This window comes from Pinus tabuliformis, chromosome 9 (assembly GCF_031772625.1).
Source record: "Pinus tabuliformis cultivar Carrire ecotype Pingquan chromosome 9, CPIR1, whole genome shotgun sequence".
NCBI classification, from domain to species: domain Eukaryota; kingdom Viridiplantae; phylum Streptophyta; class Pinopsida; order Pinales; family Pinaceae; genus Pinus; species Pinus tabuliformis.
Window position 1 is genome coordinate 897,225,082 of NC_142307.1, and position 72,089 is coordinate 897,297,170.

At 36.3% G+C, this 72,089-nt stretch overlaps 1 protein-coding gene and 3 pseudogenes across 1 annotated transcript; 2 read left to right on the top strand and 2 right to left on the bottom strand.

Annotated features, from left to right (window-relative positions):
• Positions 1-9,952: 9,952 nt before the first annotated feature.
• On the top strand, positions 9,953-40,520 carry LOC149151655 (putative glycosyltransferase At5g25310 pseudogene; annotated as a pseudogene).
• A 12,260-nt stretch (positions 40,521-52,780) lies between these two features.
• On the bottom strand, positions 52,781-53,380 carry LOC149151656 (uncharacterized). Its single transcript, XM_089443224.1, has one exon. The coding sequence runs from the start codon at positions 53,378-53,380 to the stop codon at positions 52,781-52,783; it is 600 nt and encodes a 199-aa protein (XP_089299350.1).
• A 4,789-nt stretch (positions 53,381-58,169) lies between these two features.
• Positions 58,170-58,288, top strand: LOC149151657 (5S ribosomal RNA; annotated as a pseudogene).
• A 10,713-nt stretch (positions 58,289-69,001) lies between these two features.
• LOC149151658 (MLP-like protein 423) lies at positions 69,002-69,998 on the bottom strand (annotated as a pseudogene).
• Between the last annotated feature and the right edge of the window lie 2,091 nt (positions 69,999-72,089).

Below are 72,089 nucleotides of genomic sequence, written 5' to 3' on the forward strand. Positions count from 1 at the left end.
CCACGCTCTGCAAGCTGATGCTGAAAGGGCCAGTGGTGTAGGGATTTGTTTGGCTGACTAACGTTGAACCTGGGTCAAGGCCCATGAAGCCAAAAAATGGTTTTGTTGCCGGGACAAGAATCTGCATGAGAGATGTGTGATGTTGTATCACTGGAATCCAACTAAGAAAGAGATCGAAGACTGGTTGGATAGAAAGATCCACGAATTCACGGCGCAGGAAAATAGAAATCCGCGACTGACAAAGGAAGAGTGGCCAGACCGATACCTATATACATAAATCCACGAGATATTTTTATTTTCCTTCCCAGTTGAGTTATACGAGTGGATCGCGAAGCTAGAAGATAAACAAGGAAGGTGGAAGCTTGATGGTCCTATTATTTGGACCCCAGAGTTAGTATAGAGACTAGAAGCCTCTGAGGATAAGATTGCTCGCACTGTCAATTGTTGGCTTGATTGTATCATAGGAGGGTTTGTGACAGAATTCGCGGTCGATACCTCAGTCAGTTACAACAAGGCAGAGTGGTGCTTTTTCAAAGGTCTGCGAGGTAAGTACTTGAAGTCTTTAAATACTTGGATTAAGGTGTTATTATGCGAAAAATGTGTTATGCAACTACCTTCATGTTCAGAGCTACGCAAAGTGGAAAGAGTTAGAGGAACAAAGGAAGAAAGGATCATGAATATAGCCCACTGATTTCACCTGCTTTAAGTGATGAAGAAGGAGTAGTGTAGGCTTCTCCGCAAAGTGTAGTTCAATTAATAAAACAAGGGTTCCTGCGACTACCACCTCCACCCACACCACCTCCACCTTCACCACTGTCACCTGTGACTTTGCCTACACCACCATCACCTCCACCACATTTCAACATGGAGAATTTAGTGAATCTGCCATTGTTTAAGGGCTTGGGAAATGAGGACCCAGACCAGTTCTGGTTGTCGTAAAATATGTATGGGAAGCTCAGGGCACACACACGATCACATGAAGAAGCAAACTTTGGTTAGTTCTTTGCAAGATCGCATGCTAACTTGGTAGATCGAGAACTCTAATGATAACGCAAACGTTGTGTTAGCAGAGATTCAGACTGTGTTGAATAAAGAGTTTAGTAGGCCTAAATCTGAGGTGCAGTCGATTGTGGGGTTCAAGGAAATCACGATGAAACCAAGTGAGACACTTTGGGAGTTGGATTAGAGATTGAAGTGTAAAATCTGCGAAGCTAATATGAACTTAACAGATGGACAACACTGCGAGTGGTTCGTGGCTTCACTCCTGCCTCACCTAAGGGTTGCACTGTCACAACAGAAGATTGTGACTCAGGAAAAGGCCTTGGAGATTGCAATAAGACTGCATGAAACATTGATGCAATATCCGAACCTGGGAGTTCAACAGATGCATACACAGTCGTAAAATATTTGCCTTGAAATGCAAAGTCTGAAGCAGGACAAAACAGTTTGACCAGAGGCATGAGAAGAGATATGGTGCCTGAAATGTAAAGGTCAGGGGCATGACAATGACCACTGCCTAGTCTTTGCAAACTATATTGCAGGAGGAGGACCAATGAATTTGAGGCTGGAAGCCTAAGCAAGACTCAGCATGGGTACTGCATTGTGGTGCGCTATATGTGAGGTAGCAGGGAAACATACGACTGATAATTGTCATTTGCTGCAGAAGTTTGTACAAACAATGCAACAATTGTTATGCAACTTCTGTAGGTCGGTAGGGCACTATGAGTAAAATTGCTGAAGTTATGAATTAATGATGGATAGAAAACCCGCCTATAGAGTTCAGGTAGAAACGTGACCCCCTGACCAGGGCACTGGGATGGCGCGAATAGGTTTTCAGGGGCACGGACAAGGTTGAGGTCGAGGAGACCTAGCAAAGGTTGGGAACAACTGATCTGTTACAATTGTGGGGGACCAAGACATTGTGCCCGCGAATGCACTAACCCAATGTGTCTGACGTGCAAATATTGCAATAAGTTTGATCATGAGACTGAAGACTCTCCTACATTGATAGCAAGGATACGCGACAAAGGGGTGCTACCTCCTTAGCCAACTCAGAACCTACAGATGATGGGGGTTGAGCCTTGCGAAGAGTATCCAAATATGAATATAGTGCTCCAAAGTGGAATTGCAATAGGCGATGATAAGGGGAAACAACCTGAAGATAGTGCGTGGGTTAGTAAAGCTCAAGATAAGGAGGCTAAATTTGATTTGGAGCGCGCACACGAAACATTCATGGAAGCAAAGAAAAGCTTCATTGAGGCCTCTACCTCAGGGATCCAGGATACACCTGTTCAGGAAATGGACCCTTCTATGCTTACAACCTTTTTAGAGACTTGCATGAAGATGTTGTGTGATAGAAAGGCTATGAAGGGGTTATAGGAACTTATAAATAGATGTGTCAGAACACCCCCCCCAGGTGAACCACATGTGGTATGGAATATAGGTAAGCATAAGGCAAGGACAGGGCATGAGATGAGACTCATCGCGCAGATAGGAGAATACAAAATGGATCAAGTTATTCTTGATCTGGGGTCATACCCAAACATTTTTCCAAAGCATACTTGGGAACAGATGGGGAGACCCATGCTGTAGTGGTCTCTGATCCAGTTAAGGATGGAAAATCAGAACAAGATCATCCCCATGGGATGACTTTAAGGAGTAACTATAGATATTGAAGGCACGAGCGCATTGGCTGATTTTGAAGTAATAAAAATTGTGGATGACAACGACCCCTACCCTGCGCTCCTTGGCATTGATTGGGCCACTGACATGAACGGGGTAATCAACCTAAAGAAGCAAAAGATGATATTTGAAAAGAAATCACTTCACGTAATAGTACCCTTAGATCCTGCTGAAGGATTGCACTATACTGAACAAGTCCGCGATTATGAAAGCAATGAGGATTTGGACTGCATATATAAGATAATAGCGCGAGACCAACATTGGGTGAATCTGACAGTGGATGGACGAATTACATGGGATCGAGAGAGTTCTTGCAACTCAGACTCAGACAAGGAATTAGAGCACTAGCAGAATCGGCTACATGAAGTAACCATGTTGAGTTGTAACATGATGACCCGATCACTGCACTGTGTGTCATTAGAGGCAAGAAATCTGCCCACTTATGATGGCTTGAATGATGTGGAAGTGTTTTTGGATGCATTTGAGAGGGAAGTACCAGAGAATCAGTGCTTCTAGGCTTTGGACTGGGCCCTATGCACTATGCTCGCGAGATGGTGAGGTACGCACAAGGGTAGTGTTGATGATTGGTGCGAGTGTAGGAGGATGATGAGAACACAGTTTGGGAAGCCGAAGGTATGAGTGACAAACAAGTATGATGGGAAGGATGATCTGTGCGCTCACTTTGCCAAATGGGCTAAGGCATATGGAGAAAAAACCCAACCTAAATGGGTGCACTTGTTTTGTTACACCTTGGATGTAATCCTGATGAACTGGTACTTGGAGACAGAGCTCCACCATGGCACAGGAGAATGGGATATTTTGCGTGAAGGATTCATAATAAAATTAAGATTTGAATATGGGTTTGACTGTATTGACGAAGCGCTACAAGAGGTCAAAGTAGCAATCTTTAGGATACCGCAAGATCCTTTGGATCTGATTCAACCCGATTGGACTACTCAGCTAAGCCACATGCTGGAATGCGATAATGTGGCTATGGAAGAAGAAGATGAGGACCCATGAAATATTAATATCCCTGAAACCGAGGGTCACCATGAGGTCAAGGGAACGCCGATCAAGAATCCTGATATAACTGCGTCGCTGAAGACTAAACAGATAAATATTGGTATGAAGGTGGAGCCCAAATTTGCGAAGATTGGAGATTACTGGGATGATGCAACGGTAGATAAGGTCGCTAAATTACTCCGCAAATACCAAGATTTGTTCCCTACCAAGTTTATGGAGTTAAAGGGGATAATAAGAGACCTCAACGTTATGAAGATCACGTTAAAACCCGATGCGTAGCCGGTCAAGCAAATACCTTACCATCTTAATTCGAAGTATAAGGAGAAGGTCCGCTTAGAGTTAGATAAGATGCTCATAGCAGGAATTATTGAGCCCGTAGAAGAATCTAATTGGGTGAGCCCAATGGTGGTACTGGAAAAGAAGCAGAAGGATGAAATAAGGATATCCATAGATCTCAAGAAGTTGAATGACGCTTTTGCGCATGATCCTTTCCTGACTCCGTTCACTGATGAGGTATTGGATAATGTAGGTGGAGAGGAAGCATACTCCTTCACTGATGGGTTCTCTGGGTACCATCAGATCAAAATCACGCCTGAAGATAGAAGCAAGATGACCTTCGCAACTGAATGGGGATGTTTTCAGTACACCATAATGCCTTTCATATTAAAGAATGTGCTTGCGATTTTTTCATGTGTAGTCATTGTTGCATTCAAAGACTTCATTCATATGTTTTTGAAGGTGTACTTTGATGAATGGACTGTGTTTGGATTGGTAAAATGCCACGTGGCAAGTTTGAGCTTAGTGCTAGATACATGTCGAAGGTACCAGATTGTGCTCAATCTAAAGAAATGTTTGTTGTGTGTCCCTTTTGGGACTTTGCTGGGTCATATGGTATGCAGAGGAGGATTGATGGTAGATCCCGCGAAGATCACAGTGATAATGAACCTGGAGGTGCCGATGAGTGTGAAACAGCTGCGCGCAACATTGGGACATACTGGGTACTACAGGAAATTTATCAACAGTTATGCCCAGATCACCGCGCCTATGGAGAAGTTGTTAAAAAAGAATGTCACATTTTGTTGGAATGAGGACTGTTAGAAAATATTGGATGTGCTGAAGGGAAAAATGGTTACCGTATTGATTTTCGTCTTCTGAGATTGGAAGAAGGAGTTTCGTGTACATGTATATGCACCATGTATAGCACTGGGAGTAGTACTGACACAGGCTGGCGATGGAGAATTGGACCATCCTATAGCATTTGCAAGCAGGAGGCTCTCCAAGACTGAGAGGAACTATTCCACCACTGAGCGCGAAGGACTAGCCATGGTATACACACTCCAGAAGTTTAGACACTATTTATTGGGTGGGCATTTTAAGATGTATATGGATCATTCTACGTTGAAATACCTGGTCAATAAGCTTGCGTTGAGGGGGAGAATCTGTAGATGGTTGTTATTGTTTTGGGAGTATGATTTTGAAGTTATTGTGAAGCCTAGACGACTAAATGCAAGACCAAACCATTTGTCATGCATCGAAATAGGGGAAGAGCCCATCAACTTGGAGGAGGGATTACCTGACGCGCAACTCTTTGTAGTGCATGCTGTGGATGGTCACTTTGAAGACATCATACACTTATTAACAACAAGAACTGCCTCGGAAGGCATCCAGCAGAAAAAGGAGCTAGTGGTGCGCGCATAAGACTTTTCTGTTATTGCAAGACATTTGTACAAAATGGGGTTTGATGAAGTATTGCGATGATATGTACCTGATTTTGAAAGAAGCAGTATCCTCATGGATGGTCATGGGGGTGCTGCGGGAGGGCATTACGCAAGAACAATGACCACACAAAAGATCCTACGCATAGGGTTGTGGTGGCCAACCCTCCATCAGGATTCAAAAGCCTACTGCAGGGTGTGCGACGTGTGTCAAAGGAATGGCAGGCCATCGCAGAGAGATGAGATGCCTCTAAACCCACAGATGACATTACAACCTTCTGAGAAATGGGTGATAGATTTTGTGGGACCCATTCAGCCTCAAGGAAAGAATACGGGAGTGCAGTACATTATCACCGCGACTCAGTATTTGACTCAACGGGAGGAGGCACAGTTGGTGATGGACTGCATAGGTGCGAGAGCTGCGAATTTTCTCTTTGAGTATGTACTGACATGATTTGGGTGTCCAAAGGTTTTGATGAGTGATCCTAGTATGCACTTTCTGAATGAAACAATCAGTGCACTGACAAAGGAATTTAAGGTATATCACCAGAAAAGCATGCCTTATCATGCACAGGCTAATGGGATAGTGGAAGCATTCAATAAGGTACTAGACAATGAACTGACCAAGGTTTGCAACGCTTAGCAAAGTGATTGGGACTTCCGCATATCCTCAGTACTATGGGCCTATCGAACAACGTGCAAAAAGTTGACTGACTGACACCCTTTAGGCTTGTATATGGTGTTGAAACAATGATGCCAATGGAATACATTGTGCCTAGTTTGTTCATAGTGACACTCACGAGTATGATAGATCATGGATCCTTGGAAGAAAGGCTCGGGCAGCTTGTTGAGCTCGAGGAAGAAAGGTTTCTGGCTAGATTCCACCAATAGGTCCAAAAACAGTGCAAAAAAGCATGGCATGATCAACACATTAAACTATGAACCTTTAAGGTAAATGATCTGGTTTTGTTATATGATAGAAAGTTTGATAAATTCTAGGGAAATTCAGGATGCATTGGCTAGGGCCCTATGTCATTAAGGAGATTATTAATTGTGGATTAGTTCAGTTGATTAAAATGAATGGAGATCCCTTCCCAGAAAAGGTGAATGGCAGCCGATTGAAGCCATACATCGATGATCCGACCAGGTGAATATATGAAGGTATCATAGTCTTAGTTCTCCAGGCAGTTGAAAGGAGGCGCGGGACTATAAACTATACTTCCCAGGTTGGGGAATTGTGCGATTGGAGGATTGTGCGGAATGAGGAGATGCCATAGGGTTCATGACAGCGTGGAGAGAGTTGCGCTACCCAAGGAGAAATCACGTAGGTCAACTAAAAAGTGACCATTAAAGTCACTGCTCATGATTTGACAATGAGAATGCAGCCAAATGGAGTGGGCAGCTGACATTTAAGATGAAATTTATGGGTAAGATCCTTGAAAATGTGCCTCCAATCCGACATTAAAGAACTGCATTTGGGGGAAATAGTCGGATTTGAATTCAGAATGCCCTATAAATTACATGTGGAGGCCCAATGAACAACACTTGGAATTTTTAGAATTGAGTTGGTGAGCTCTCAAACGTGCATGATCCACGCATTCTTCAAAGAATTGCTTGACTACCCAGTGTTTGATTGATTTCCAGAATCCAGCCGCAATTCCATCCGTGACTTTATCCCTGGATCAGAAGCTATGGACGTTGAGCAAGTGACATCTGAGGGGACTATGTCGAAGGTTGCTATGGAGGTAGAGGGAGCTTCTCCAGAGGTTGTAGAGGTACTAGCTGACATCCCCAAGTCACCATGGACACCTAAGTCGAAGCCTACCCAGACCAAGGGGAGTGTGAAGGATAAGAAGGGAAAGCAAGCTATGATACCGGTGCGAGAGTAGCCTAGAAGAAATTGATAGAAGGACAAGCCCACCACATAGGAAAATGGAAAAACTATTAACTTGGAGCCAGAGGAGAAAGAGATTGAGGACATCCCGATGAATGATGAGGATTTGGGGGTGGAAGTGGACGATGTTGAAGTCAAGGGTTCTAACCCTATCACTAAGTTTCCTAAATACATCCCTCCGCGCAAGGGCAAGACCAAGGTACCAAAGGACATTGATGAAAGCAAGGTCGCCTTGCACATACCTCTGCTACTGGACAAGATTGCCTTTCAAGGACCATGCTTGGGGCCAGTTCCGCTATTGAAATTGGAAGATTGGGACTTAGCTAACACTGATAAGTTCCCTCACTTGGCAACAGAACAACTAATGCACCATGTTGTTCATACAACCACCGAGATGACTTCGTTGGAATCACGGAAGTGGCTCAGGGGTATAGACAAGGCTAGTATGCTCAACCTGCTATGGGTGCCGAACTACAATCGCACACCCATTATAGTATTGGTCATCAAGAAGCTACTATGCTTGGTGCACGATGGGTGTCTATGGCTGGAGGAGCCAATACTGATCACTGACAGGTTGATCCATAGGATCACATGGCTGCCCTATACTAGGGAAAATCTGACCATGATGTTTGGTGGAAAAGGTGGTGAGCAGGCCCTCGTGGAGGCCATGAAGGAGAAATTCAAGCTTGTGAAGAAGTTGTGAGGTTATGCCATCTCTAGTATCTGTGGTCTGGCAGTTAGGGTGGCCACGCAGATTTTGGCAGGAAAATTTATGCAAAAGTGTCACGCAGATGAAGTGTCGGAACCTGTCGTCGCTCTAGCAGCCTAATGCACCGAAGGGGTTCAGTTTAGTTGGGTGTGCTATCGTTGCGGTGAGTTCCTTGCGAACTTCCACGAGGCACAGGAGCTCAGCAAGACCTTCCAATCTGCATGGCTCTTGGTGTCTATTGTGCTAGTAACCAGGGAGCTACCTAAAGAGAGTCAATTCCCTTCGATTGCGCCATACCTTCCAGAAGCAGTGAAGTACACTTCATTATGGGTGACCAAGGATTCTCAACGCATCAAGGATAGCAAGATCTTATAGATCTTGATGGAAAAGAATATACGTATGGTAGTCAATCACAAGCTGCTATTATTGTCTACTATGTTTTCCAAACTACAGGAGTACGTGGAGTTCAAGGCAGACTTTCAATGCGTATCGATCAGGGCATAGAAGGACCCTAAGAAAAGGTGGCATGAATTTCCTTACATGGAAATTGAGGATATGATTGATGCAGTTCTTGATCGCTAGCTAGTAGAATGGCGCACTGCCTTGGACTTAGCGGTGGGTTCGAGAAAGTCTGTTGCGCAACGCAAAAAGGAGGAGGCCGAGATCAAAATGGCGCATCTGGCTGAGAAGAGAAAGAAGGAGTTCGAGGCCAAGGCCAAAGCAGAGAATGAAGCCGCACAACAAGCGAAAGAACAAGAAGGTGGAGCAGAGCGTGGCTCTAACAAAGGTGCGAGGTCGCCCTCACCCGAAACAAAGGAAGAAATGGACGAGAAAATAGAGAAGCATGGATCGGACCCAGAGATGGCGTTGTACCACATCAAACGTCCAAGAGAGTAAGAGAAAGTGGGGCCACGGAAGAAATCCAAGGCCAGTAAGTCGTCACTAGACCCAATCAACCTAACAGAGGGAGATTTGAATGACATTGGAGATACGGGGCAAGATGTCACCGTGAAGGTACTACAACAATTTCAGTAGCAATAGCAGCAACTATTGGGAACCATACAAACCGGTCCACATGAGTTGTAGATCCGTGCATCACAAACCAGCGGGGCCTCCACCAGCCTCACCATTAGTACTTTAGAAGTCGCTACAAAGCTACATGAGAAGGACTCCCGAGCGATAGTGCTACCGGAAGGAGAACTGACCACATAAAACAAAGCTGACAAGCCCACTGTTAGCACCCTCAAGGGGTTGGGGTTGAACTTGGCAATGCTTCCTGGCGAGGCGCTCCATCTATTGTAGGATGGGGTGATCACAGAGCTGAGGGCCCACGAACAGCACGCTTTGCAGGTGATTAGTGAGCGGAAGATCAATAATGTGCAACTGGCCCTACAACGAGACTCTACCATCGCCACTGTGAATGATGTAACTGACCAAAACAAGCGCATAGTTCAGGTTGTGGAGGAAGCATGTTGAATGGTCCCAAAGTTGATCATTCCTGAGGGAGAACTAGTAGAGGTGTGTGTTCACAAACTTGCTACAGGGGTGCGCGATGCTCGCACAGAGTTTGCTAAGGTTTAGTTGGAGCTAAACATCCAGATTACAGAGTTGGAGTTGAAGGCCCAACCTTCAACTCTGCCAGAAGTAAAGGAGCAGCGCACAACTGTTGTTATAGAGGCGATAGTAGTAGTAGAAAATTCAGTAGGAGACTGCACAAGACTGTTTTAACAATCATTCGAGGTCCTGACTAATCTACAGGAAGATCCAAATGTATAGCGGCTAGAGATAGAGGCATGAGAACTATAGCAGCGCTATGATGAGGTAAAAGGAATAGTGCACACCATCGCCCTCACAGAGAGACTTGCGAAGCTGTAGGAGGCCAAAACACTGAAGGAACAAGTAGATGCAGTGCAACACAAAGGGGCAGTGATGAAGGCGCGCTTGAAGCCTCGGTTTGATGAAGCTTATTCAGTCATGGCCTCCATTGAGGGCAAGCTTGCTAATCTACAAGTGACTCAGCAGAAGCTTCAGGCTAATAGTTTAGGACTAGTGACAGAGCAGTTGGTTGAAGAAGTGAAGCAGGCAGCTGCGCAGTGCACAGCCAAGGTTGCCGTCATATAGGTTGAACTGGGAGGTCTTCACATCAAGACCTTCGCACCCGCAAAGTGACTCGAGGGGGAGTCACCATGTTTGTATTGGGGTCTTGTTGGGAATAGGTTCCCCCAAGAGCAGTTTTGGGGCTAAAAGCCCATGTTTTGGGACAATTTTGTAATAAAGTTCTAAAGTCCCTACATTTTGTGGTTGTAGAGTGCGAAGGTGTCAATTGTCATAAAGGGTTGTCTGCCCCTATTTTGTAAATTGTCAAGTCGGCTGTAAAGATCTACCCATTGTCCACGTACCATGGGCTATTATAAAAAAGAGGTTAGGATAAGTAAGCTCTAGGTAGTTAGAATGAATTGATCTTTTGGAGTTTTTGGTAGAGAGTTCTAAGTGTTCTCGGGTCTTATCGTAGGTAGAGGCTCTGCAGCTGAGTGTGCAGAGGCCTAGGGTGGAAGTCTGCAGCTGAGTGCATGGACCCCTGCAGTTGTGTGCATAGGGAGGATAGATTCTGTATTAAACTAGAAGACATCAATAAAGAGAAGTATTCTACAATTAATGTGTATTTAGTCTCTATTAATGCATCTAAGTATATTGCGATCTTGGTTTATTTTACACTATTTATTTGATGCTTGAATGTATGTGATTATATATGTTAATTAAATGCAAGAAACAATATCAGTTTACGTGACGCTAAATGTAATTGATTGGTAAGATAAATAAACACTTGAGATAACTTTGGAACCTATACAATACATTATCATAGCAGTGCGAAAGTACTTGGACCACTGGTTAGGGCTGCACAAAGGTCAATCGTACACATTCGCAAAGGTACTGAAGGATGTGTTGAAAGGTAGAATGATAAGCCCTAAAGGTCACCTACACGAAGGTAGGAGCAGGAGGTATAAACCAACATCACAACCATGTCAGGGTGCAGAAACTTGGTTCCAGCATCCCCCCATACTGCTTCGGGTGAGACTTCAGTCCACGCTTCATGGGTTGATGCCGAAAGGCTCAGTAGTGTAGGGATTTGTTTGGCTGACTAATGTTGAACCTGGGTTAGGGCTCATGAAGCCAACAAGGATAAAAGGTAGAATGATAAGCTCTAAAGCTTAGCCACCTACACGAAGGCAGGAGTAGGAGGTATAAACCGACATTACAACCATCTTAGGGTGCAGAAACTTGGTTCCAGTATCCCCCCATACTGCTTTGGGTGAGACTTTGGTCTGCGCTCCGCAGGCTGATGCCAAAAGGGCCAATAGTGTAGGGATTTGTTTGGCTGACTAACGTTGAACCTGGGTTAGGGCCCATGAAGCCAACACTATGTTTATGAGGAAAATGATATCTTTTCTAATCCTTTAACTCATTTTTGTTTCTTCTTTTATTGTTTATGGGGTCATTTCCCTACATATCCATAAATTCATTTTTTACTTTACTTGCATTATTGCTAGATCCTTTCCATAGCTTCATTTTATACTTTTCTTTCATTGTTGCTAGATCGTTTAAGCACATTTACATATATTTCAAGCTTTTCTTTTCATCTATTTTCTAATGTATTCGAGCTTAATCCTCCCTCAATAGTTTCTTGATAATCGAGGCCTCTTTTAATAAAAGGATATCTATGGAAACTAAGAATATCATCTAAATTTTAGTACTCTTTCCAAACTAGTTGATCATTGGATTTTTCTACATCCTTTCTTAAGGAAATAATCTCAGCTTCTATTTTCTCACAATGTCCTTCTTTTTCTATGAGATAGGTTAGAAACATTTCTTCTCTTCTCTTTTCCTCTTCTAGTTGGAACTTCAAGAGATATATCATTTATTCATCAAGATTATGGTTCTTTTATTTCTCATATTTCTACAACGTCTCCTTCTACTTTTTTTTCTCATCTCTAAGTCTCTTTATTTATTCTAAGGCAATTGCTAGTTTTCCTGCAAGTTCTACCTCACCTTCAACTTCTTCCTCTAAATATTAATATTTATTTTAATGATCATTGGATTGAGCATTGATGGGTGGGTGATATCCTTTATCATCGGTTCCTTCATATTTTGTAAATGGATATGTAGATGCAAAGTGACCTACTTTATCCTAATTACAACAAAATCATAACTCACATTCGCCTTTGCTAGATCCTCCTGAGATGGATTACAGCTCTTTTGAATATGATGCATCACTCGAACAATCGTAGGATTTGATATTTTTTGTCTTCTTTGAATCTTTTATAACTTATTCCTTATGAAATGACTTTTCTTTTCTCATTTTGTATGTAGTATCCATCTTGATATTCTCCTTATCTCTCATTTCTTCAATTTCACCTCCTTCATATGTTTTTTTGGATCTTATCTCATATTTTTTTTTTTTTACAATGCACCACCTTTTCAAACTCAGATTCTAATAGACCATTAAAAATGACATTCATGGATTTCTCATTATTTTCATATGATTTCCTTCCATTTTGATCTATTGAAATATTTTCTAGAGGTCCATAACCATTTACTACATACATCCAAATGACAGGTCAAAGATTTTATTTGGACCTTCCACATAGTATAATTTGTTCCATCAAAGAGTTGGGCTCTATTTGAGAAAGTTCTATCCTAGCTACCAACCTTTTTCCCTTTGAGATCTACCTTCTAATGGTTAGATTTGTTTTGAAGGAACCCGCTCTGATATAAATGATTGTATTTACAATTAAAATGATTGGGGGTGAATCATAATATAAATTTGTACTTATTTGAACCAATCAAACATCATAAATCGTTAATCACATGATCAGACTATACAAAAAATGGTGTAGCTGGAAACCCATCAAGAATAAAGTCAAAAAATTTCTTTTAGTTAATTGATCTTTGTAGGAACCAGCCTATAGGAGACACCAATACCCTCAACTTTGTAGGCAACAGCCTACAATAGATACCAATTCCCTCAAATTTGCACAAAACAAATTACTAAAGACACCAATCCCCTCTTATTTGCAAGAACCAACCTAATGACGACACCAATCCATGTTACTTTGTAGGCATCGGCCTATAGAAGACATTGATCCCATCATATTTGTAAGCATTAAACTACTATAGACACCAATACCCACTGATCTATGATCCACAATTTAATATCCTCTATTCATCTCTACTCTTCTTCAATTCTTTGTAGCTACTTCATTATAAATAGATTTCCACTTCTTCAATTCTTTGTAGCCACCTCATTAGCATCAACTTTGCACCATGCGCTACACTTTCTTCAATGTACATATCCCTTTCTATTGCTCAAATAAATTTCTACTGGTCACACTACTTATATATCTTAGTTAATGGACTCACATAATCGAGGAAATACTTTATTTACATATCCACGTGTTATGTCCATGGATCCTGTATTAACCATTGACAACACACTAACTTCTCTTGTGCTTATACTCATTGTTGTGCACCTCTTATCTCTCAAGCTTCTCTAGGCCTTTTCAATTTATGGATGCTTCCTTGATCCCCAATTTAACTAACTTTTGACTTTTTTCAATACATCCCAAATTTACGCCACCTCTAGCACTTATGAAAATATTTTATTATTATTTTAAAGAGCCCTTTAGTATAACCATTGCACATGACCACACACATTTTCTTTGGAGGATGTGAAATCCTAAAACTTGTTATTTACATTTGAATATCAATTTACCACCACCACCAAGATGGTATGGACCATACCTAAACTTTAAACTTTACTAATAACTCAATAAATACCCAAAAAAACCTTTAACACTATAAACCCTTGAAAAACCAAGTTCCTATAAACCTTTTAATAAGAACCTTTTTTGTTAGGATATGGAACTTTTTCCTTCACCTGATATCATCATTCAGTGGATACTAGGCTATTTGATAACTGGGAGAAAACTCCCATGGATATACCTTTCAGTACCTAACGGTTAAGTCAACAAGTGCCTAGACCATTTATTTTGACCAAGCACTTCCCATATCAACTCGTCGAGCCATAGAGACTTTTCAAAGACTTCCTTGAAGAACATTACCCCAAGATTTTAGGAGCTTGGAGACACTAAGCCCTCATGTGCTACACATAAGTTCCCTATGACCAGGACCTACAATTTTGGGCCATACATTATCAATTAATTAGGAGAGTTTTTGTAATAAACCACCCTAATATTTTGTGGCTTCGAGGGCCACTTAGATTACCACCTCGTTCTCCCAACAACCAATCTTAGTTTGAAGAGTGGTGATTTTTTATGAGTTCTATGTTATGTGAAACTGCAAACACATGCCACATGTCACTTATTTTTACACAATTAGCCATCCATGTTATGCAACCAGCTCACAAAATAGAAGAAAATATAGATGAATGCCTTCCCAATCAGCCTCTTCGAGGGGGAAACCTCCTTTACATTACACAAATGAAAAATTCTTGGATGATACAAATGACAAAACCTCCTTTCTATATATAGGAGTCTAAGGGGTCATAATATAACCAAATCCGACCTAGCAATAATAATATAAGGGCACAAAAATAATAATAGTGGGCTTCTATGGGGCACAATAATAACAATATGGGGATAATAGAGGCACAACAATAACTATAAGGGATACAATGACAATTGTAATGGGGGAATCACTAATATTATAGGGGCCTAACAATCCAAAATGCTAAATTTAGGCATCGCGTGTCCTCCACCTAGTAGTGCCATGTCAACTCTAATAACCATCCTCCACTTAACATGTCATACCACTTCTTTGTTGCTAGTCTAACTTGCATCTCTCAAGCATTTGGATGTGGGCTATCATGAAAGATTATGAACTTTTGAAAACCTGATGTTTCAAAAGTCCAATGGCTCTTAGTCCTTATTTACTATAACTGAGCTCCTCCATGACAACGAACATGACCAAAAGCTCCCATATTGGATATCGGAAAAGTTCGTTAACTTTTGAAAAATAAATTTTCCAAGGGCCTGAGGGCTCTTAGAAAGATTCAAGAATTTTTATCAGGAGTCTCACGCATGTAGACTCAGTTGAGCATTGTATTTTCTCAAGAAAGAACCCCATGCTTGGTACACCAGGATTGATAACTATCTCACTCGTTTGGGCTTCACCTAGTAGAAAGTACATTTTTTATTATTGTATTATATGTTGATGACTTGATTTTAACTCATGATGATTAGATCTGGCAAGGAGGACCTTGCAAGAGAATTTTAAATGAAGGACATGGGTCTGATGTACTACTTCTTCGGATTGGAAGTATGGAAAGGTGATAGGGAATTGTTTGCCTCTCAGGGAAAGTATACCAATGATATACGTCATAGGTTTTGCATGGACAATTGCAAACCCATTGAGACACCTCTAATGACCAAATGGAGGAAAGAGGATGCCACTTCGGTGAGAAAGTGGATGCTACTGTTTACTGACAGTTGATGGGTTCACTAATGTATCTTGTGAACACACGACCAGATATGTGTTATGCAGTCAACCAACTGGGCCAATTTATGGTTATACCAATGAAATTATTTTGGAGGGAAGCTAAGCATATTCTACGGTACTTCAGAGGCACTACCTACTTTGGACTATGGTACAAATGGACAGAGGGGGTGAAGCTATTTGGCTTCACAATTGTAGATTGGGCATGGAGTCTGTTATCACTAAACAAATTTCAAAGAAAAGGGGTAAGGTGAGGAAGAATTGGTCTTGGTCACTTTCATGTTCCTTTCATGCATAAGAAGCACTTGGCAAGCTCAGGGTCAGCATAGATCAAAGTTCTCCATTTCAATTCAATCAAGGCAGTTAGCACTCAAGAAGAAGAATGTAGCTTTGAGGAAGTCAAAAGGAAATTGATGTCTATCAACCTTGAGATTTCCCAATTCAAGGAAAGGGCAAGGAAACATGCAATTGAAAAGGCAAAATTGAAGATCTAAAAACACAGCTAAGCCAGTGGGAAAGGTTTCCTTAACTAAGGAAAGTCACGTAGCAAGTAAGGTTAAGTCCTCAAATTTTGATGATTTGCCTTGTTGAATTTTTCCTTGAAAAATGATGCCTCTGCATTTAGTTTTGAACAACTTTAGAACAGATGAAAGGGACATTCCAAGATAAAGAAACTCAAGACAGTTGAATTTTAGCATTAAGCTGTGTTTTTGAAATTACACAGCAGTTTCGCAGCGCGCTGCGAAACCCCTGTAGCAGCCTGTTTCAGCAGAAAAAACTTTGTTTTCTGCGTTTACTAGTAAATTTCCAAAAGGGGTTCTGAGCAGCTGAAAACTTCATTTTGAAAACTGAAAGAGGTTTTTATTCCTAACATACCAAACTACAAAAACCTCTTTCCGTTTCTTCAAATTCGTTCTGAGGTGGGAGGAATTTATGGTTAAACTTGCGCTATGAAACTGCTGAAAGTCAAGCTTTGTCTACTGGTTTTAGCAGTCTTTTTCAAAATCAGTTTTTGGTTACAGGAAGACGTATTTTGGAATTATGAGGGAGGTTTATCTTCATAAAATGTCCAGCTACAATAACCTATCTCACTTTATTCATAAGTGTTTTCAGTTGGGATATACTAAGCTTTCCTTGAGACCCTAATTTCAGAAAACGGATTTTTCCTGTTTGCCACGTGTTTTTCAAGGATAGTTTCTGGACAGCTGGAGAAATGTTTTCAAAAACCAGGAGAGGTTTTTGTTCTGGACAAAATGGGCTACACAAACCTCCTTCAGTTTCGTAAAATGTGTCATGGATGAAGAGATAAAGGCTCTGCAACTTTCAAGGATCTAAACCTAAAAACAGGGAAACATGTTCCCTAATTTCTAGGGTTTGTCATCAGCAGTTGGGTGACCACGTGGGAGGCTTCATCAAATTCGACTCCTTGAGGTTGCAAGTTGTCAAATAATGCTTTAAATGCTTAGATAAGGTTGTTGAATCATGATAAGGAGTTACACTCCTAGTTGTATTAGGTCTCTAGGACTGCTAGTTAGGTGTCATTTGCATTTAATAGTTAGTTTTGAGTATCAATAGGTGTCATAGTAGGATGAATTCGAATTTCCCTCATGCTGGAGGAGGAATCTAAGTTGTGTAAAGAGATCTATATATAGCAGAAGAGCTGATGTACAAAGGGTTGGAAATCTTTATGGAAAAACTTGTATTTGGCATATGTATGACTCATTTTCAATAATAGATGCTTGACTTTGCTTCTCAAGATTCATGAAGGGTTTTTCATGTTCAGAATATGTGATGTTGTCCTTTTTCTTAATTCTTACAGTGGTATGGATTTATAATCACTCAGAATTCACTGAATGTGCTCTGACTTCCTGTATACATGCATAAACTGTGTGTCCCATATGAGTTTATGTTCTGAATATTTAAACGTTGAATGCCCTGACTTCCATGTAAGGTTGAGTTCATTGTTATATTGAGGTGTTTTTGACTCCATAAGCCCAATGGATAGTTTTGTTTAATGTGTTTCCACCATTCATATTTTTCATACTTGTTTCATAGAGTTAGCCATCTAATCTTTATCAAAATCATTAACCTTTGAGAGAGCCCTCTCAGGTTGAGGAGGCTAAGCCTCAGCCAAAAGTTGGTTTGAAATAGTTACTTGAAGTCTTCCTGGTCTGCAGCCTTCCAGGGCCTAATTTTGAGATAACATTTTGGTGCGTCTGCCGGGAGCCTGAAGATTATTCATTCCTGAAATCATGATGCTGAACTTCTGAAGGTAGCAGGAGCTCAGAAGGTTTTTGAGGCTGCAAAACTACCTTGGCGACTCCACACATCAAATAACAAATTAGAAGGTGACTCCACTGCTAGAAGATTAGTAGCTTGATGAAGTTACAAGATGAGTTCCACTGCAAGAATGAATGCCAGGTATGCTCCTATGAATCGGTCTCATATCCCTGGTTTTCCAAATCCTATGCCAAAGGTTGATTGGTTAGAGGATCTTCCAATATTCAAAGATGAAAAGAAAGATGATGCTGCCCTTCATTTGGTTAGGTTTCATATGCATGTACGCAATCTTAAGGTTCACTTTCCTGAGGATTGTCTCATGAGGATGTTTATGACCACTTTAGAAGGAAAAGCATGGTCTTGGTATAAAAATTTGGAAAATGGTTCAATATATTCGCTTGCTAGTTTTCATGATGAATTCTATGAGATGTATAAAGAATGTTATCCTTCCTTATTGCTGCTAAAAGATTGCTGTAGACATTCTTTAAGTCTTATTCAATACTTGGAGGATTGTTATGATGATGATGAATTTATGGATGAAGAAATTTTAGAAGCTCTTCATAACAATGCATTTCAGCACCAAGAAGAAAGTATAACATCCTATGAAAAGCAGCATGAAGATCAGCAGGGGTTTATTTGTGAAAACCATGTTCAATCCCCTGATATGAATGAGAAGATGCAGCAAACTTGCCAGGCTTCAGATCATTATGAGTATGAAATTGATTGCAAACAGCAAGAAGAAGTACTGGAAGATAGCTTTTACGACCCTCAGGCAGAGGAAAAGGTTGGTTTTTTATGTCAAACTTCTCAGCAGCTTACAGCAATAAATGATCATAAGAAAGAGGAAAATTACATTGTTTGTAGGCAGCATTTAGAAAAGCAGTTCGATAGCATATCGAAAGAATCTTGTGTGGTTGAGAATCAGTTGTCTAAAGATGTAGAATGTTATGATGATCATCAACATAACTATGTATTCTTTGACCCTATAAGTGAATATATGGACAAGCTTTGCACTCCGGTCTTTCATTTTCATTTGCATTATGAAGATCAAGTATATTATGGGTTGATTTGGTCATCTCACTACCATGGTTATTTTGAGGTTGAATGCAGTCAAGAGCCTCCAATATCAGAGAAGACAATTGATTGGCTTTATTGGAAATATCATATTGCTTGAGCTACAAGTGGAGGTTGCAGCTGATAGGGTAGGTAGATAGGAAAATGCAAATAAGCTCAAGGTTGACTGAGCATTTTTTTAGTAGATGTAGATTTCTTTTTCCTACAGTGATCATCAAGCTTAAGCCCGAGGTAAAGGCCCAAGAAACTTAAAGGAGATGTTTTTCAAATAAATTTTGTTTATCATAAAAGGATAAGGCACTGGAACTGCAGGTTCTTAGTGTACCACAAGGACACACTATCCCAAGTGGAGCGACTGTTATCACTAAACAAATTTCAAAGAAAAGGGGTAAGGTGAGGAAGAATTGGTCTTGGTCACTTTCATGTTCCTTTCATGCATAAGAAGCACTTGGCAAGCTCAGGGTCAACATAGATCAAAGTTCTCCATTTCAATTCAAGCAAGGCAGTTAGCACTCAAGAAGAAGAATGTAGCTTTGAGGAAGTCAAAAGGAAATTGATGTCTACCAACCTCGAGATTTCCCAATTCAAGGAAAGGGCAAGGAAACATGCAATTGAAAAGGCAAAATTAAAGATCTAAAAACACAGCTAAGCCAGTGGGAAAGGTTTCCTTAACTAAGGAAAGTCACGTAGCAAGTAAGGTTAAGTCCTCAAATTTTGATGATTTGCCTTGTTGAATTTTTCCTTGAAAAATGATGCCTCTGCATTTAGTTTTGAACAACTTTAGAACAGATGAAAGGGACATTCCAAGATAAAGAAACTCAAGACAGTTGAATTTTGGCATTAAGCTGTGTTTTTGAAATTACACAGCAGTTTCGCAGCGCGCTGCGAAACCCCTGTAGCAGCCTGTTTCAGCAGAAAAAACTTTGTTTTCTGTGTTTACTAGTAAATTTCCAAAAGGGGTTCTGAGCAGCTGAAAGCTTAATTTTGAAAACTGAAAGCGGCTTTTATTCCTAACATACCAAACTACAAAAACCTCTTTCAGTTTCTTCAAATTCGTTCTGAGGTGGGAGGAATTTATGGTTAAACTTGCGCTACGAAACTGCTGAAAGTCAAGCTTTGTCTACTGGTTTTAGCAGTCTTTTTCAAAATCAGTTTTTGGTTACAGAAAGACGTATTTTGGAATTCTCAGGGAGGTTTCTCTTCATAAAATGTCCAGCTACAATAACCTATCTCACTTTATTCATAAGTGTTTTCAGTTGGGATATACTAAGCTTTCATTGAGACCCTAATTTCAGAAAACGAATTTTTCCTGTTTGCCACGTGTTTTTCAAGGACAGTTTCTGGACAGCTGGAGAAATGTTTTCAAAAACCAGGAGAGGTTTTTGTTCTGGACACAATGGGCTACAAAAAACTCCTTCGGTTTCGTAAAATGTGTCATGGATGAAGAGATAAAGGCTCTGCAACTTTCAAGGATCTAAACCTAAAAACAGGGAAACATGTTCCCTAATTTCTAGGGTTTGTCATCAGCAGTTGGGTGACCACGTGGGAGGCTTCATCAAATTCGACTCCTTGAGGTTGCAAGTTGTCAAATAATGCTTTAAATGCTTAGATAAGGTTGTTGAATCATGATAAGGAGTTACACTCCTAGTTGTATTAGGTCTCTAGGACTGCTAGTTAGGTGTCATTTGCATTTAATAGTTAGTTTTGAGTATCAATAGGTGTCATAGTAGGATGAATTCGAATTTCCCTCATGCTAGAGGAGGAATCTAAGTTGTGTAAAGAGCTCTATATATAGCAGAAGAGCTGATGTACAAAGGGTTGGAAATCTTTATGGAAAAACTTGTATTTGGCATATGTATGACTCATTTTCAATAATAGATACTTGACTTTTCTTCTCAGGATTCATGAAGGGTTTTTCATGTTCAGAATATGTGATGTTGTCCTTTTTCTTAATTCTTACAGTGGTATGGATTTATAATCACTCAGAATTCACTGAATGTGCTCTGACTTCCTGTATACATGCATAAACTGTGTGTCCCATATGAGTTTATGTTCTGAATATTTAAACGCTGAATGCCCTGACTTCCATGTAAGGTTGAGTTCATTGTTATATTGAGGTGTTGTTGACTCCATAAGCCGAATGGATAGTTTTGTTTAATGTGTTTCCACCATTCATATTTTTCATACTTGTTTCATAGAGTTAGCCATCTAATCTTTATCAAAATCATTAACCTTTGAGAGAGCCCTCTCAGGTTGAGGAGGCTAAGCCTCAGCCAAAAGTTGGTTTGAAATAGTTACTTGAAGTCTTCCTGGTCTGCAGCCTTCCAGGGCCTGATTTTGAGATAACAGAGTCCATTAGACTGAAAGAGTGCATCACATGGAATTTTCAATGTTGGGTCCACAACGATTTCTTAGTATAACAAGAAGTAAAGATCTGTGGCACTCAGCTTGGCAGAAGTAGAATGCATGGTTGCTAGTCAAGCAACATGTGAGGTGATCTGGATGAGAAAGATACTTGTTGGATTGTTTGGTCAGATGATGGATCCAACTGTGATCTACTGTGATAATCAAAGTTGCATCAAACTCTCTGAAAATCCTATTTTTCACGATCGATCCAAGCATATAGATATCTGGTATCACCATTTATGGGACTGTGTGCAGAGGCAAATAATGTTGTTGCAATACATTTTGACAAAGGAACAAGATGCCCATATTTTGACAAACGCCTTGTCAAGAGGGAAGTTCGTGGTTCATAGGTGCAGGATAGGCATGGTTGATAATCCCTTTCTTGCTTAGAGGGAGTGTTGAAAAATGCAGTAAGAAATTCCCAATTCGATTTTTCCTTGATTAAATTGAGAAAATTTCAATTTCCACATAATCAAGAAACTTGGATAATTTTAACTTGTGTGACATGGCTTGTGTCACCCAGTTTACTCCGTAAATTTGAGTTGGAGGAGTTAGAGTTCCATTCTTCATGTGTGATTGCCAATTTGTAGCAATCAAGGTTAGTTATGTCAAGTTTTTTTCTGTTAAACTAGTTCCAACTTTTGGAGAAACTAGTGGAAGGTCAGTTAAGCAATGGGACTTTAGTCAAACTAATTGATCATCGAGCTAACTGATCAATCAACCCAAAACAACTAGAGCATGTAGGGAATTTGAGTTACCCAGTTGAGGTGGAGATTCCAAGGAAGTGTAACATTTGTTGTAGACTAGTCTTGAGTGTACACAACATGCATATAGTCAGCCTCAAGGAACAATGCAAGGAAATAGGAGCTTAAGTTGAGGAAAATTTTTACTAAGCCTAGGTCAGAGGCATCCAGTGAGCAGAGAGATATGTTGTGCACTTGCAGGGTGAGCTCAGTTGAGCAAAGAAATTGTAATATATCTCGATTTCATTCGATTAATGCAAGAGGCAATTCAGGTTTTTAGTACATTACTTTCCCTAGATAAAAATACTTGTTGTGTGTGTGTGCTATTCCTTCTTAAATGTCTAAATTTTTTGTTCTAAATTGTGAATTAATGTCTACAGAGTAGTAGTGTAGATCCATGTCCTGTGATTTTGAGTAAAACATCATGAGTAGTTGCAAATCTACAACCTGATTTGTACACTTTGCCTATGAAACTTCCTTGTATCTGGAATCCACTTGAAGTTGTTGCCTCTAATATCAGAATCTGAAAAGTAAGCATGACCTCTAAATTCTTTAGCCTCGAATTGAAGAATTTATTTTCGTACCTCCAAGGGCGTTGAGTTGAAATAATTTGTAATTGATTCCCAACCCAATAACCTCCTGTGCCACGAGGAAGAGGACCGCAAGGAACCTCCTCTTTGGACTTGAAGCACATAACCTTGGTGCCATAGTAATGATACACCTACAAAACAAATAACTATGACCTATGGTTGAAGGACTCACTAGAGAGGACCCATAGACGAGACAACACCATGAGTGACGAAGGTAGTATAGGAAATGTGAGGACATCATAATGACTTTGAATTTCAAATTGTTGCAAATGTCAAAGATCCCTTTAAAACGACATGGAAAAGATATCTTGGTACTAGACTCCACAAACCAAAACTAGACGACGAAAGGAGATCCCTAAGAGTCCAAGTTTTCAAAGCTACAAAGAAAAACACTCCAACAAGTTCAAAAGAATGCCCGTACCCATAATTATGGAGAAAAAAGACAAGAAAAAAACATTAACCTAGAAGAGAATTAAAAACTGAAGTATAAAAGAAGAAACTACCGAAATAACTACCTGCTAGCTAGTAGTATAACAATCGACAACTAATATAGGAAAAGTGGAGAACCAACCTTGCACCACAATGAAAAACAACCTAATTAATAATTACCCATGACTGAAAATAAGAAAACGCTTTGAGGAGAGAAAAACATGACTAAACTTTGCATACACCTTGCTAAAATGTGAGCACGATAACTTACTCAAATACCCAACGAGCTCCCATTAGGAATGGAGCCCACCGAAAACCAGACTGTGAAAGAGGAAGGGAGAAAGCAGTTAGCATTACTTGGCAAATTCCAGAGAGCGTATCTATAAACCAGCCCCTCTTGCACCCTAAGACCTTTGCTATGCACATATATGGCAATCCAAGCATGAAAGAAAGAACGTATGAGTCCATTGCTAGCCACATGCAGAGAATGGAGCCGGAGGGTTTCCTTGACAGACTCTGAGTCATAATTTGCTCATTAATGAGCTTACCTTGGTTGTTAGGCGGGAGAGCGAAGATAACTAATCCGCCATGTCAATCTCCGATACTCAGGGATATTATTTGAGTAAAATAATTATGTATACATTTCATATAATTTTCACGAGTCGACTAAGTTGAGACTGGTTAATATTAGTTTTCGAATTATGCATAGATTTCAATAATTTTTCTCTAATATTAATTAAAATATTAGTTCACTTAATATTTTAATCACAAAGAGGCTTCAAACCTTTTTCGAAGAATGTGGGCCGGCATGAAAGCTTGTCGCCTTTCTTGATGCTATAAAGTCCGCATGTAGCAAATATTAGTTAAGTTTACGTATCGTAATAGGGCATAGACTTCAAATTATTTTCACACTATTTTATTAATGATAGAACGTGAGACGCGATAAAAGCGTGTCCCATTTCTCAATGCTATGAATTAAATATATTAGTCAACTTACATATTTTGATCACCTATGGGCTTCAATTTTTTTCTCCCTATTTTATGTGATGAAACACGATAGCGATGCTATATGAGTTCGATATTCAGCTGTCTACGTTCATTTATGTATTATAATTTTGTATAGACTTCGGAATGGGGAAACGTGATAATGGGAAAAAAACGTGTTGCGTTTTTCAATGCTATAAAGCCAATAATATTGGTTAGCAATGTATGGTTAATTTACTTCATTTTGAAGTTGATGCGTTTCCTATTTACTATGCGGAACCTGAAGAAGCGGTGAGCAATAAATCGTCAAATAACAAAGTCTTAATAGCAGACTATTTTACGCGCATAGTTTTAAGGTTGTCGCTTGATTTGGATTTTTATATTGTTGTTCGAATGGTTTGCCATAATCCATGCAGAATACCCTGGAGATCGCAATTTCTCGTTATATTATATCCTCTGGAGTTGTTCAGGATTTCACTTTTTGATATCGTCAGCTCTTAAAATAATCATTAATGTACTCCCACGCAGCTTTCAACCAGTTATGGGCCTCTTGCATTTCGCCAACCATATAACATCAACATGGTTCCTTCTCTGTCTCATAGTGCATCATGGCAATAAGATAGTAATGCCATTTTAAAAATCGGATGTAACATAGAGTTACTTACCCTCCAAGATCTCTTACCATTCTCAAACTCTCTGCAACCATCCCATCTAATTCAGTCAACATAACTAAGTCATTTTTTAATTATTTTTATCAAGGTCACATAAAGATAACAATTTACGATTTTAAACTTCGTGAATTTAGCATAGGGTTTTAGAATCCAAAGTTCCCTTGCGATCCTCAAGGCTCAGGCCCTTTACAACCATCCTATCTAATTCAGCGACCCCACAACAACATCACAATGGTACTTCTTAATTATTAACTAAGCTAAACAAGGAAATATATCCTCATTTATAAGTTATAAAAATTAAGATAACAAGTATATATAAAAGTAAAATCACAATATAGTCATAGTAAAATAAACATTATAGAATGATGATTAACACAATCATTTATATTTCTCAATAAACCTGTACTTTTTAAAAGCTGTAACACAATTCTATTTCCAATATTTCTATAAAGAAATGATGCCCTATGGCCACAGCACAAATTTATTGTAATTATGAAAGATAAAATTTGATTTTAAATTATGGAGAAGGTATTAAATTTTAGTACTGGTTTTTAAAATTGTTATTTTTATTTTTATTTTATATATATATATATATATATATATATATCATTAAATTAAATTAAAGTTAATTGCAGAATCTAAAAGTTGTATTTCAAAATTTAAAAGTTGTATTTTTTTAATATTTTATTTGTTATAATATTTAATAAAAGAAAATATTAATATGAAGTTTTAAATGAAGTTTGATAATGTTTTTTATTTTAATTCATGAAGTTATGTTCTGCTATTTAAATCTATTCATATTTATTAGGTATTGAGATTTGAAGTTAAGTCTTATCAATTTTTCACCATTGAAATTATAATGGTTAAGTATTTAATAATAACATAGGTGTGAGCGTTAATCCACTTTATGTCTGTATTAAGAGTATAATGAAGCCCCATAAATTAAAACACTACCTCTAAGTGCCATTGTGGAGACTCTAGAGTCAAACATCCTCATCACAAACCTTCATAATGCAAAATTCATCATTTCTTAGCAATGGATCCATTTTTTTTTAATCTCAAAAACATTTAAACAGCTCTAATATATCTATATAAACCAGAATGACATGATTAGTACAATTTATTTTTCAGATATCTACACATTCAACATTACTTCAAAGTGATTTGATAACTTCAAAAATAATCTTCACAAATATCTTTTCAAAAACAAAAAAAAACCATAAAATTATAAATTTCAAATTTAAAGTATGTAATATAATAATGCAAAACCACATAATTTTCTTTTATAATAATTTTCGAACTTTTTTATTATATGTCTTTTTGAAAAAATAATGATAATTTAATTTAATACCATAACCTTTATTATATGTATTTTTGGAAAGATAATGATAATTTAATTTAATATCATAACCTTGATATATTATGGTTTATAAAAGATATGGTTATGCATACTGAATACTTAGTTACATTAATTTGTAAATTAGTACCTGCTCGTCAAGAGATTGTATTGGTGTTTATAGCTCATTAGCAAATATCATACACTTTTTTTCAATGATTTATGAAGTGAACATTAATGATTTGGGTTGTGTTTAGTATCTATCGGCTCTCTAATTCATTGTAAAGAAATTAAAGATAAAAATCTATTATAAAGTTACACTCTCCCGTAAGTACGTGGTGACGTGGGTTGATACTTGTTTGCAACTAGTTCCATTCTACACATTCATGAATCCCGTGGCCACTCAATTTTAAAATCCGACAACGTTAGTTGGACGCTAAACATGTTCCGGAGGAAGAGAAGAGGTAATGAGTATGAAAAGAGGAAGGGAATACAAGAAATTTAGGCGTTTAGTAGCATTTAAGCTGGGAAAAATGTTATGAAGGCTGGCCATTATGGAAGGACAGCATGACGTCAGGCGGAATCTAATTCTCGGTCTTCTATTAATCGTAGCCGGTTTTTTGTTCCTTGATTCCTATCATGTCAATATGTTCATATCGTTTATTTCGCCACAATCGCACACGAATACTAATTATGGATTACCTTCACCTGCTTCCTCTGGATCACTACATGTCGAGTTGCACGATCATGAATCCCGGTCCCCAGCACCCTCACCCTCGGTCAAATAAAAATGTACAATACCATAAGCACAATTTTACAATATTTTTTAATTATGTTACATAATGGTACGATAGTTCTGAATGGTTTTTAAGAAATGGGAATACAATTGCATCGAATCTTACTGTGTGGACGTAATGGAAGCAGAAGAAGGGGAAGCGTAGCATTCCGAAGGTAGAAATCGGCCTGAGACACGCTCGGGCGGCCATAAGGAAAGCGATTTCACACAGTGAACAGAAACAGGAGCTGGGAAATTCCTATGATTCAACCTGCGACATCTACCCTATGCCAGCGACATCTACAGAAACAGGAGCTGGGAAATTCCTATGATCCTATGCAAACTAAGTACGCCTATTATTTTTATGTAGTTCATATTTCAGTTTTCTATTTTTTATTCTCAATTTGTTATTCTTTCTCATTTGTGCATGCACTCTATGTGATGTCACAAAGTGTTTTCTTTTATGTATGTAGGCAATTTGTAAAATCTTACCAAATAAAATGCAGAGAGAAAAATAAAATTTTCATTATGGTTGACTTCTAAAAATGTTTTCCAAATTGTTGTTTATTTTTGGATGAACATGATTTTTTCAGCAAGGATGCACTTCAACACAAAAGCTCAACAAAAAAAATCACCACATCCATCATTAATATTCTTATGTATTTTTCATTAACTATCTAAATTGAAAGTTAAAAGATCTTGATAAAATTATTAAAAAATCATGTAAAATTGAGTTATTTCATAACTTTATTGAAAAGTGCATTTCACTTGTATTATAAAACTAAATCACTTTAAAGTAATTTTAATAATTTCTATTTTAAGTTACCTCGTTGTAAAAGTGATTCCCACTTGTTTTTATAAAAGTGGTCTAGTTCAAAGAGTAATTTATTTGTGAAGTGAGTTATTGGGAAAGCTAATTAAGTAAAGAAATTCTTTATTTTTCAACAACATCCATCACCATGCCAGCCATCTTCTACCTACCATTTAACTTTTAATTATTTTTTTAATAACGGCATAATTATCACATCCAAAGTAAACAACCTATTTTTTCTATATATTTTCATTTAGATAGTCAATTTCATCTTTGTAATCCATATAATTTACATATTAAATATGGACAATGTAATTTTGATTACTACAACAGAGGACTTTTCATGGAAATATGATATGGAAGATGTACTCAGAATTTAAAAATTGTATTGGATTACCTTGAGACAAGAAAAAGAAAAATCCCCCACTGATGGTGAAAAGAAAAATGGTATAGGAATTATGAAGGATGTGGATTTATCATAGTTTTCATTTCTCTTAATTACTATATCATTTTCAAGGAATCGACTACAACGACGAGGCTTGGGAAAAGTTGGAAAATATATTTGGTTTAACTAATGTGATTAGATATCATCAACTTGAAAAGAATGTCATGAATTTAAGTCCTACTAATCTATCTTACATGTAATATTATTTATCTAAGTTAAAAAAACTTAGACATTTACTTAAATGTGTAGAAAGAACTGGTGGGGGCAACTCTGATGTGAAAATGGGTAGCTTGGGGTGTGGGTAATGGCAGGAAAGTCAAAATTGGGTTTGTAGCGAGAAACAACTTCTCCCTCTTGGATCCCTTGATCCAAGAATTTGGTTAACAAAACATTTTCTATCTCGTCAATGCTTAGGCACAACATCCACAAATAAGAGGACTAAATGGGTGGAAGTCAATTGCATCTTTGGAGCTTGAGGGTGAACTAGCAGTAAAACAGAATAGGTATGTGGATATGTTGGTTCGAAGCCATGTTTACATTAGGGATTTGGTCCCTAACCAAGTGTGTCAGTCCAAAAATCTTCATACAAGAAACTTCACTAACAAGCTTGGCTTAAAACTTAAATTTGTGGAATTTTTTAATGCAAACATGGTGTGGTAATGGAAAATTATATGTGGTGTGAGTGTTCTGTTAAAAGCCAAAACCACACCTTTGTTGACTCTTAGCAGAAAGATCCTCGCATGATATTCTCTAACAAAGCATGTGTGGTTTGGGATGAATAGATGCCCCTTGAGAAAATCTACTAAGGAATCCTACTTGCACTTATTTGTAAAATGCAATTACATTCTACATGTATGCAATATTCTATGGGAACAATTTACGCCCAAATATAGGTGGTATGATGCTTATGTAAGCAATTTTTTCAGGGCGTGGCTAGTTGACAAGTTTGTCAAGATTCTCACGAGGCTTCTTTGCTTACTAATTGCATGCATATGGTTGTCCAGAGACATAATTATTTTTTAGGTCTGTTTCATGCCTATGTGCTACAAAAGTATTTGGGTTGGTATTTGAATATAAATCTGATCCAAGACATTCCAAACAAAGAATCTCAATCTTTCTTGAAGTCGATTTTGAAGAGGATTATCAAGGTTTATGATGGGGGGATTTGAAATTGGTAATATATTGGGAAAACCATAAAGCAAATGTGTCAAAAATTGACCTTGATTCACTATCAATGGCATTGGGGTGGTGGCAGCCGGCTCCTTCAAGTATGTCTCTTATTTTCATATTCTACATAACTTAAATGTGGATGTTGATAGTTTATAAGGGAGGCATTAGTCCTCCCTGCTAGCTTGGTGGGCATTTATGAATATGTAGATGGTATTGAGATTAAGTCCCTGAAGTCCAATCTCTACTTCTAAATTTCATTCTCAGTTTTTTGGCTTTGTTGTGCGAAACTACACAATGTGGATAGATTGGGATTTTGTCACCAGAATTTTGTTTTAAGACATATTGCCTTTCTATTATGAATTCATACATTAATGCATAGAAAATGGAAATATTATGGAAATTCTAAACGAGTGCATAGAACAAAATATTTGTGTTGAACTATTAACGCATCTAAGTTCAATAGACATTTTTATCAAACAATGAATAATAGGAAAAAATATTGTGTAGTTAAATTACCTAAATCTAATAAACATAATTCAATTCAGCCCACATTAATTAAATTAAATTTTCAAAATATTTTGTGTATTATTTAAAAATTTATAAAACAATATATAAATGATATAAACAAAATTGAATACAACTCAACCAAATTTAATTTAATATTTCTAATAAAGTTTGCTTAAAACTCCTCAAAACATATGTTTGCTATGTGATGTTGATGAAGAGATAGTTGTACCACAAATTCTGATTGCATTGAATACGTTGATGAAGAGATAGTTGTACCACAAATTCTGATTGAATTGAATACTTTTGTGTTCTTTTGGGCATATGCAGGGCCCTTGTGCATCTATGGGAAATTCATTCTTGTACAATAATTCATTCGTGTTTTGTGCAATGCCAACACTCCAGAAGGATTCAATTCCACAAAATATGTAACACTTCCGGAGGTGAAATTGGGACTAGGTGCGATGACTGGCTTGCTGGGTGGTCCATCTGGTCTAGAGAGGCCTTTCCTTGCATTCTTTGCTGTCGAAACCATGGATCTGTGAGACCCATTTTGTTAAAGCATTCGAAAAATGGGACTGATGATGATATACAGGTCCATGAATATCTCCCCAACGGTTTTTCATATTTTAGGTTTATGAAGAAGAGCAGATAGTGCCTGTGCCCCAGTGGATACGAAGTGGCCAGCCCACGAATTTTGGAGGCAATATACAGTGAATTTGTGCCTGTCGTAATTTCAAAAGACTGCATTTGCGTTCAGCGATGTGCTGAATTGGACAAGTTTGTCTGTTCAGGTTCCCGTGTCCGAATTTCCAAATCTCAAGATCTTACTCCAATCTATACCAGCAAATAGGTATGTTCAGCTGCAAAGTAAAGTCAAACAATTTCAGAGATACTTTACTATAAACCAGCCTCCAAAATCTGATGACTTTTTCCAGTCTATCAAACTTCTAAGCATATGAGTGATATCCCGGAGGAAGAATGATTTTCGTATAGCCCATTGATTCAACACAGGTCAGACCTAGAGCTTGTTGTTGTGTAAAGTTATTTTAATGGATTGAAATGAATTTGAGTTCTACTTTGGTTCGTACCAAGTCCTTGAAAATTGACGCTGATACATAAATAATGGAATGATATGGGTGAGACTTTGATTGAGTTTATTATTGTTTCTCGAAGCTTCTCCTATCAAAATAATTTTCATTCTCTATTTTTACATGATGTGTGACTTCTCCCTATCCAATTTTATATATATAATCATTTATTTAGTTTTTATTTTCGAATTCTTATATTCTTTTCTTATAATTATTTTCTCAATATTCATATTGGTCAATGAGTTTTTACTTATATTTTTCGAGCTATCTTTTTGTTAGCCTACTTAAAGAGTTAGTAATTAGTTGAAATTAAATTAACTTAATATGTTCTTAAGTAAAAGTGTCGTTCTTGTTCTTGTATATGAGTTAGTTACATTCTAATTAGATATAAGTTAGTTACATCGTAATTAAATAGTACCATTATGTTTTACATATAGAATTATTCAACGACTTATATTTTCTATTATATTATTGAATATTGATTTATGGCTTAATATTTTATTAGTTCATAATCTCTTTTAATATTAAAGGAGAACATAGAGCAATTTATTTTATTTATAAATTTTCTCTTGCATTAATAACATCGTCTCAAATAACCATGTTGACTAGGATTATTGAGTTTTTTCCGCACGTTTTAACCACATAAAAATATTATTGTTATGATTTTTGATGTGGTTTTATGAATGGTTACATAAAGGTATTTTTTGCTATATGGAATACTTTGTTTTTTCAAATATATTATTAAAGTTTTTTTTGAAAAGTTGCTTATCGATATTTTGATCCTGTGTTGGCACATTTATGAGATCTATTATTTTTATAGATTTATGATCCTGTGTTGGCACATTTATGAGATCTATTATTTTTATAGATTTATATTATGAGATCTATTATTTTTATAGATTTATGTTGAACCAAACTGTTCCATTCCATCAAGAATATTACTTTTAGTTGCTCCCATTGTAAAGTACTCTTTTTAGTTGCTCTCATTGTTGATCGAGATTTTGATCCTGTGTTGACACATTTATGAGATCTATTATTTTTATACATTTATGTTGAACCAAACTGTTCAATTCCATCAAAGTACTAGTTTTAGTTTAAAATACTTATTTTTCCATATACAAATGTATTATAATTTTTTTATCATATTTATAAATATAAAATATAATTACATTCTTTTTTAATACAATTCATATCTCAACTTTCTATTTTTATTTACAATTACTTTCTCTTTCTAATTTCTGTATGCTATCTTCCATGCACTCTATGTAATGTCAACAAACTAAAAACAAGGATAATCTTTAAATCAGATTCTATATCAATAGAATTTAGGTGAAAACACAAAATAATGTACAATACGACAAGGTATATATATGTGAAAACACAAATATTTGTACATTACTGAAGTAAATGTTGCGGAATACACGCTGGTATACAAAGTTAAAAAGGATGGTCTTCAAATCAGATTCTATAATCATATAATATCTATGATGTATGGTAATACAGTGGTTGCTAAGCAATAACTTTGTTGTTAAGTTATTGTTCTTTCCTAATATATCTATGGAGATCTCTCATTTAATAAGTATATAATTTTAATTTTACATTCACAATATATATTTGTCCAAACCGTGGTTAGCTTTATGTTTTTATAACAAGCTACTTTATGCTTTTATAAGAAGCTAAACAATTCATTAGATTTGAGGATGTAGATATTCCTTTCTTGTCATTAATGTTCACTTTTCACTTTTATATTTAATTTATATCACATTTATGTTTCATTTTGGGTTAAGATGTTGGACTCACTACTATAGTTTCCTTTACATTAATTTTTATAATGTCTATTAAATTTAAATTAGAAAAATAAATGATACAATAAATTATCATGATATAGTCTCTTTTACATTAATATTTATAATTTTTTATTAAATTTAAATTAGCAAAATAAATGATATATTAAATTATCATTATATATAAAAAAGCTATAAAATAGTCACGATTTATTGAAAATCTATAAAATAATTGATATACTAAAGTATCATGATATATATAAATACATTAGTTAATGTTTTAGTTAAACTTCTTATATTTTACTTTAATTAATTAATTTATGACGTATTTTGCATTGACCATATTGCATAATATTTATATATATATATATATATATATATATATATATATGATTTTAAAATGGAAGAAACTATTTTGGTAAATTTTTTTTTAAATAGGTTGAATTTGATTAATATTTTTTTTTTTACATAAAAGTTTGTTTTTATTTTTTTAATAATTTCAAATTAATTTAAATATTTTAAAAATTAAATTAATTTTTAAATTATTTAAATTTTTAATTTACTAAATTATCAAATTTCAATGATAATAATAATAATATATTTTCAAAAACACACTTAACTTTGTTTTAAATCATAAAATCATCACTCTTATAATTAAGCATATACAAAGAAAGATATGACAATTTAGGTTGAGCATAGATTAAGTAACATTCGCATTAACCCCACTATAAAGTATGCATAAGCTAAGCTATAAGATGGAAGAAATCCTTCTTCCATATATATGGAAGCACCAAGATAAAAGTACTTTGGGAAACTTTATCTCAATAATAGACTGCATTTTAAGCCCCCTTATCATTTCAAACAAGGAAGTATGACCCAAAGGCCTTGATTGTCCCCATTACAAGGTATGCTTATCTTGCAAGTCCGATAACTCCGTGTATATGACACATAACCCTATGCCAACTTAGACACATAAGTAAAGTGTGACCCTAGAACAAGATTTCACTTAAACAACCATTTTCATTAACAATCCAACCATGAACAATAATTAACCAAGGAGATTTAGTGGCCCATGGGGGAACAAAATCCAAAAGATTCCACATGAATTCAAAAGCTCCATGTTATGTTAGAACATGGGTCCAACAAAGCTAAACAAAAACATGGAGTGTGCCTTAGAGGCCAACGTGATTAACATACACCTCCCCCAACATGTGGTCTCCCTATATATGTATGGCCTTGGATCGATTTCCTAAGTACCCTGATTGGGTACATGCATGTTTTAAATGCATTAATTTACCTACTTTGATTCTCAAAATACCTTAATTCAATGTATGCATATTACTTCAATTATGGTTGATTCTCTAAACATCTCAATTGAGTGCATTTTTTTATTGAAGTATATTAATTAAGAATCAAGTATGATTTTATTCTTAAAGCACCCATGGAAATCTTAATAAGATCCATTAGTGATTGTTTATCCTTATGTCTCACCACTAAGAGGGCTCTTGTGTTTTTCCTATTTAAGTAAGAAAAAACTTTGCCTTTAAATAGAAAACCATAATGTAACGATAGATAAAAAGAAAAATTTCACAAAAAAAATACAAAATATTTGTAATTCATGTAAATCTAATTTTAATTATCAGTGTACACCAAATTATAAAGTTAAAAACCTTTGCTTACTTTTACATAAATATATAATAAAAACCTAAAAAGAAAACTATAAAATAAGTAGACTCCATATTATTACATTAATTTTCCTTAGATATATTGCGGTATTATTTAATATTTATTTTTTTAAATAAAAATAAATTTTATTATCATTAAAGTAAACTATACAATTAATGAGTGTATAATTAACTTTTATTGTTTGAAATTTACAGGAAAAATAGCTATTTTGATTCAATATTTTTAAACAATTATTGTTGAAAACAATTATTGATTAAGTCTTTTAAGAAATTATTGATTCAAGTTTTATTAATCTTTTAATTATATAAATTAAATTATAAATAAATATGGAAAATGATTTAACGAGTACATTATAATTAATATTTGATGTATAACTAACAGTTGATGTTCCAACTTAGATACTTTTGTGAGTTTGCAAGATATTTGGTTTTACCACATTAAATACAAGTATGAAAATGTTTCAATTTAACAACATCATAATTTTATATTATGATTGTTCTAATTTGAAAAACTTTGTGATTTTGTAAAATGATTTGGTCACAAGAGTATTAGCTATGAAAAAACTAACTTAACAAAGATGATTAATTGAAAGTTAATACAATCAAACTCAACGCACATTGTACTTTTCTCATTATTATGATTATATCTTTCCCAATTAGCCCCAATGAAAGTTTTATTTTTTACTTTAATTTAACTATATTTAAACTAAGTGAGAGTATCTACAATGTAGCCCTTGTTTAAATGTGGCAGTTGGTTCATACCTTTCAAAGTTCAATAATTAAACTAAGCAACGCTAGCTAGCTATACAACCTTCTTCATTTATAAAAGAGTCCAAGAAGTTAAGACTTAGTAATATTAGTTTTAGAATTATACATAGATTTCAATTATCTTTCACTCTTATGTTTTTTATTTCTGAAAGAAGATGATTTGGTACAAAAGCTCTGTTACACAAGAATCGCTACCGAGAGGTTGGAAACCTGTTCCAATAGTTACCGCGCTCCTCGGAGCTTTGAAACTGTATGGGAACATTACCATTTCAGTGAGAGCTGTAATGGGAGCTTGGGAAAGTTCCAAGAGCTTTGAAGAATGTTCTTTTTGGAGTTCCGACGTTCCTTGAGGTTGGGGAATACAAAGCCTATAGAGAAATATGTTGAACTACTCACAAAACATGAGCCTATGTTGAAACCTTTGCAAGAAGAAAGGCAAAGACATCTTTAACACCGATATCCTTAATTGAGAAATTGGAGCAATCTTTTGATGGGTTATCGAAGTGTGTGACAGGTGGACGTAAGGGCGATATGTGGGATGTCATGCTCATGAGTATTTCTTTTGTTCTTTATGTATATATATCTCAGAAGATCGTGTGTGCATATTGTATGTGGCAGTCAATGCTTAAATATTAAAGTTGCTTTGTATTTTCTCTTAAGAATAACTAGAGAAACATATGTAAAATTGTTCCTTTGTATTTTAAAGCGAGATTATTTCAAAAAACTAGACCTATATGAAAAAAATGAACTTGAAAAAATATATTTCTATTAAAAACTACATATTTATTATTTACAAATTTAAACTGATTTTAAAATTTAAATATTTTGATTAATATTAAATTTGATTATTATATAAATTATATAATTAAAAAAAATTTATTTTTATATTTTATATTTTTTTATTATATAATATTACCACCGCCAAATAACCATTCCCAACCCCGTACCCAAGTTGTTCCCAAAATTCGCATGGTCCATAAACTCAACATAATATAAAAAAAATCGCGTTTCTCAATGCCCTAAAGTCGTTTAGCAATATTAGTTCACTTAATATTTTAATCACGAAGAGGCTTCAAATCTTTTTCGAAGAATGTGATCCGGCATGAAAACTTCTCGCCTTTCTTGATGCTATAAAGTCCGCATGTAGCAAATATTAGTTAAGTTTAAGTATCGTAATAGGGCATAGACTTCAAATTATTTTCAAACTATTTTATTAATGAAAGAACGTGAGACGCGATAAAAGCGTGTCCCCTTTCTCAATGTTATGAATTCGATACATATGAGTTGAGCGATGCGTCTTTCTACGTTCATTTACATATTATAATTTTATATAGATTTTGGAATGGGAAACCGTGATAATGGGTAAAAACGTGTTGCGTTTCTCAATGCTATAAAGTCAATGTTCACCCATAATCATATTGGTTAGCAATGTATCATTAATTTACGTCATTTTGAAGTTGATGCGTTATTGTGTTCCTATTTAGTTGATGCGTTATTGTGTTCCTATTTACTATGGGGAATCTCAATAAAGCAATTCCTATTTCATAGACCATAGCAAAGTAAATACTGGTTAACATGCAAGGCAGATAGCTTTCGCCTTCTCAATGACAGCATGAGAATCGAGATAACAACCTCGAGAAAGAAAACAAAAGCTATCTGCCTTACATGTCAGGCAACATTTACTTTTATATCATCTATGAAATAGGAGTTTCCCTTAAAAAGTGGTGAGCAATAAATCGTCAAATAACAAAGTCTTAGTAGCAGACTATTTACGCGCAGTGTTTTAAGGTTGTCGCTTGATTTGGATTTTTATATTGCTGTTCGAATGGTTTGCCATAATCCATGCAGAATACCCAGGAGATCGCCATTTCTCATTATATATCCTCGGGAGATGTTCAGGATTCCACGTTTTGATATCGACAGCTCTTAAAATAATCATTAATGAACTCCCACGCAGCTTTCAACCAGTTATGCGCCTCTTGCATTTCGCCAACCATATAACATCAACATGGTTCCTTCTCTGTCGTATAGTGCATCATGGGAATAAGATAGTAATGCCATTTTAAAAATTGGATGTCACATAGAGTTTCTTACACTCCAAGATCTCTTACCATTCTCAAACTCTATGCAACCAGCCCATCTAATTCAGTGAACATAACTAAGTCATTTTTTAATTATTTCTATCAAAGTCAAATAAAGATAACAATTTACGATTTTAAACTTTGTGAATTTAGCATAGGGTTTTAGAATCCAAAGTTCCCTTGCGATTCTCACACACTTTACAACCATCTATCTAATTCAGCGACCCCACAACAACATCACAAAGGTACCTTTAATAATTAACTAAGCTAAAGAAGGAGATATATCATCATTTATAATCTATAAAATTTAACATAACAAGTATATATATAAAAGTAAAATCACGATATAATCATAGTAAAATAAACGTTCTAGAATGATGATTAAATCAATCATTTATATTCTTAATAAACATACACTTTTTGAAGGCTATAACACAATTGTATTTCCAATATTTCTATAAAGTAATGATGGCCAATGGGCACACCACAAATTTATTGTAATCGGTCTTTTTACGTTCTGGCTAACAAGTTTATACGAAGGAAAAAAAATATTATTTTAAATTACGGTGAAGTTATTAAATTTTAGTATGGGTGCTTAAAATTGAAATTGTAATTTTTATTTTAAGGAATCTTTCTTATAAATATACTATTATCATGTAAATAAAATTATATTTAAAAATATTATATATATATATATATAAGTCTTCAAGTATGTTAGATTGAAGTTGATTATAAAATCTAAAAATTGCATTTTTTAAATATTTTATTTGTTATAATGTTTGATTAAAAATAAATAAATAAATTTTAAATGAAATTTAATGAACTAGTGGGGCAGTTCCTTTATTGTGAAAATGGGTAGCCTCGGGTGTAGGTGATGGCAGGAAAGTCAAAATTGGACGTGATCCTTAGTTTGTAGCTAGAAACAACTTCTCCCCCTTGGATCCGTTGATCCAAGCACTTGGTCAACAAAACTTTTTCTATCCGGTCAATGCTTAGGCACAACACCCAGAAATAAGAGGACTAAATGGGTGGAAGTCAATTGCATCTTTGGAGCTTGAGGGTGAACTAGCAGGAATAGGTATTTTACATTAGGGATTTGGTCCCTAACCAACTGTGTCAGTCCAGAAATCTTCATACAAGAAACTTCACTAACAAGCTAGGCTAAAAAGTTGAATTTGTGGAATGTTTTAATGCAGACATTGTGTGGTGGTGGAAAATTATATGTGGTGTGAGTGTTCCATTAAAAGCCAAAATCAGTCTTTTGTTGGCTCTTAACAGAAAGCTCCTCACATGATTTTCTCTACCAAAGCATGGGTGGTTTGGGATGAATAGATGCTCGTTGTCTAAATCTACTAAGGAATCCTACTTGCACTTAGTTGTAAAATGCAATTACATTTACATGTATCCAATATTATATGGGAACAATTTCCGCCCAAATATATGTGATATGATGCTTATGTAAGCAATGTATTTAGGATGTGGCTAGTCGACAAGTTCATCAAGATTCTCACGAGGCTTCTCTACTTACTAATTGCTGGCATATGGCTGTCGAGAGACATAATTATTTTTCAGGTTTGTTTCATGCCTCCTGAGGTGTGCTACAAAAGTATTTGCGTTGGTAGTTGAATATCAGTCGGATCCAAAACATTCCAAACAAAGAATCCCAATCTTGCTTGAAGTTGATTTTGATTATCCAAGTGGTTACTTTAATGGTGCATGCCAAGGTCACCCCCCACGATATGGAGTTGAGGTTGTATTACATTTTAGTCACACACATTTCATCAGAGGAAGATATTACTTTGGGAAAGGAACAAAATAAAAAGGATAAATTCTTTTCCCCTTGGCTTTTACTAGAATTGGCAAGAAAAAGAGGATTATCAAGGTTTCAGGTGATGGGAAATTTGAAATTCGTAATAGATTGGGAAAACCATAGAGCAAATGTGTCAATAATTGGCCTTGATTTACTAATAAATGGGATTGGGGTGGTGGCGGGCTCCTTCAAGCATGTCGCTTATCGTCATATTCTACATGAGTTAAATGTGGATGTTGATAGTTTATAAGGGAGGCATTAGCCCTCCCTGCTAGCTTGGTGGGCATTTATGAATACGTAGATGGTAATGAGATTAAGTCCGTGAGGACCAATCTCTACTTCTAAATTTCTTTCTCATTTCTTTGGCTTTGTTGTGCGAGACTAATGTGGATAGGATTGAGATTTTATCACTAGAATTTTGTTTCAGGACATACTCCCTTCTTATTATGAATTCATACATTAATGCATTGAAAATGAAAATGTTATAGAAATTCTAAAAGAATGTATAGAACAAAACATTTTTGTTGAACTATTAACGCATCTAAGTTCAATAGACATTTTTATCAAACAATCAATAATAAGAAAAAATTATTGGGTAGTTAAATTACCTAAATTTAATAAACATAATTCAATTCAACCCACATTATTAAATTAAATTTTTAAAATATTTTGTGTATTATTTAGAAATTTATAAAACAATATATAAATGATATAAACAAAATTGAATAACCTTAGAGGTAAAAATATCTTACAACCCAAACAAATTTAATTTTAACATTTCTAATCAACTTTGCTTAAAACCCCTTAAAACATAGGTTTGTTATGTAATGTGATGAAGAGATAGTTGTACCACAAATTCTGATTGCATTGAATACTTTTGTTTTCTATTGGGCATATGCAGGGCCCTTATGCATCTATGGGAAATCCATTCTTGTACAATAAGTCAGTTCGTGTTTTCTGCAATCCCAACACTGCAGAAGGATTCAATTCCACAAAGGATGTAACACTTCCAAAGGTAAAATTGGGACTAGGTGGGATGACTGGCTTGACACGCTTGCTGGGTGGTCCATGTGCTCTAGAGAGGCCTTTGCTTGCATTCTTTGCTATGGAAACCATGGATCTGTGAGACTCATTTTGTCAAAGCATTAGAAAAACGGGACTGACGATGATATACAGGTCCATGAATATCTCCCCATTGGTTTTTCGTATTTTATGTTTATGAAGAAGACTAGATATTGCCTGTGCCCCAGTGGATACGAAGTGGCGAGCCCACGAATTTCGGAGGCAATATACAGTGAATGTGTACCTGTCGTAATTTCAAAAGACTATGCTCTTCCGTTCAGCGATGTGCTGAATTGGATAAGTTTGTCTGTTCAGGTTCCCGTGTCCGAACTTCCAAATCTCAAGATTTTACTCCAATCTATACCAGTAAATAGGTATGTTCAGCTGCAAAGTAAAGTCAAACAATTTCAGAGACACTTGACTATAAACCAGCCTCCAAAACCTGATGACTTTTCCAGTCTATCAAACTTCCGAGCATATGATTGATATACCGGAGGAAGAATGATTTGCGTATAGCCCATTGATTCAACACAGGTCAGACCTAGAGCTTGTTGTTGTGTAAAGTTATTTTAATGAATTGAAATGAGTTTGAGCTCTACTTTGGTACGTACCAAGTCCTTGAAAATTGACACTGAGACATAAATAATGGAATGATATGGGTGAGACTTCCATTGAGTTTATTATTGTTTCTCGAAACTTCTCCTATGAAAATAATTTGCCTTCTCAATTTTTACTCGATGTGTGTTACATCTCCCTCGTCAATTATATATATATCTAACCATTTATTTAGTTTTTATTTTCGGATTCTTATATTCTTTACTTAATATATATTCTTAATATATATTGGTCAATTAGTTTTTGTTTTTGTTTTTATTTTTCGGAGTTATTTTTTTGTTAGTCTGTTTAAACACTTAGTAATTAGTTACAATTAAACTAGCACAACCACATTTACCAATGTGGTTGATATAAGTTGATAGGCCTATATGAAACATGTATACTGTTATGAAACCAGCTCAAGAAAAGATAGAAAAGAAAGATCAACGCCTTAGAATTCAGCCTCTTCGAGGGGGCAACCTCCTTTACATTACATAAATGAACAATTCTTGGATGATACAAATGACAAAACCTCCTTTCTATATATAGGAGTCTAAGGAGTCACAATATAATCCAGCCGACCTAACAATAATAATATAAAGCCACAAAAATAAAAATAGAGGGATTCTATGGGGCACAGAAATAACAATATGGGGGTAATAGGGGCACAACAATATAAATAAGGGGTATAACTACAATAGTAATGGGGTAATCACTAGTATTATAGGGACCCAACATGCCCCTCTCCTTCAAAAAAGTGTTGTCCTCAACGCTTGAGCAGTTCTGGATACTTCTGCATAAAATTCTCATCCTCCCATGTGGAATCTTCAGCGGATAAGTTCTTCCACTTGATAAGATACTCTGAAATTGATCGATTTCGTAGCTGTCGAGTTCTTGTTTCTGTGACTGCTTCCGGTTCCAATATAATTTTTCCTTTCTCGTCAAGTTCTGGCAATATTGTTTGAACTGGGAGCTTGTCGCCTATAACCTTCTTTAAACATGAAACATGGAAAACTGGGTGCAATCGAGAAGCTGCAGGAAGCTCCAATTTGTATGCCATAGTACCAATCTTTTCCAACACCTTGTACGGACCATAATACTTTGGTGATAATTTATTATCCTTCTTAGCTTGCTTTAGGGACATTTGCTTATATGGTTGTAGCCGTAGGAATACCCAATCACCTACATCAAAACTTCTTTCACTGCGATGTTGATCTGCCTGTTGTTTCATTCTATTTTGTGCCAACACGAGGTTATCCTTTAAGAGTTGGAGGACTTGTTGTTGATGTTCGATGTGATGTTCCACTGCCTGAACCTTAGAATTTTCTCTTAAATATGATGTGATTGATGGTGGTTGGTACCCATAAAGTGCCATAAATGGGGTCATTTTTGTTGCTGTATGGAAGGAAGTGTTATACCACCATTCAGCTAGAGGCAACCATTTGACCCATTGTGTCTGTTTATCAGATACAAAGCAACGAAGATATCCTTCCAAACATTTGTTTACTATCTCAGTTTGCCCATCAGATTGAGGATGATAAGATGAGCTATGAGCTAACTGAGTACCAAGACAAGAAAATAATTCTGTCCAAAAATTTCCAGTGAAAATGGGATCTCTGTCACTTACAATAATCTTTGGGTTTCCATGTAGCTTTTGAACTGTTTCCATAAATGCAGTAGAAACTGTACTGGCTTTAAATGGATGTGATAATGCACAAAAGTGTGCATACTTGGTAAGTCTGTCAACTACCACCATGATGACACTCTTTCCCTCAGACTTGGGTAAACCTGTGATAAAATCCATTGAAACCTCCTCCCAACATTGGCTTGGAATGGATAAAGGTTGTAATAGACCCAGTGTCTTAATTGTTTCAACTTTATTTTGTTGGCAAACCAAACATTCCGCCACAAACTTTTGAATATCTGATTTAAGGCCATCCCAAAAAAATTCCTTCTTAACCCTGTGGTAAGTTTTTAAAAATCCTGAGTGCCCTCCTAAGGGAGAAGTGTGCAATTCCATAAGAATCTTTTGTTTTAGCTGGGAATTCTTACAGAGGTATAAGCGATCTTTGTACCATAACGAATCATTTTGCCAGCTAAATGTATCAGAAGTACTGGAATCTTGTTGTAGCTTTCGAATAAGTGCCCACACTTCTTCGTCATTCTTCCATTCCTCCTTTGCTTCGTTTATCCAATCTGGTTGGATAATAGAAATGGCACACAACAATGCTTCCACATCCTCATCCTTTCTTGAGAGTGCATCTGCCACCACATTTTGCTTCCCTTTTTTGTAGATGATTTCAAAGTCATAACCCAACATCTTTGTGACCCACTTTTGTTGCTCTTCAGAGGATAATCTTTGTTCTAAAAAGTATTTAAGGCTATCATGATCCGTTTTTACCTTGAAGTGTCTTCCCATTAGGTAGGGTCGCCATTTCTTAAGTGCATGGAGTATTGCCAACATTTCCTTCTCATAAATAGCTTTGCTTAAAAACTTTCCCTTGATTGGACGACTTTCAAAAGCAATGGGTCTTTCATCTTGCATTAGAACAGCACCAATTCCATTTCCTGAAGCATCACATTCCACAATAAAGGTTTTTGTGAAGTCCGGTGTAGCTAAGACCGGTGCTTGGCACATTGCCTCTTTAAGATGTTAAAGGCCTTTGTTGCTTCCGGAGTCCATGAAAATGAATCTTTCTTCAATAATGTTGTTAGAGGTGCTGCTATTCTCCCATAATTCTTAACAAACTTGCGATAATACCCTGTCAACCCAAGAAATCCTCGCAGATGCTTTATGGATGTGGGGATTTTCCATTCCTTAATGGCTTTAATTTTGCTAGGGTCTACCTTAACTCCTTCATGAGATACAATATGACCCAAATATTCCACCTCCTGGACTCCAAAGAAACATTTGGATCTTTTTGCATATAATTGTTTCTCCTCCAATAGTTGTAGCACCTTGTCAACATGTTCAACATGATCCTTCCAAGACTTGCTGTAGATTAGTATATCATCAAAAAATACTAACACAAATTTTCTAAGGAATGGTTTGAAAATTGAATTCATCAAACCTTGAAATGTTGAAGGTGCATTGGTAAGGCCAAAAGGCATGACCAAAAATTCATAATGACCCTCATGAGTTCTAAATGCCGTTTTCGGAATGTCTTCAATCTTCATTCTGATTTGATGATATCCCGAACGAAGATCCAACTTGGTGAAGTAAATTGATCCATGCAAATCATCCAGTAATTCATCAATGACAGGAATGGGGAACTTATCTTTAATAGTGAGCTTGTTGAGCTCCCTATAATCTGGACACATGCGCCATGATCCATCCTTCTTGTGCACCAATACTACTGGAGCTGAGAAAGAACTTTGACTTGGTTGAATTATACCAGCCTCTAGCATTTCTGCAACCATACGTTCAATTTCACTTTTTTGGACATATGGATATCTGTACGGCCTGATGTTTGGAGGAACACTTCCTGGAATCAGATGAATAGCATGATCATGATCACGCATAGGTGGGAGACCTTTGGGAGTCTCAAATACCTTGGAATGATTGTCCAGGACTTTTTGGAGATCTGGAGAAATAGATGATTCCAATGTGGAAACATCTAGCGAACATAATTGTGCAATTACACCTCTTTGCTCCTTTTTTAGAAGCTTTGTCATGCCATTAGAGCTGATTATCTTTCCTGGTTTCCCTGCAATACCCCTTAATTCAACTTCCTTTCCTTCCACAGAAAATTTCATGAAAAGTTCTTGAAAATTAAAAGCTATTGTACCCAAGGATTGTAGCCATTGGACTCCTAGTACAACATCAGCACCTCCCATTGGAATGGAAAGCATTGGGCTAGTCAATACATATTCTCCCATGGATAGCTTGATATTATGGCACTTTCCAGAACAATTTATTGTTCCTCCATTTGCAATCATCACTTGACACTCTGGTGCTGGATATAGGAAGCAATTCAATTCTTTTGCTACCCTACAATGAATAAAATTGTGGGTGCTTCCTGAATCAATCAACACTATTACCTTTTTCTTCTTGATTTGTCCTTCTATCTTGATGGTTTGAGGAGTGGTAATTCCCGCCAATGCATTACAAGATATGGTCAGATTTATTTTTTCTTCATCTAGGCTTTGTTCCTGGAATATATCCTCTTCTTTTGACCTTTCTTGCTCCTTTTCTTCTTCCTCTTCACAATCTATGTAGAATAATTTCTTCTCAGCACACTTATGACCTTTTGTGTATTTGCTATCACAATTGTAACAAAGCCCTTTTGCTCTTTTTTCTTCCAATTGTTGTGGTGTCAACCTTGTAGGTTGTGGAAGACTATGGGCAACAACACTTCCGTCTTTATAGTTGTGAATGGTATGCTTCCTAGTTGCCATAATTTTGCTTTCCATTTTTCTTGCTAACCTGAATGCCTTCTCTAATGAATCAGGTTCCCAAAGGCGCACATCATGTTGGATATTATCCTTTAAAGACCCTATGAACACATCAATCCTATGCTCCTCTGGAATATCTTTTACCCTTATGTTCAATTTTTGGAACTCCTCAATGTGCTCCATTATTGAACCCTTTTGTTTGAGACTTATCAATTGGCTAAAAAAAGTGTTGCTTTTTGTATCCTCATAATGTGCTATCAATTCTTCCGTAAAAATTGCCCAAGTGATAAATTGTTTACGAGAACAAAGCCATTGATACCATACAAACTGATTTGGTTCCAAATATAAAGTTCCATACGTACCTTTTGTGTGTTTTGCACATTATTGAGATCGAAGAATTGCTCCATCTGTAATATCCATGTGGTGGGATCCTTGCCATCAAACTTCCTCATATCGATTTTTGGAACATGGTGAGTCTTTGATCCAATATTAGAGTCTATGGAATCATGATTAACATTTCTTTTGTTCTCATCATGAGTTTCCTTTAGTACTCTTTCACCCTTAGTGACCATTTCTTGTAGCAACTTATTCATATTTATCTTCAATTCTTCCATCTTATCATCCATGCCATCAATTTTAGCGTCCATGCCATTCACCTTAGCTTCCATGCCATCCATCTTAGCTTCTACGCCTTTCTTTAAACAGTCCATCTTAGCTTCTACACCTTTCTTTAAACCATCCATCTTAGCTTCTACATCTTTCTTTAAACCATCCATCTTAGATTCTGTTCCTTTTTGTGCAAGGGACAGTTGTTGCACTTGGTCTTGTAATTTTGATATATCATGTTGCATTTCTTCCTCTTCTTCATGAGTCATGCTAGAGCTTTCAGGTTCCTTACTAGGTGTTTGCATTTTCTTTCCTCGGGGCATCAGTTACCGATAATAATGCTCTACTATGCCCTTTGAATTCCTTCAAAATAAATTTTCAAACCAAGCTTAAGCAAAAATTTAAAAAAATCTACACACCTTTTTTCACTTTGTAGGAGCTTGATATTGCCTCTGATGTATCTCTGTACTTTCCAATCATCTAGTTCTGAAATTGTTACCTGTAGTAGCTCTCTTTGTCCTCTTTCCAATGCCACCAGTCTGATCCAAATTGGATTCTCCAAGAAAGAGTTATGCACAATCTCCCAAGATGACCTGATTATAGACCTTTCCAGAAGAGTGAACTTGTATGAAGTGCCACGTGTACCATTTTCGACCTTTGGTTCTGAAAGAGATATACAAGAAACTACAGTCCGTCCTCTTTCTGTACCTTCTCACAAAATTTCAATCCGATCCCCAGAGAGAAAGCTATGACGATTTTCCCTAGGTCACCTGTTTTGAATGTAATTCAGGAGTCTGCAAAAAGACCAACTTCCTCAGAGTATATCTCTGCAAATATTGCGCGAAAAGATCTGAAATTCGGACCCAAGGTTCAGCGCGATTTCTTCTCAAATGGGTTTTTTTTGTGACTTCTGAAACGTCACAGAAAAATAGTTATAGCGAAAATGCCACGATGACCTGTTTGGAGCAGCGAAACCCTAGAATCCAAAGCTCTGATACCAAATGTTATGAAACCAGCTCAAGAAAAGATAGAAAAGAAAGATCAACGCCTTAGAATTCAGCCTCTTCGAGGGGGAAACCTCCTTTACATTACATAAATGAACAATTCTTGGATGATACAAATGACAAAACCTCCTTTCTATATATAGGAGTCTAAGGAGTGACAATATAATCCAGCCGACCTAACAATAATAATATATAGCCACAAAAATAACAATAGAGGGATTCTATGGGGCACAGAAATAACAATATGAGGGTAATAGGGGCACAACAATATAAATAAGGGGTATAACTACAATAGTAATGGGGTAATCACTAGTATTATGGGGACCCAACATATACAACCACATTTTTCAATGTGATTGATATACGGGGATAGGCTTATATCAACCACATTAATAATTATTATCTATATATTTTTAAACACTAGTTATTTATGAATATTAATAACTATATAAATAATAACAACCATATTCTTATATATTTATTATATGATTATTATAATAATAATATTAATCATAATAATATTATATAATCATTATAATAATATAATTATTATTATATTATTATTATAATAATAACAAAATTATTATTATAATAATATTATATTATTATCATAATAATAATATTATATTATTATTATAATAATAATATTAACTCATAATAACAACTATGATCCAGTAATATTTAGAATTGTGATAAGGGAATTATTATGTGTATTTTTTTAAAGACCAACTATTTATAAATATTAATAACCATGTAAATAATAACAATGATATTCTTATATATTTATATATTTATGATTATTATATTAATTTTATAATAATAATATTAGTAATATTAATTAATGATAATAATAATGGATAATAATAATATATATTATTATTATAATAATATATTATATTATCATGACAATGAACCACACTTAAACGTGTCGACAAATGAATTTTGATGTGATTACATGTCTCAAATATTTGATACGATCACAGGAGCCTCAATTCAATTAATAATAATAATAATAATTATTATTATTATTATTATAATAAAAATTATATTGTATTATTATTATAATAATAATATTATAATATTATTAACCAAGGGTTAATGAACCCCACAGAATAATATTAAAAAAAATGGACTAATATTATAAACCCAAGTTAATAATAAACCCAAGGGATTAATACTAAAACCCCTAGGGATTATGAACCCAAGGAAATAATATTAAACTCAAGAGACTAATACTATAAATGCAACATTGGTAAACCCTAATATAAATATTGGAAACACTAAAGTAAACATGATTTATTTTCATGGTGAGACAATCCTTGTCACAATGCAACATTCAACTATCGGTGACCATGGTTGACTATGATTGACAATGGTTGACCATGATTGATATTATAAACCTAAGGGAATAATAAACCCAAGGGATTGATATTATAAAACCAATAGAATAATAAATGCAACGGACTAATACTAAAACATCCAAGGGGTTATGAACCCAAGGGAATAATATTTTTTTTTTCTAAGTAGTATGATCTATTAATATATTACACAAAAGTTACAGAGAAACCTGATCACAGATAAGTTAAGCATCAACCATCATCTCAAAATGCAACAGCTAGTGTTGGACTGCCCCAACAGAGGGGAAACCAGTCCAAGAAGCGTTAAAGACTGCCCCTGTTATTGGGGAAACCAGCCGTTGAACCATAACAACTAAACCTTGCTTTTTCAAAATGAACTAGAAAGACAAGAACCATGCAAATCCTGAACCAAAAAGACAAGACCAGAGCCAAGGAACAATATGACATTTCCAGTTGGCAGAGAAACACCAGAGAAAACAAGACATTTGGTGTGGAGACAGAACACAAACAGACCACAAAACCACATAACATAGAAACATATCCACCTAGAAGCTGGAATCCTGTGCTTGAGACCAAGAGACTACAAAACAGTGCGATAAATCCATCTGGGAGCCAAAGGCCTTAGCAAGAGGACACGTGTTAGGCTGGAAGATCCTCTGGAGCTGGCTCTTCCTCAATTCGGTAGGCAAACCAATACCAATCATCTTCCTCTTCAGATGCGCCTCGTCCATGAACGTTTGGAGCCTCCACAGTGCCCTCAGCATCCATCTGTCGCTTACCAGTATCCCCACCATTGTCGTTGCCATGTCGAGCCTGATTGCTTTCACCTTGCTGCATGTTACTCATCCCATGACTTCCTGGCTCTACCCTGTTCTACTTGTTCTCACGATCGGACAGAGTATCTTGCGCTGCAAATTCCTCCTTGAAAGAAATTGTGACTGTAGCAATAATTGTAGGCCTGTTTAGGGAACTGCAGAGACGAAATTGGGTGCTGTGAGGGCCAGAAAGAGGAATGAGTGGGAGCTCCACGGTGTGGACAGCATTGTCCCGCCAACCTCTCCCACTTCTGGTATTTGGGTAACTGGGCAATTCAGTGGTTGAGTCTGGGGAGTCAAAGGAGGAGCTAGTAGAAACTCGTGAGTGGTTGAAGCCTCCACGCAAGCCTCCACATCTACTGTGCATGCGGTGCCTGAGGCGAGGCATTACTGAATTGGTAGTAGAAGTATTGGGCTGAAGGCGATGATGAGTGAGAGCAGGGGAGGGCGAGCCACAGTCAAGATGACAATGACGAGAATGCGAGTAATGAAAACCATTACCAAAATCCTGATAAGGGAGAATCAGGCAGCGCCTACCTGTAACAATTCTGAGACAAGGTTCGGTTGGTTGCAGAGAAAAAACACCGTGGAGAAGGGGAGGAGAAGCTACATTGTTTGCAAAGGCCATGGTGCGGAGGGAAATAAGCTCGTCACAGCTTTCAGAGACAATAAATGTTTCCTGCAAGGTGTGTTAACTTCAATGGCGGTGGGCTCTCAGGACGATGCATTGAGCCAGATGGCCTCCCAACCCACCAGCGGACCATCATATCAGTTAAATACTATTGATAACACCCGCATCCAAGTGCGTTTCCTCTGCATTTGCCCTTTCCTTTTGCACTAGATCATTGAAATCCTATAAATGATGAGTATTGGCTATAGTGCTAAGAGTTCCCACATGAAGAGTCTTACCACTTTCAATGCCAATATTTGCAAGGAGGTCTGCAACTTTGTTACCATTCCGATGAATGTGCCTGATGGTAACTGCTCTATGAGTGAGTAGCCACTGTTCGACCTGTTCCAGCCTTTCCGCCAATCTCCAACTGCTACCCACTTTATGTGCTGGAGTTCCCTGTAAGATCTTGGTTGATCATGTTGATTAAGATCTGAGAGTCCCCTTCGATTATGAGTGGGAAAAATCTATTGTTCTGAGCCAAGAGAAGTCCTTGCCACATTCCTTCTAATTCGGCTGAGTTGTTTGTATCCCATCCGATTGACCCCATGAAAGTTTGGAGAACATTGCCCTTGTGATTTCTGAATATTCCTCCAAATCCCGCTTTACCTGGATTTCCCTTTGACGCTCCATCAAAGTTGAGCAGCACCATATGTGGTGGGGGTGGAGTCCATTTATCAGGTGTATCTCCAGGGGGAGGGATTTTCCTTTGGTGTACCTGCTCATGGTTCCACTAGAGGTTCCAGTTCATCCATATATTTTGTTCCTGTTGGTTTGAGGGGAAATCATCATCAAACCAAGTTTGGAGCATCAAGGTTTCTCGTATGTTTTGACTTATATTGTTCCATAGAACCTCTATGGGAGAGGAATGGTCTTTGAAGATTCAGCTATTTCTCTCTTTCCAGATCGTCCACATGAGGAAACCTGGTATAAGCTTCCATAAGGCATTTAAAATTTTGCTTTTATAAGGGTGAGGTGCCCATGAGCGTATGGTGCTGGTTGAATTCTCCTTATTTCGACCATCTCTTTGACATCTGAAGCTGACTTTCTCCCAAAGTCGGGTTGCTAACAAACATGAGTTTAGGAGATGTTCCTTTGTTTCTTCTGCCTGTTTACAGTTTGGGCAGATGGAAGGTCCATGAAAACTTCATTTCCTTAGATTATCCCAAGTAAGGATTTTATTGTGGCATAGCAACCAGAGAAAGGTGGAGATTTTTGGCCAAATTGGTGGTTCCCAAACTTTTTTCCAAAGGCTATCCTTGACAGTGTGGTCCCTTAATATTATATGATAAGCTTCCTGGGATGTGAAGATACCTCTCATTTCATAACCCCATCTAATGATGTCTTTCTTATCTGACTGGCGTATTTTCCTATTTGAGAGTTCCGTATCTAGGCTATCTTTGATGGATTGTGTGGCTTGCCTGAGGATGAGGTTCGAGCTTAACCATTGTCTATAACCCTGAATGTAAACTTCCTCCCATAGTTGATTTACTTTGATCGTCGGTTGCTCTACCCAATCCTGAAGCTAGTGGGGCATGAGTAGATCCTTCAGTTTTGGTCTTTGTTGCCAGGAGTCCTCCCAAAACCTTGCATTTTCTCCATTTCTGATTTCCCAAAAACTGTGTTGTTGGATTAGATCTTTATGTTGTTTGACATCATTCCAAATTAGATAGCCTGTGCTGACTTATTTAAGCCAAATTACATCGTCAACCGGTCTATTATGAGCATACTTAGCTGTCCAGAGGATTGCCCAAGAAGTATATGGGTTCGAGAGCCATCTCCACCATATGCGCGCTCCCATAACCTCGTTGCTATGCTGAGGTTCCCTTAAACTAGTGCCTCCAGTGGATTTTGGGTGACAAACAGTTTCCCACTTTACCAGAGCCCATTTTTTCCTTTGTTTCGTATTCACCTATAAAAAATCCCTTTGGAGATTTTTTATTGCTTTGAGAACCCATTTGGGTGCTGCTAGGACCGAGAAGAGGTATATCGGCATAGATTGTAGCACTGCTTTGATTAACACTAGGCAACTCGCCATATTGAGAGCTCTGAAGGTCCATGAAGAGATATGGGCTTCCAGTTTTTCTAAGAGAATTTTCCAGGATGAGTGCTTCAAGGCAGAGGCTGTCATGGGAGCTCCCAGGTATTTGGACGGCAGAGACGCAATCAAGAATCCCAGAATTCTGGCTATGGAGGATTGAGTGATGGGAGGTGTGTGAAAGAAGAAGTCTTGAGACTTTGATTTATTAATGAAAGCCCCTGACGAATCCGAGAAGTTGGATAAAATTGATTTCAGTTTACGGGCTTCTTGGACCGAAGGATGAACAAATAACATATTGTCATCCACAAATTGCTGGTGGGTGAAAGCAGGGATGTTCTAGAAAGAAAGGCCATGTAATTGCTGGCTTTGAAGGGCATCTTTTATGTATCGTCCCAGACCTTCCGTCATAATAACGAATAGAAAGGGTGAGAGAGGGTCCCCTTGTCGGATACCTCTGGACGAGTGAAAGGGGGTGGAGGGGGTCCCATTGACAAGAATAGAGAAGAAGGTAGAAGTGATGAGACTCATGATCCATCTTACCCAAGGGGGGCAAAGCCAAAGGCAAGCAACATTTTTTGAATATATTTCCAGCTTAAAGTATTGAAAGCTTTTGAGAGGTCGATTTTAAGAAGCATACCTGCCTTTTTGGTTTGCTTTAGGGAATGAATGATTTCATGAGTGAGAATTATTCCATCGGTGATCTACCTTCCTTCCACGTATCCAGATTGCTTCGGTGATATAAGCAGGGGAAGCAGGGGCTTGAGGCGTGTGGCGATCACTTTGGAGACAATTTTGTACATAACATTAGAAAGTGCAATAGGTCGGAATTTGTCCAGGATCTGGTTGTTCTCCTCCTTAGGGATGAGGGCAACGAAGGTGGCATTCAAGGACGGAAGCATCCATCTGTTAATTCGGGGCTCCTCGACTACTTGCCAGACTTCCTCCTTGATTAGGTCCCAGAAGCTGTGAAAGAAGTCCGAAGTGAAGCTGTCTGGTCCAAGCACTTTCCCAACCTTGAGCTGTCGCATAGCTGTCTCCACTTCCTGTAGAGATATAGGCTTGAGGAGTATTTGATTGTGTTCCTCATTTATGATCTTGGGGATAATCTTGACGATCTTTTCTATAGCTAGCCACCGATCTGCCTCCATTTCCTGATGCACCCTCTGAAAGTGGGTGAGGAGTTCCTCTTCTATTTTCTTCATGCTTCTCTAGAAGCTCCCCTTGTTGATTTTGGAGGAAAGTAATGCTTTTATGCATTCTTCACTAGATTGTGGTATGATGGAAGAACTTTGTATTGCTCTCACCTTCCTTGAGCCAATGGATCATTGATTTTTGTCTCCAAAAAATCTCTGCCTGTCTTGCTCTTTCTGAGATCTGCGTTTGTAGTTGACGTTCCTGTTTTGCTATGGTTTCAGATCTGCCTTCATCTATGATTCTTTGCTGTAATTTTTGCATTTCTTGTTCAAGAGAGTGTTGCGCCTCAAAGATGTTGCCGAAGGTTGAGCGATTCCATTGTTTTATTTTTTCTTTGAGATTTTTTAGTTTTTGTTGGAACTTGTACATTTTTGCGCCTTCTGGTGGTGTGAAATTTTTCCATGTCTCTGTTATCAGTTTATTGAAATCTAGGTGATTCAGCCAAAATGCTTCAAAGTGAAAGGGCTTGCGGACATTGTCTCCCGGTCTTTGCCAGTGGAGCCTAATAGGCCAGTGGTCCGAGCCAGAGAATGGCAGTATAGAGGCCGAGAGATCCCCGCCAAGATGAATTGCGTTATCAGAGAGCAGAAATCTGTCTAACCGAGATGCAATTTGATGGGCATCTGTATGCCTGTTCTTCCAAGTATAAACTCCATTACTGAATTCCATGTATATAAGCCTGTTATTATGAATGTAATTTTTGAAGTGAGTGCTTTCGCAATCCAGCTTGATCCTTCCTCCTCTTTTTTCCTCCATTCTTGTAATCATGTTAAAGTCCCCTCCTGTGATCCAAAGTGGGTGGGATCTTTTCGAGTTGATCTGAGTTAAGGTGTCTAGTGTGTCTACTTTGTTTGTTGCCTCCTGGGGAAAATAGACATTGGTTAAATGTCCATGAACATTTGTCCCTATTATATGAAACATGGCTTGAATAAAGTGCTTGCTGGCATGTATGTTGGTAAGCGATATAGCTCTATCATCCCAAATGATGGCTAGCCCTCCTGAGGCTCCTATGGCGTCCACCACCACTTCTTTACTTCCTGGCCACACTTTGGCTAGGATCCGATCCAACGTTGTGGAATTACACTTGGTCTCCTGCAAGAAGAGAATTTGAGGCTTTTCCTGTTGTAGCATGTTCTTTATTAGTCGACCCTTTCCCAAGCTATTGATCCCTCTAATGTTCCATGAGATGAGCTTCATCGTTCACGATTGGAAAGGGGATTTTAATATTTTGTAAGCTTGGAGTATCTTCTGGATTCCGCCAGCATATCCCCTATGCGAATGGTTCTCTGAAGATCTGTTTTCCTTCCTCGTTTCTTGTTGTCTTTGAAGATGTTTCTTCCATCCCACTGACTACCAATTTGGACACCTAATGATATTTGTTTCTGTGCTCTCGAGAGAATTATTTCTAAGTTCTCTAGCTGTCGCTCAGGAATTTTATCATATCCCTTTTTCTTACACGCCTGTTCAAGTCATAGTATATCTAGATCTCTGATGTCGAAGATCTCCAGTTCCTATTCCATGTGCTGTACTGTTTCTTGCTCTGTCTCTATATCATCTACTAATGTGAGCTGCATCTGAGGGCTATCTATCTGCATTCCTTGAGTAGTCTTTTTCTGCGGCTTGTAGGGAAAGGGCAGTTTGGTAGCCGCTGACTGCTTGGGAGAGGGGGCTGTCTTTGAGCTGGATGGAGAAAAAAGGGTGGAAGTCTTAGGAATGTCTACAGGTTGTTCTTGATTATCTGGAATAAGAATGTCTGGCTGGAGCAAGGTTTCAAAGCTGTTGCTTGTTGAAGGCATGGAGGTGCTGGTGACAGGTTTTTTGGCTAAGGTAGAGGGCTTTTTATGGGTCTTTTTGCGAGTGGGGACTTTTGTGAACCCGTCTGAGTCGGATTTGTCCATTGAAGGGGTGGTCGTGGATTTTATATTGGAGGGACAGTCTCGGAATAAGTGGCCCAGGGCATGGCATTTTCGACAGTGGAATGGTACATGCTTGTAATCTATTGTTTGTAACCATTCATAATCATCATGGTAGAGGCTTACCGCGTCTGGGAGAGCATTGCCGAGGTGCATGTATACACAGATCCATGCATAGGAGGTGTATCACTGCAGCTTTCTCTCCTTTGCCACTTTGATGAATTCGCCTAAGCCATTCCCAATGTCTCGCAAAGAGTCTTCGTCCCAGTACTCCAGGGGGAGAGAGTAAAGGCGCAACCACACCGGGGCCCAGCTCAGATCTTCTTTGTCCAAGTTAAAGTGCTCGATCCATTCTCTTAGATATAACCCTGCGGCATTGAAGAAATAAGGGCCTCCATCCAATACTCTATTTCAATACTTCAGACAGTTGAAAATGGTAGTAAAGAAGCACTTGGGCCCTAACTGCAAAATTATATGCCCCTTTGGCTTCCATTTGGCTGCGATCTAGCCGTGCAGTGCTTTCTCCATTGGCCAAAGGCCTATGAACTTTCCCATCAAAGCATGATCCCTCATAAACTAGATCTGAGTGTTGATTCTCTAACTTGGGAGCTCGATTTTGGGTCTGTCAACTGCTACCGGCTTGCAGGTGGTTGACGTCACACGTGGTTCTTCATTTGTGTTGTTATTCGTCAGCACATTCTCATTCTCTGTTGCTGTATCTTTTGGAGGGTCCTTCCTACCATTCTCAATCTGTTGCAGTGCGTTTTCCGTATCAGTGGGGGGAGGCACCATGTCCTCCCCTTGAGGGGGTTCCATTGCGCGGAATCTGTGTCTAAGTGTGTTGTAAATGCCTTATAGCTGGAGGTAAAATGCTGAATGATGCAGTCTGTGAGGGCTTCCCAGTTGCAGAGCCATGTCAAACCCTAGGCACTCTCAGAACTCTCAATCCTCGCATCTCAGCTCAGCAGCGAGTGTGGAGCATCAAGGGAATAATATTAAACCCAAGGGACTAATATTATAAACCCACTATATATAAACCCTAAGATAAATATTATAAACATTAAAATAAACAAGATTGACCATCATTGATATTCATATTGAGACAATCCTTATCACAATTCCATCTTGGACCACGGTTGACCATGGTTGACTTAATAATAAACCATGGTTGACCGCAGAATAACAAACCCAAGCGATTAATATTATAAAACCAATGGAACAATAAACCCAAGGGATTAATACTAAACCCTAAGGGGTTATGAACCTAAGGGAACAATATTAAACCCAACGGGCTAATATTATAAACCTAAGGTATATAAACCCTAAGTGGAGACAATTTGTTTCATAATGTGAGATCGGACCATGATTGACTACAGTTGACCATGGTTGGTTATGGTTGACCATGATTGATATTATAAACCCAAGCTAATAATAAACCCAAGAGATTACGAACCCAAGGGAATAATATTAAACCCAGGGGACTAATATTAAAAACCCATCATTGGTAAACCCAAATATAAATATTACAAACACTAAAATAAACATGGTTTATTTTCATGGTGAGACAATATTTGTCACAATGCGACATTGAACCATGGTTGACCATGGTTGGATGTGACTGACAATGGTTGACCATAATTTATATTATAAACCTAAGGGAATAATAAACCCAAGGGATTGATATTATAAACCCAAAGGAATAATAAAACCAAGGGATTAATACTAAAACCCCAAGGGATTATGAATCAAAGGGAATAATATTAAACCTAAGGGACCAATATTATAAACACAACATTGGTAAATCAAAATATAAATATTACAAACACTAAAATAAACATGGTCTATTTTCATGGTGAGACAATCCATGTCACAATGCGACATTCAAACATGGTTGACCATGGTTGGCTATGATTGACAATGTTTGACCATGATTGATATTATAAACCTAAGGGAATCAAGGGGTTATGAACCTAAGGGAATAATATTAAATCGAAGGGGCTAATATTATAAACCCAAGGAATATAAACCATAAGTTGAGATAATTTGTTTCGTAATGTGAGATGACCCAAGGGATAATAAACCCAAGTTAATAATAAACCCAAGATATTATGAACCCAAGGGAATAATATTAAACCCAAGGGACTAATATTAAGAACCCAACATTGGTAAACCCAAACATAAATATTACACACTAAAATAAACATGGTTTATTTTCATGGTGAAACAATCTTTGTCACAATGTGAAATTGAACCATGGTTGACCATGCTTAGCTATGATGATAATGGTTGACCGTCATTGATATTATAAACCTAAAGGCATAATAAATGCAAGGGATTGATATTATAAACCCAAAGGAATAATAAAACCAAGGGATTAATACTAAAACCCCAAGGGAATAATATTAAACCCAAGGGACTAATATTATAAACACAACATTTGTAAACCCAAATATAAATATTAAAAACACTAAAAAAGCATGGTTTATTTTCATGGTGAGACAATCCTTGTCACAATGCGACATTCAAACATGGTTGACCATGTTTGGCTATGATTGAAAATGGTTGACCATGATTGATATTATAAACCTAAGGGAATAATAAACCCAAGGGATTGATATTATAAAACCAAAGGAATAATAAAACCAAGGGATTAATGCTGAAACCCCAAGGGATTATGAACCCAAGGGAATAATATTAAATCAAAGGGACTAATATTATAAACCCAACATTGGTAAACCCAAATATAAATATTACAAACACTAAAATAAACATGGTTTATTTTCATTATGAGACAATCCTTGTCACAATGCGACATTCAACCATGGTTGACCATGGTTTACTATGATTGACAATGGTTTACCATGATTGAAATTGTAAACGTAATGGAATAATAAACCCAAGGGATTGATATCAGAAACCCAAAGCAATAATAAACCCAACGGATTAATACTAAAACCCCAAGGGATTATGAACCCAAGGGAATAATATTAAACCCAAGGCAATAATATTATAAACCCAAGGGATTAATAAACCAAAGGGATTATTAATATTATAAACCAAAGGAACAATAAACCCAAGGGATTAATACTAAAACCCCAAGAGATTTTGAACCTAAGGGAATAATATTAAACCCAATGGCCTAATATTATAAACCCAAGGTATATAAACCCTAATTGGAGAATTTTTTTTCCATAATTTGAGATCTGACCATGATTGACCACAATTGACCATGGTTGGTAATGATATACCATGATTGATATTATAAACCCAAGTTAATAATAAACCTAAGGGATTGATATTATGAACCCAAGTGAAACATAAACCCAAGGGATTATGAACCCAAGGGACTCATATTAAAAACCCAACATGGGTAAACCAAAATATAAATATTACAAACACTAAAATAAACATGGTTTATTTTCATGGTGAGACAATCCTTGTCACAATGCAACATTCAACCATGGTCGACCATGGTTGGCTATGATTGACAATGGTTGACAATCATTGATATTATAAACCTAAGGGAATAATAAACCCAAGGGATAGGGTGCGATCAAACCAACGTTAATGCACCGGATCCCATCAGAACTCCACAATTAAGCACGCTTGGGCTAGAGTAGTACTGGGATGGGTGACCTCCTAGTAAGTTCCAGTGTTGCACCCTCCCCCCTTTAAGAGGAACAACGGTGGCTACATTGGAAATTTCATTATACCTTACCCTAACGTTCTAGCTGGTTAGGTTATGCAGAGCCCTGGTGGAAACACTGTTTCGACGCAGCACAAGGAAGTGCTATGCAGCTGTAGATACTGTCAACATGTTCTCGATTGATCTCCGGGGCACGATATTGGCAACCGGCAACAAGCTGATCCTCCTGAGAGCCCCAACTAAGGACCCCGGGAACCAAGGAAACCCTCAACGTCGCCTGAATGGCTACACACACTCCATCTAGGGCATGGATCTCTCATTTGACGACCAATATGCCCGATTCGGCCATTGGAATGGCGAGATCTATCTTGCTGCTAGTCTCATCAAGGCCATTCACAATGCTGTGCAACCTACCGATCTCCGACAAACCGTTATTTCCATCTGCGAGTACATCAACATGCCTTGGATGACAGCCGTAAAGGAGCACGCCCAGAAATACAGCCCAGATCCGAGTTTCTAGATCTCTGAGGCAACCATGCTGCAAGAGGGAAACCTAATCGCTGACGAGGCTAGATCTAGCAGACTACAACGCATCATTTATGCGGTAAGAGCCAATTCGTATTTTATATTTCCTCACAATATACCCATTCTTGTCTAATATGCATTTGTAGGGCCAAAGCACAGAACTGGATTGAGCACCCTGACCATGGAAGGCAGTCAGTTGCTCAGATATACCAATGAACCACCACATTAGGTGCTCAGAAGAACAAGAAACCTTCACAAAATCCAGATCTAGGGGTATAGAACCGTCAGGATTCCCCTATGCCCTGATACCTAGGCCATAAACATAGAGGAACGTCTTGTGAATGGTGATGATCTTGGTTTGAGGAATGGGATGATCCAGGCAACAGACAGGGGGCAAACTCAGCACGACTCAAGCCCTAGAGAGACGGACCTCATACAACTCTTCATAAAAGCACCGGAAGGCAAGCTTTACTACTTGAGGTTATGGAGGGACAGTAGCATCGAGGAACCACGGAATAGAATACAGAACCTTCTTCGCATACTAGAACAAGGGCAAAATCTGATCTACATGGGGCGTAGCTTACAAGACAACTACACCCTTCAGGATTATAGCATAACCACAGACTCGACTATCATCATCAACCTTTGTCTGTGAGGTGGATGTTCTGGAACCAGCTCAAGAAATACAAGCTCCAAGAACATAGACTTCTTCGAGGACACTATGAAGGGTAAAGGGAAAACACAAGCCAATTTGGCAGTAGCCCCTGTACTTCGTAGGCCCTACATAGTTGAACAAAAACCTCAGAACCCTACTCTCACCATTGCAATGCCGGAGGTAAATGATCTGTACTCAGATCTATATTCCCACTCAGTAATCTATAGATTCAATGGGCACTGGCCCATATTAGGTGATCTGCACCACTGGATCCATAACACCTGGACATCAAACTGTGAAATCTATTTATGCCCCAAGGGCTTTTTTATAGTAAGGTTCAACACAGAACAAGAAAAGGAATACATCCTTAATAAGGGGCCATGGTTTTGGGGCAGTGCAGGGCTCTACATCACTCCATGGTTTCCAGATTTCGATGCCAACACAATGGTGGTATCAAAGATGCCAGTCTGGGTGAGGCTGCACAACCTTCCATTACACTTCTAGCACCACAAAGTTTTAATTGCTATAGGGAACACCTTGGGGAAATTTCTAAAGATTGATGAAGACAGACTTAGAAAAGGAATATTTACCTTTGCCAGAATATGTGTCGAGGTAGATCTCAGCCACGAACTACCAGAAAGTATAATACTAAATTTTAACAACACTAAGTGGACACAATCCTTGGATTACGAAAACACAGCATTCTGATGCTGAGGATGTTTACAAATAGGCCACCTCCTCAGTGCTTGTCCACAGGTAAGAAACATCCCCAATTAGAATAATCAGCAATAGAGGAAGTCTAAAGGATGGCAAACTACAGAGCCATTGGAAGAAGAAGAAGACACAACAGACATTACAGAAGACAAAGCAGAAAAGGATGAACAAAACATACAGCACAACATGCAAAAGGAAGAGGAAACCCCCAGTAACCCAATGCAGCAACACGATCCCCAGACAAAAGGAAAGGAAATAACTAGCAACAAGAGAACTCATGGATCAGAAAGATCTGAGTCGAACAAGGACTCTTCCAAAACTATAACAGAAAATCAGCTCTCCATTGTAACTACTACCCCCAACTCTGGGGGATGGCGTAAGGTGGAGAAAAAGAAAGGGAGAAAAGAATAGTCCTTTCATTTTTATTTTTTTTGGTTTCTGTGAAAACAGGAACAATATTTCTGCAAATGCTTTGAGCGTCTACAATAGGTAATTTTATCTTATGAATAAAATCTACAGGAAAAAAAATAAACCCAAGGGATTGATATTATAAACCCAAGGGATTAATACTAAAACCCCAAGGGATTCGTAGTAAAACCCAAGGGATTAGTACTAAACCCCAAGGGATTATGAACCCAAGGGATTAGTACTAAAACACAAGGGACTAATATTATAAACCCAACATAGGTAAACCCAAATATAAATATTACAAACACTAAAATAAACATGGTTTATTTTCATTGTGAGATAATCCTTGTCACAATGCGACATTCAACCATTGACCATGGCTTGTTATGGTTTAAAATGGCTCACCATGATTGATATTATAAACCTAAGGGAATAATAAACCAAAGGGATTGATATCAGAAACCCAAAGGAATAATAAACACAATGGATTAATGCTAAAACCACAAGGGATTATGAACCCAAGGGAATAATATTAAACCTAAGGGACTAATATTATAAACCCAAGGGATTATTACTAGAACCCAAGGGACTAATATTATAAACCCAACATTGGTAAACCCAAATATAAACATTACAAACACTAAAATAAGCATGGTTTATTTTCATTGTGAGACAATCCTTGTCACAATGCGACATTCAACCATGGTTGACCATGGTTTTCTATAATTGACAACGGTTGACCATGATTGATATTATAAATGTAAGGGAATAATAAACCCAAGGGATTGATATCAGAAACCCAAAGGAATAATAAACCCAACGGATTAATACTAAAACCCCAAGGGATTATGAACTCAAGGGAATAATATTAAACCTGAGCGACTAATATTATAAACGCAAAGGATTAATAAACCAAAGGCATTACTAATATTATAAATCTAAGGAACAATAAACCCAAGGGTCTATTATTATAAACCCAAGATATATAAACCCTAAGTGGAGACAATGTTTTCCATAATGTGAGATCAGACCATGATTGACCACAATTGACCATGGTTGGTTATGGTTGACCATGATTGATATTATAAACCCAAGTTAATAATAAACCCAACGGATTGATATTATGAACCCAAGGGACTAATGTTAAAAACTCAACATTGGTAAACCAAAATATAAATATTACAAACACTAAAATAAACATGGTTTATTTTCATGGTGATACAATCCTTGTCACCATGCGACATTTAACCATGGTGGACCATGGTTGGCTATGATTGACAATGGTCGACCATCATTGATATTATAAATCTATGGGAATAATAAACCCAAGGGATTGATATTATAAACCCAAAGGAATAATAAACCCATTGGATTAATACTAAAACCCCAAGAAATTATGAACCCAAGGGAATAATATTAAACCCAAGGGACTAATATTATAAACCCAACATTGGCAAACCCAAATTTCAATATTACAAACACTAAAATAAACATGGTTTATTTTCATTGTGAGATAATCCTTGTCACAATGCGACATTCAACGATAGTTGACCATGGTTGGCTATGATTGACAATGGTTGACCATGATTGATATTATAAACCTAAGGGAATAATAAACCTAAGAGATTGATATCAGAAACCCAAAGGAATAATAAACCCAATGGATTAATAATAAAACCCCAAGGGATTATGAACCCAAGGGAATAATATTAAACCCAAGGGACTAATATTATAAACCCAAGGGATTAATAAACCAAATGGATTATTAATATTATAAACCCAAGGGATTAATACTAAAACCCCAAGGGATTCTGAACCTAAGGGAATAATATTAAACCCAAGGGTCTAATATTATAAACCCAAGGTATATAAACCCTAAGTGGAGACAATTTTTTCCATAATGTGAGATCGGACCATGATTGACCACAATTGACCATGGTTGGTTATGGTTGACCATGATTGATATTATAAACCCAAGTTAATAATAAACCCAAGGGATTGATATTATGAACCCAAGGGAAACATAAACCCAAGGGATTATGAACCCAAGGGAAACATAAACCCAAGGGATTATGAACCCAAGGGACTAATATTAAAAACCCAACATTGGTAAACCAAAATATAAATATTACAAACACTAAAATAAACATGGTTTATTTTCATGGTGAGACAATCCTTGTCACAATGCAACATTCAACCATGGTTGACCATGGTTGGCTATGATTGACAATGGTTGACCATCATTGATATTATAAACCTAAGGGAATAATAAACCCAAGGGATTGATATTATAAACCCAAAGGAATAATAAACCCAAGGGATTAATACTAAAACCCCAAGGGATTATGAACCCAAGGGAATAATATTAAACCCAAGCGCCTAATATTATAAACCCAAATATAAATATTATAAACACTCAAATAAACATGATCGTCCATCATTGATTTTCATATTGAGACAATTCTTATCACAATTCCATGGTTGACCATGGTTGACATCATAATAAACCATGGTTGACTAGGGAATAATAAACCTAAACGATTGAGATTATAAAGAGAAAGGAACAATAACCCCAAGGCATTAATACTAAAACCCCAAGGGAATAATATTAAACAAAAGGGACTAATATTATAAACCCAAAGTATACAACCCCTAAGATAAATATTAAGAATACTAAAATAAACATGGTTGAATTAATAAACACTAAGAATTAATATTTTAAACTCAAGGAATTAATAAACCAAAGGGATTATTAATATTATCAACCCAAGGAACTAATAAACCCAACCATTTAATATTAAAAACCCAATGAATTAGTGAACCCAAGGGATAAATATTAAAAACCTAAGGGATCAAGAAGCATAAAGGATCGATATTACAAACACAAGAGATTCATAAATCTAACCATGATTGATATTATAAACCCAACCTAATAATAAACCCAAGGGATTAATACTAAAACCCCAAGGGATTATGAACCCAAGGGAATAATATTAAACCCAAGAGACTAATATTATAAACCCAACATTGGTAAACCCTAATATAGATATTAGAAACACTAAAATAAACATGGTTTATTTTCATGGTGAGACATTCCTTGTCACAATGTGACATTCAACTATGGTTGACCATGGTTGGCTATGATTGACAATGGTTGAGCATGATTGATATTGTAAACCTAAGGGAATAATAAACCAAAGGGATTGATATTATAAACCCAAGGGACTAATATTATAAACCCAAGGTAATAATATTAAACCCAAGGGATAAATCTTACAAATCCAAGGTATATAAACCCCAAGGGATTAATAAACCTTAGGGATTGTTAATATTATAAACCCAACCACATTATTAAATCTGGTCTAAAAGCATCGATAAGCATTAATAAACCTTATGAATAATATTGCACTGTAGGAATACGAACCTGTAGGTTAATAACCCCAAGGGATTGATATTATAAACCCATGTTAATAATAAACCCAAGGGATTAATATAAAAAATCCAAGGGATTATAAACCGAAGGGAATAATATTACACCCAATGGATTCATATTATAAACCCAAGGTATATAAAACCTAAGATAAATATTGCAAACCCTAGAATTATCATGGTTGACCATGGTTAACAATATTTGATTTTCATATTGAGACAAACTCTTTTATAATGTGACATTGGAACATGGTTGACCATGATTATAAACCCAAGGGATTTATATTAAATTGTAGGAGTAATATTATAAACCCTATGAATAATATTTCACACTGAAACAATATTTGTGAGAATGCGACATTGGACCATGGTTGACCATGGTTGATTTTCATATTGAGACAATCTTTGTCACAGTGTAACATTGCACCATGGTTGACCATGGTTAACCATGAATGATTTTCATATGGAGACAATATTTGCCACAATGTGACATTGGACCATGTTTGATTTTCCTATTGAGAAAAAATTGTCACAGTGTGACGTTTGACCATGGATGACCATGATTATAAACCAAGGGGATTTATATTAGACCCAAGGATTAATATTATAAATCATATGAATAACATTACACCTTAGGAATAACAACCCTTAGATTAATAAACCCAAGGGATTGATATTATAAACCTAAGGGAATAATAAACCAAAAGGTTTAATACTAAAAACCAAAAAGATTATAAACACAAGGGAATAATGTTAAACCCAAGGGATAAATATTATAAACCCAAGGTATATAAACCCCAAGGGATTAATAAATCCTAGGGATTGTTAATATTATAAACCCAACCACATTAGTAAATATGGTTGAAAAACATCGATAAGTGTTAATGATATAAACCCAATGAATAAATTGTTGACAATGATTGTCACATTGCGATGATGCTTGTCCCACTGCGATGTTGGATAGATTTTTGTACCATTCCAACATCACAATATTAAACCTAAGGGATTATTGATTATTAAACCTAAGGGATTATTGATATTTTAAAACCAATGGGATTAATAAACCCAAGGGACTAATAATATTATGAACAAAAGGAATTAATATACCGAAGGGATTAATATTATAAACCCAAGGGATAATGAACCGATGAGAATAATATTAAACCTTAGGATTTATATTATAAATCCAAAGGATTATAAACCCTAGGATCAATATTATAAATCTGAGGAATTAAATGTTGCAATGCGACATTGAATAAATTTCTAAAATGATTGTCACATTGTGACAATGCTTGTCATACTCCGAAATTGGATAGATTTCCTTACCATTCCAACATCACAATATTAAACCTAAATGATTACTACTTATTAAACGTAAGGGATTAGTTATATTTTAAACCCGAGGGATTAATAAACCCAAGAAATTAATATTATAAACCCAAGGGGTAATGAAGCCATGAGAATAATTTAAAACCCTATTATATACATTATAAACCCAAGGGATTATAAATATTAGGATAAATATTATAAATTAAATTGATTAAAAACCCTAACAAGAAGCCCTAAATGCAATATTACAAATGAGAATATTAAACCCTAATTTATTCAACATTGCAATGCAACATTAAATAAATTAATTTATAACTATGACAATGATTGTGAGAGTGATTGTCTTACTACAATGATGCATGTCACTATGATTGACTTATTGTGACGATGTTTGTGAGACTATGGCATTGGATAAATTTTTGTACCATTCCAACATGAGAATATTAAGCCTAACATATTAGTAAACACAAGGGACTAATAATATTATAAATTCAAGGGATTAGTATTATAAACTGAAAGGATAATGAACCCATTGTTTCACTATGGCGAACCATAGTTGATTATATGTGCCTATGTTCACCATGTCTAAACATCACAAACTATGCCTTAAGTATGGTTGACAATTATATGTCTATGGTTGACAATTGTGTGAGTATGGTTGATCTTGATTGACCATGGTTGACCTACATTTTCCATCGCTAAACACGATTACCCATTGTTTCACACCATACTTTTCTATCATAGATTATGATTGTGCATTTTGATAATGCTTTACCACATTCAATCATAAAATACAGTGGTTGATCATATTCGGTCATTCTAATCTATAATATTCTTATCATTAACCTTAATAACTTTATTATTATTGTTAATTTTGATAATAATTAATATAAATTTTACTACTACTACTATTACTACTACTGCTACTACTACTACTTTAATAACAAATATTATTATATGACTATGAAAGACTATAATTATTATTAATTATAATATTAATATTAATATATTTGTAATATTTAATATTAATACAATATACTAATATTACTATTTAATATAATAATATATTAAATATTTATTAATATTAATTTTAATAACTATTATTATTATTATTATTATTATTATTAATCATAAGATCTAATTAGTATTAATATTAATGCCATTTAATTAATATTAATAGTTATTAATATTAGCTTTAATAACAATATCAAAATTTATTATTAATCTTAATAAATATTCAATTATTATTATTATTATTATTATTATTATTAACTTTAATAATTAAATATTATAACTATTATTCTTATCAACTTTAATAAGTATTATTATTATATGACTATGAATGATTATGTCTTACAATTGTTTCACCATTATAGTTTAACATACAATTAATGAAATACAAGTTTTCTCAGCTTAGGTGTGTCAAACATCAAAAGTATTTAAATTACTTTGGTAAAACTAAATTAGAAATTAAATATCATATGAATGCAATAAAAGTATGCGTTTCTCAAACATTAAATTTTGAATAGTTATATTAACTTAAATATAGAGTGTTGTGTGTATCACCTTATACACACAAACACAACAACGAAAACATAACATTTGACATTGACATTAACAGGATACAACACATCACAACACAAATATATAGATTTAAGCTTATGTTTATAATGTTCTACTTTATTAGATATATCAGATTTTAACATGAGGTTGTCTAAAGTTCACAAATGTAATTTTATGAATGTCATTGGAGTATGTAAATGTGTGTATAAGCATCAAATTTTAAGTAGTGGAATTGAAAATTAAATAGTACAAGTGTCCAAGTTATCAAACATTGAATTTTTTAAATGTGAATTTCATAAATGTGGTTGGCATGTAAAAGTGTGCTTGTATAGATTTTAGAACTTTGAAAATTAGTTTCTATTAAAAATGCAATTGTAGATTTATCAAACATGGAAATTTTTAAATGTAATTTTACAATTGTTATTATTTAAATGCATCTCCAGAGTGTGCTAAGATTTAAATTTTGAGATGGGAAATTTAAAATAAAGAGAAGCTCTACACATCCAAGTTTTAAAATGCAAAAATTAAATTTTGAAATGTGAGGTTGAAAATTAAATATATCAAAAATTTTTACATAAAGAGTGCAGTAAATTTTTAAGGTAATATCTTGTTAGCAATTTTATTATAAAATTATTATGAAAAAAACACTTAATTAAAAAATAAAAAAAATATTATTAATCTTTCAAGTTCAAAATAAATAATTTAAAAAATTGTTATTATAAAATGATGGCAGAAATAAATTTAAAATTAGAATTTTAAAAACCAAAGCCATAGAAAAATAATAAAAAAATTAAAAACTAAACCACAAAGCATGAGAAACACAATAAAAACACACACTCCTCCATGATAGCTTTGGCCAAGGCTATCCATGAAGGTTGAGAGAAGGGGCAACCCCCTGTCAAAAAAGAAAATGCTTAATTATATATCTATTATAGTTTTTTTTCCTTTTTGAGGTTTACATCAACAATAATAATATAATTGTCTTCACCAATTACACTTCTTTGTATTAACCAATTACACTTCATCTACTTGCTACTCCTATATGATTTGGACCTTCCATCAACTTTTTGACTACATGTACCTTGTCTCGCACAATACCTTACTCTTGTAAAGAACATTTTCCATATATCTGTTTCATATCACAAGAGAATTAAATATTTAGTAGCAATTTTATTGTCCATTAATAAAAACAAAAACAATTACTTAAATATTCTTTCAAATCTAACTGTTATCCTATTGATCTATATCATGAATTGAATTACATTCTTGTGCAGAACTTCCTTCTTAAGTTTCAACTCTGCTCTGCTCTCCTCCTCATTCTATCTCTTTCATATCATAAGAAGGTTAAATGTTTAATAGCAATTTTATCTCTATAAAATAAATACAGAATACAATTAATTATTATTATTATTTTATATTATTGTAAAAGTGTGCTTGACTACATTGTGATGTACTCAAATTGTGTCAAAAATTGTAGTTAACACTTATGGTATTGGGCATTTAGCTAGAGTATGCATGTAACCAGAGTTGTATGTATGTTAGTAGAAAAGGACAGTAATAAATCTATTGTTGGCTAGTTCTTTCCATTTGAGGTTTTCCAAGGCAAATCATTGTATACATGAGATAGGGTTTTTGAGAAAAACTCACGGTGTACATGATTTAAATATCTTGTTGCTATGTGTTCTTATTCTATTTATTTTTGTTACATTGTCTAAAAATCATGGTGTACATGGTTTGAATGTCTTGTTTGAAAATCAAGGTGTACATGATTTGAATGTATGTATTTTATTGTACAAAAAAATGAAAAAATAAAGCAAATATGTTAGATATAAAATTTTAGATTTATCCACAAAACAATATTGGGAAATGAAAAGACAAAATCAAAAGAGAACAACAAAATATATCCATAGACAGAGAACACTAACACTGAATAATAAACAAAATGTGAAGATCAATCTGAGAAATATATCAATTACTTTATTAAATAAAAAATCTCTCAGCAGCGAACCATTTCCTTGTGCAAAGAGACTACGGCGGACAAGGTTCTAGCAATCAACACTGTGATCCATTATTCTATTATACTGAACATAGTATCATCCAAGTGAAACTCAAGCTGTGGTCAGTAGATATCCTTCCACGGTCTTGAATATGCTGACTGTTGCTTCCTTAATTAGCTCTGTTGGGGGAATTTGGTTGCCTGCTGGCTCGAACTCAACTTTCCAACTTACAGTGCAAGAATTGGCATCAGCTCCTGGAATTACCTTCATGGTTGGCTTGAAGGCCTTGAATATGTTCAGCATCTCACCCTTGATCACAATATAAGTAAGGGTCATATTTGTTTCGTCCCATGCTTCAATTTTCTCGGATACATGAGTCGCCCCTTTCATTCCTGCACCCAACAACGATTTTTTTTCTGTTATATTCTTGTATATAATTTTGGTTCGGGATCATAAAAAGGGTAAAGAACAAGATACATGTTAAATCAAAAGAACAAGATTTATATAAATTTAAGTGGACTGTAGATTTCAAAAATATTTTGAAATGTAATGTATAAGAATATAGTCTAACTTTTGAAGGATAATATATTCCCAAAATCGATGATTAAGTTAAGCAATCCTAAACCCAAGAAACATATATTCTACCCTACATAACATTTGTAAAATACTTTGTATTTATTTAATATCCTCTAATTTCTCTTAAAAATCATCAGCTTCACACCCATCAACCTTTAAGTTAAGGAAACGATCACTACTTCTATACGCACCCCACTGCCAGGTGACATAAAGATCACCAATAGTAAAAATGCCAGAAACATCACCAAACATTTATAACAGAAACATATAAATGGTAGCCAAACAGATTCTGAAACCTCTGCTAATTATGTTTAGAATTCCAAAACTCAAATTCCAAATTTCAGATTTCCTTCATACCTTCTCCGTATTTAATTTTGTGGATTGTGCCAACATTACCATCTCTGATGACTTCAATTCTTTTGAAATGAGAGGGCATTATATTCGGAAATAAGGTTGCAAAATCCCAAAAGGCACCTCACAGTTTCTTAGCAGAAACCTTCAAATCTATCTCCACGCTCACAGATTGTGTCATTTTTTCAGCTAAAGCCTTACCGAAAGCAGAGCAAACAAAAAATTATGAGTGTTTGAGGACTACCAGTGTTGGAAGAGGTGAGAGGTTTGAAGGAGCGTATATAGGCGGTGTCAGTAAAGAGATGAAGCTATAGCCCTAAATGCGTGAAGAAATGATTCTTAACCATATAAGGAAATGCAGATTGCATCATAGAGAAGGAAACGACATAATAACACAAAGACAAAATTTGATAGCTTCCCATAAGTTCCCTTGAAAGTGCAATAATAAACATAAACCCTTCACATCTGTCAATTTTTTCGACAGTTACTGATACAATTTTCTTTTCTAATACATGGGTAATATCTTTAAATCAATGGAAAATACTTTGAATGGCCAACTGTTTTAAGGAAGTAGGCACAAAATCTTAGCGTGTTTTTGTGCACTTTTCCATTTATCATTCACTAATTCATCCACTACATTTAACATCCAACTCCTCATACGTTTCACAAAGGAATGCATAGGGATGGATGCACTTAATGGATTGAATATTACACTTGGAAAATTGTTGGAAGTGAATCCTTATAATAATGTTTCAATGCATATTTTTTAAAATTTATTTCTAGTAATTATGATAGGCACTACTGGCTTGGCGGTGCCTGATCCAGGTTCAATGTTAGTTAGCCAAACAAATCCCTACACTACTGGCCCTTTCAATCCCGTGGAGCACAGATCGAAGTCTCACCCAAAGCAATATGGGGGGATGCTAGAACCAAGTTTCCGCACCCTGAGATGGTCATGATGTCGATTTATTCCTTCTATTCTTGCTTTCGCATAGGTTGTTAATTTCTAGGGATCTATCTACCTAGCCCCTAATTCCCCCCTTTGATACCTTCGTGAAAGGGTACGAATGACCTTCACGTAGCCCTAACCTTTGGTTCAGATACTTTCACGCTAATAAGCCAACATATTGCACAGATTCCCTAGTTATCTTCATAATCTTACTTATCTTATTAGATAATCACAATTAGCGTCGCGTAAACATATATCCTTATTTTCATTCAATTACCCAACATAATTACATACATTCGTGCATCATATAAGTATTATAAATGAAATTCATACACAATATGACAAGATGCATTAATAGGAAATAAAGACACATAATTTGTAGAATACTTCTCTTTATTGATATCTTCAAACCATTACAGACTCTATTCGCCTTGTGCACATAGCTAGAGTAGTCTGCACACTCAGCTGCAGACTTCTACCCTAGGCCTCTACGCACTGAGCTGCAGAGCCTCTACCTATGCTACGAGCCGAAACATAGTCTTTCCTCATTATCGCTCAAGGCTCCTTACAACTTTTGACTCATCTGAACTACTTAGAGCTTACTTACTTAGCTCTTTTTATACAATCTCATGGTCCACAGACCATGGGTAGATCTTTACAACCAACTTTACTTTACAAAATTAAGGGCGGACAACCTTTTATGACTCATGACACCTTCGTGCTCCATGACGACAAAATGTGGAGACATTACAATTTTATTACAAAATTCGACCCAAAACATGGGCTTTTAGCCCCAAAACTATCCTTGGGGGATCTCGTTCCCAACAAGCCCCCAACACAAACATCATGAATCGCTCTCAATTCACTTAGCAGGCGCAAAGATCTTAGTGCGAGTACCTCATAGCTCAACTCGTATGAATTCAACCTCAGCAGTGCACTGTGTGGCTGCCTGCCTCGCGTCTTCAACCATTTGTTCGGTCACTGCTCCTGAACTGTCGGCCTGAAGGTTTTGCTGAGTTTCTTGTAGAGTCGCAAGATTTCCTTCAATGGAGGCTATCACCATGTAAGCCTCATCTAGCTAGGGCTTGAGTCATACCTTCATCACTACTTCCTTGTGCAGTGCTGCATCTACCTATTCCTTCAGCTACTTGGCCTCCTATAGCTTCGCCAATCTCTGTGTGAGCGTGACAGTGCGCACTATGCCTTTGACCTCATCATAGCGCTGTTGTAGCTAGCGTGCTTTTATCTCAAGCTGTTGTACATTAGGGTCCTCCTGCAAGCTTGTCAGGACCTTGAATGGTTGCTTAAAAAGTTGCGTGTAGT

Bases quoted from the DNA above. Each gene is read 5' to 3' on its own strand.
- LOC149151656 (XM_089443224.1), bottom strand. From the start codon at position 53,380: ATGGAATTCAGTAATGGAGTTTATACTTGGAAGAACAGGCATACAGAT.